This window comes from Zea mays, chromosome 8, assembly GCF_902167145.1.
Source record: "Zea mays cultivar B73 chromosome 8, Zm-B73-REFERENCE-NAM-5.0, whole genome shotgun sequence".
In the NCBI taxonomy this organism is placed as follows: Eukaryota; Viridiplantae; Streptophyta; class Magnoliopsida; order Poales; family Poaceae; genus Zea; species Zea mays.
The window spans coordinates 98,628,798-98,700,886 of NC_050103.1; the positions used below are offsets into that span (position 1 = coordinate 98,628,798).

General features: G+C 48.1%; 1 protein-coding gene across 1 annotated transcript; it reads left to right on the forward strand.

Moving 5' to 3' along the window:
• Positions 1-34,570: 34,570 nt before the first annotated feature.
• LOC100284059 (coronatine-insensitive protein 1) lies at positions 34,571-37,788 on the forward strand. Its single transcript, NM_001156957.1, has 3 exons — positions 34,571-35,269; positions 36,251-36,725; positions 36,810-37,788. The coding sequence occupies exons 1-3, from the start codon at positions 34,752-34,754 to the stop codon at positions 37,614-37,616; spliced, it is 1,800 nt and encodes a 599-aa protein (NP_001150429.1). The 5' UTR covers positions 34,571-34,751; the 3' UTR covers positions 37,617-37,788.
• The last annotated feature ends 34,301 nt before the right edge of the window (positions 37,789-72,089 follow it).

Sequence of the window (72,089 nt, forward strand, 5' to 3'; positions counted from 1 at the left end):
TCGTAGTATGCTTTATAGTGGGAGACGCCCTGGCATCAAGGATGGCATTGGCTTCCAAAGGGGAGACAATGTCAAAATTAATAACCCTCCTAAAAAATTATCTAACTTTGTTAAGGGCAAGGCTCACATGCCTCAGGATAACGAGGGTTACATTTTGTACCCTGCCGGTAATCCCGAGCATAAGATTAGGAGAATTCATTCTAGGAAGTCTCACTCTGGCCATGCTTTTATGTATAAGGGTGAGACATCTAGTTCTAGGCTATCAACTCGTGCTAAATTGCCTAAGAAGAAAACTCCTAGTGCATCAAATGAACCTAGCATTTCATTTAAAACTTTTGATACATCTTATGTTTTGACTAACAAATCCGGCAAAGTAGTTGCCAAGTATGTTGGGGACAAACACAAGGGATCAAAGACTTGTGTTTGGGTACCCAAAGTTCTTGTATCTAATATCAAAGGACCCAAAACTGTTTGGGTACCTAAAATCAAGAACTAAACTTGTTTTGTAGGTTTATGCATCTGAGGGCTCAAGTTGGATCATCGATAGCGGGTGCACAAACCACATGACAGGGGAGAAAAAGATGTTCTCCTCCTACGAGAAAAACCAAGATCCCCAACGAGCTATCACATTCAGGGATGGAAACCAAGGTTTGGTCAAAGGTTTGGGTAAAATAGCTATATCTCCTGACCATTCTATTTCCAATGTTTTCTTGTAGACTCTTTAGATTACAACTTGCTTTCTGTTTCCCAATTATGTAAAATGGGCTACAACTGTCTTTTTACGGATACAGGTGTTACTGTCTTTAGAAGAAGTGATGATTCAGTAGCTTTTAAGGGAGTATTAGAGGGTCAGCTATACTTAGTTGATTTCAATAGAGCTGAACTCGATACTTGCTTAATTGCTAAGACTAACATGGGTTGGCTCTAGCATCGCCGACTAGCCCATGTTGGAATGAAGAATCTTCACAAGCTTCTAAAGGGAGAGCACATTTTGGGACTAACAAATGTGCATTTTGAGAGAGACATGATCTGTAGCGCATGCCAAGCAGGGAAGCAAGTTGGTGCTCATCATCCACATAAGAACATCTTGACGACTGACAGGCCACTCGAGCTCCTCCACATGGACCTATTCGGCCCGATCGCTTACATAAGCATCGGCGGGTGTAAGTACTGTCTTGTTATTGTGGATGACTATTCTCGCTTCACTTGGGTATTCTTTTTACAGGAAAAATCTCAAACCCAAAGACCTTAAAGGGATTCTTGAGACGAGCTCAAAATGAGTTTGGCTTGAGGATCAAGAAAATAAGAAGCGATAATGGGACGGAGTTCAAGAATTCACAAATTGAAGGCTTCCTTGAGGAGGAGGGCATCAAGCATGAGTTCTCTTCTCCCTACACGCCACAACAAAATGGTGTAGTGGAGAGGAAGAATAGAACTCTATTAGACATGGCAAGAACCGTGCTTGATGAGTACAAGACTTCGGATCGGTTTTGGGCCGAGGCGGTCAACACCGCCTGCTACGCCATCAACCGGTTGTATCTACACCGAATCCTCAAGAAGACATCATATGAAATCCTAACCGATAAAAAGCCCAATGTTTCATATTTTAGAGTCTTTGGTAGCAAATGTTTTATACTTGTTAAAATAGGTAGAAAGTCCAAATTTGCTCCTAAGGCTGTAGAAGGCTTTTTACTAGGATATGATTCAAACACAAGGGCATATAGAGTCTTTAACAAGTCCACTGGACTAGTTGAACTTTCTTGTGATATTGTGTTTGATGAGACTAACGGCTCTCAAGTAGAGCAAGTTGATCTTGATGAATTAGATGATGAAGAGACTCCGTGCGTCGCGCTAAGGAACATGTCCATTGGGGATGTGTGTCCTAAGGAATCCGAAGAGCCCATTGAAGCACAAGATCAACCTTCCTCCTCTATGCAAGCATCTCCACCAACTCAAGATGAGGATGAGGCTCAAGATGATGAAGAATAAGAAGAAGATGAGCCACCTCAAGACGACGGCAATGATCAAGGGGGAGATGCAAATGATCAAGACAAGGAGGATGAGCAAGTTCCAAGGCCGCCACACCCAAGAGTCCACCATGCAATCCAACGAGATCATCCCGTGAACACCATCCTCGATGACATTCAAAAGGGGTAACCACTAGATCTCGTGTTGCACATTTTTGTGAGCATTACTCTTTTGTTTCCTCTATTGAGCCACACAGGGTAGAGGAAGCACTTCAAGATTCAGATTGGGTGATGGCGATGCAAGAGGAGCTCAACAACTTCACAAGGAATGAGGTATGGCATTTAGTTCCACGTCATAACCAAAATATTGTAGGAACCAAGTGGGTCTTCCGCAACAAACAAGACGAGCATGGTGTGGTGACAAGGAACAAAGCCCGACTTGTGGCCAAGGGATATTCACAAGTCGAAGGTTTGGATTTCGGTGAAACCTATGCACCCGTAGCTAGGCTTGAGTCAATTCGCATTTTACTTGCCTATGCTACTTACCATGGCTTCAAGCTTTATCAAATGGACGTGAAAAGTGCCTTCCTCAACGGACCAATCAAGGAAGAGGTCTATGTTGAGCAACCTCCCGGCTTTGAAGACAGTGAGTATCCTAATCATGTTTATAGACTCTCTAAGGCGCTTTATGGGCTCAAGCAAGCCCCAAGAGCATAGTATGAATGCCTAAGAGATTTTCTTATTGCTAATGGCTTCAAAGTCGGAAAAGCCGATCCTACACTCTTTACTAAAACACTTGAAAATGATTTGTTCGTATGCCAAATTTATGTTGATGATATCATATTTGGGTCTACTAACGAATCTACATGTGAAGAGTTTAGTAGGATCATGACACAAAAATTCGAGATGTCTATGATGGGGGAGTTGAAGTATTTTCTAGGATTCCAAGTCAAGCAACTCCAAGAGGGCACCTTCATTAGCCAAACCAAGTACATTCAAGACATTCTAACCAAGTTTGGGATGAAGGATGCCAAGCCCATCAAGACACCCATGGGAACCAATGGGCATCTCGACCTTGACACGGGAGGTAAATCCGTAGATCAAAAGGTATACCGGTCGATGATAGGTTCTTTACTCTATTTATGTGCTTCACGACCGGATATTATGCTTTCCGTATGCATGTGTGCTAGATTCCAAGTCGATCCTAAGGAAGCTCACCTTAGGGCCATAAAATGAATCTTGAGATATTTAGTTTATACTCCTAAGTTTGGCCTTTGGTACCCCAGGGGATCCACATTTGATTTAATTGGTTATTCCGATGCCGATTGGGCAGGGTGCAAAATTAATAGAAAGAGCACATCGGGGACTTGCCAGTTCTTGGGAAGACCTCTGGTGTCTTGGGCTTCAAAGAAGCAAAATTCTGTGGCTCTTTCAACCGCCGAAGCCGAGTATATTGCCGCAGGCCATTGTTGCGCGCAATTGCTTTGAATGAGGCAAACCCTTAGGGACTATGGTTACAAATTAACCAAAGTTCCTCTTCTATGTGATAATGAGAGTGCAATCCGCATGGCGGATAATCCCGTTGAGCATAGCCACACTAAACACATAGCCATTCGGTATCATTTTCTAAGGGATCACCAACAAAAGGGGGATATCGAGATTGCATATGTTAGCACCAAAGAACAATTAGCCGATATCTTTATCAAGCCTTTGGATGAACAAACCTTTACCAAACTTAGGCATGAGCTAAATATTCTTGATTCTAGCAACTTTTATTGATGTTTTGCACACATATCTCATATATATACCTTTGATCATCTCTTTCATGTGCTATGACTAACGTGTTCTTTCAAGTCCATTTCATGCTAAGTCATAGATTGAAAGGGAAAAGGAGTCTTCGGCGAAGACAAGGCTTCCACTCCGCTCCATCGAATCATTCATCCTTCGCCGTCGCTCCGCACATCTCTCCAACTTTGGTATAATCTTCACTCCTTTACTTCCGTCCAAAGGGGGAGAGAGTAGTTTAAAAGGGCTTATATTTCACTCGAGCATCCGTTTTTGGTGATTCATGCCAAAGGGGGAGAGATTATTAGCCCAAAGCAAAAGAACCGCACCACCACCAATTTCAAAAAAAATGTATTCTTTTATTTGATATTAAAAGAAGTTTTTGCAATTAGTATCTTATTTTGATATAATTTCAAATTGGTATACCCTCTTCAAAATTAATATCTAAAACCCTCTTGAACACTAAGAGGAGGATTTCATTAAGGGGGAGTTTTGTTTAGTCAAAGGAAAAGCATTTGAAACAGGGGGAGAAAATTTCAAAACTTGAAAATGCTTCTCAAAATCTTATTCATTTACCTTTGACTATTTGCAAAAGAACTTTGAAAAGAATTTCCAAAACATTTTGCAAAACAAAACATGTGGTGCAAGCGTGGTCCAAAATGTTAATAAGAAGAAAAGACATCCATGCGCATCTAGTAGTAATATTTATTGGTTTCATTCCAAGCAACATTTGCACTTACATTATGCAAACTAGTTCAATTCTGCACTTCTATGTTTGCTTTGGTTTGTGTTGGCATCAATCACCAAAAAGGGGGAGATTGAAAGGGAAATAGGCTTACATCTTTTCCTAATTGATTTTGGTGGTTGAATTGCCCAACACAAATAATTGGACTAACTAGTTTGCTCTAGATTATAAGTTTTACAGGTGCCAAAGGTTCACAATAGACCAATAAAATGACCAAGAAAGGGTTCAAACAATGTGAGCTAAAGACAACCCAAAGGCACCCTGGTCTGGCGCACCGGACTGTCCGGTGTGCCACCGGACAGTGTCCGGTGCACCAGGGAACTCGACGCTGAACTCGCTACCTTCGAGAAAATGGAGGCCGCTCCGCTATAATTCACCGGACCGTCCGGTGGCACACCGGACTGTCCGGTGTGTCAGCGGAGCAACGGCTACTTCACGCGCAACGGTCGATTGCAACGCATTTAATGTGCGCCTGCGCGCGCAGAGGTCAGAGCGCGCGCAGCAGGCGCACCGGACAGTCTACAGGACTTGTTCGGTGCACCACCGGACATCCAGAAGACCCCACCTGTCAGAGCTCCAACGGTCGAACCCTAACGGCCGGGTGACGTGGCTGGCGCACCGGACAGTGTCTGGTGGCGCACCGGACTGTCCGGTGCGCCCGTCGACAGCAGCCTCCACCAATCGGCTAGTTTGGTGGTTGGGGCTATAAATACCCCAACCACCCCACCATTCATTGCATCCAAGTTTTCAGCATTCACACCTCATCCAAGAGCTATAGCATTCAATTCTAGACACAACCAAAGAGATCAAATCCTCTCCCAAGTCCGGAATCACTCCAAATCAAATAGTGACTAGAGAGAGTGACATTTGTGTTCATTTGAGCACTTGCGCTTGGATTGCTTCTTTTCTTTCTCATTCTTTCTTGTGATAAACTCAATTGTAACCGAAGCAAGAGACACCAATTGTGTGGTGGTCCTTGCGGGGACTTAGTGTCTCGTGTGATTGAGAAGAGAAGCTCACTCGGTCTAAGTGACCGTTTGAGAGAGGGAAAGGGTTGAAAGAGACCCGGTCTTCGTGACCACCTCAACGGGGAGTAGGTTTGCAAGAACCGAACCTCGGTAAAACAAATCCTTGTGTCTCACTCTTTATTTGCTTGCGATTTGTTTTTCACCCTCTCTCTCGGACTCGCTTATATTTCTAACGCAAACCCGGCTTGTAGTTGTGATTAACTTTGTAAATTTCAGTTTCGCCCTATTCACCCCCCTCTAGGCGACTTTCAGCCATTAAAACACGGTTTGTTTACATTGTCAAATTGTTGTTTGATCTTTTTACTTGCTGAGATGTGTCATCTCACTCTTGCATTGTTTGATTCAGGCACTTGATCTTTGCTTTTGGAAAAGGAGGGAAGTAGCAGCACGGTCACTACACCCTTAAATAATTATACCACTGCTTAGTAATGATGTTAAACATGGGTTTGAAGTCAAGGGGGTTGGTTGTTATGAAATAGGGTGTGCCAGGGGATTAATATGTTCTAGCCTTCATGGTAGTCGAATTTTCTTTTGGTTGGCTGAATTCATTTTATTTTGGTCATGAATGTTCATTACTACCTTTGTATCCAGATTATACACTGTGGATTACCTTTCTTTTACATTATGTATAAACTCTATGTTCCTCTTGTTATGCTACTTTCAAGGGAGGTGCTGTCGGATTTTTTTCTTTACTTTCTGTCTTCATTTCTTTTTTTATGTTATTTAAGTTTGTTGGAAGGGTCTTTGGTAACATTCATTTTGTGGGAGCAATGGGGTGTTACAGTTGGTATCAGAGGAATAGGGTCTAGGTCCTAGCAAGTGAAATAATGATAAATTGACACACTGCACATATAGGATGGATTTCCTGCTTTACTATTGATGTATTATGATATTGTCAGTGCTGGTTTGACATTATTTGATGAGGTGCTATGCCAACCTTATTTACTTATTTACTTACTCCTGTGGCTGCAGTTATGATGCCTCGTAGGGCTCGTGGCAGCCTGCAAGTTCCTAGTGGGGATTCTATGAGTCCAGCGGCATTGTTAGCCACAATGCAGGCCATGCAGCAGGAGTTGGCCATTCTGAGGCAAGCTATTCCTGTTGCCCCTGCAGGTGCTACTCAGGGTGCTGGAGGTGGAGGAGTGCCTGGGGTGCTGTCCCTGCGGGTGCTGCTCCGGGTGGCAGGGCTGAGGTGCCCCTTCCCGTCAGTGGTCTTTCTCTGATGCAGTGGATGGGCATGAAGCTGGACACTTTTGATGGCAGTGGTACTCTAGTCGAGGCAGCGGATTGGCTGACTTATGTGGAGGATAAGATGGACGTCTTTGAGATTGTGTATGGTGATCGTGTTTGCTTTGGCACACAGCTGCTGAAGGGAGAGGCTCAAATTTGGTGGAGAGGCGTGCAGGCAGCTCACTCCTCTTCACCAGGAGTCCTGTCCTGGGATGTTTTCATCAGGCAGTTTGAGAGGCGGTTCTACCCGGTCACCTTCCTGGAGAAAATGATGATTGCTTTGCAGTCTTTCAAGCAAGAGAAGAAGTCCGTCACCGAGTATGAAGTGGGCTTTAACAAGATGGTCCGCTTTGTTCCTCATGTGGCATACAATGAGATGGAGAAGGTGAGCCAGTTCCGTCAAGGCCTGAAACCTTCTATCAGACATGCTCTGGGCGCCTTTCTGTTGGTGGATTTTCATACTACAGTGGAGCAGGCATTGGGTGTGGAGATGCAACACCAGTACACCATGGAGTCACAGAAGTCTTCGGGTGTTGATCAGCCTCGTGGCCAGGACGCGAGCAGGGTCAACACTGGGGGTCCAGCCCACAAGAGGGGCAAGTCTCAGCACCAGCTCCATCACCCCTACCCTGGAAAACCCTCTGAATCGGGTACTTCAAGAGGAAGTACTTAGAGGTATCGGGATGTTCCTAAGCCCGGGCTAGGGCTGGTGTGTTTCTGTTGTGGTGAAGCGCATCGCCGTGCCGAGTGTCAGTGGAGTGGCAGGTGCTCTATCTGCAGCCAAGACCACAAGGATGTGGTGTGTAGGAGGAATCCCAATGGGAAGCTTGAATGGGAGCTAGTGACTTCTTCCTCTTCTTAGGACACTGTCAACATGATGTCTAGCGCTGAGCAGCAATATTCAGTGCCACCACCTCAGTTTGGAGCTCCGCATTTGCCTCATCCGACGACTCAGTGGGGTTCTTCTGTTAACTTCACTCCAGGAGCTTCCTCTTCTGTGGGTATTACCGGAGCATATGTGCTACCCTCTACGGATGGTAGAGAGCAGGGAAACGTGGTGACAGTTACGATCTCAATTGATTCGTTTGTGGCCCATGCTCTTTTTGACTCTGGCGCGAGCTATTCGTTTGTTTCGGAGAATTTTGTGTCGTGGGCTGGTCTTTCGGTGCAGAGGTTGGGTCACCCAATTGTGGTTAGTTCTGCTAATGGCTCCATTAGTAGATGTTCAGTTTGTCAGGGTTGTTCCGTCATTCTTGCTGATGAGGTCTTTTCAGCTAATCTTGTTGTGATTTCCTTGGGGGCATTTGAGGTTATCCTGGATATGGATTGGTTATCTCAGTATCGCGTAGTTATATCCAGTTTTTGGAAGACAATGTTATTGCAGGCGCCATCGGGTAGGGAGGTGGTATTCTTGGGAAGTTCTCCAAAGTTCACGTTATCCTTATTGTCGCAATTGCTTCTGGATCGTCGGTCAAGGAAGTCAGGAATTCTTTTCTCCATGGTGGTGGAGGGTGAGAATGCCTTGCGGGTGCAGGACATCCGTGTGGTGTGTGACTTTGCTGACGTGTTTCCAACAGAGCTTCTAGGCATTCCTCCGGAGCGTGGTGCAGCTTTTGAAATCAAACTGATTCTGGGTATGCAGCCTATTCATAAGGCTTCGTATCAGATGGCTCCAAAGGAGCAGGTTGAATTGAAGTGGCAATTGGAGGATCTGCTGGCTAAGGGTTTCATTAGGCCTAGCAGGTCACCATGGGCTTCCCCGGTATTGTTTGTTGAGAAGAAGGATAAAAGCAAGAGGTTATGTGTGGTTTATCGTGCTTTGAATCAAGTGACAATTAAGAATAAATATCTGCTACCCCGTATTGAGGTCTCTTTGAACAGTTGAGGGGTGCCCAGGTGTTCTCTAAAATTGATTTGAACTATGGTTATCATCAATTGAGGATTTGTGAGGAGGATATTGAGAAGAGAGCCTTTTGCACCAGGTATGGGCATTATGAGTTCATAGTCATGTCTTTTGGCTTCACTAATGCCCCTGCTGCTTTTATGGAAGCAATGAATAAGATGTTACATGAGTTCTTGGACGACTTTGTGGTCGTGTTCCTGGATGATATTCTGATTTATTCAAAGTCAGAGGAAGAGCATGAGCGGCATCTTCGTCTCGTTCTGGGTGCTCTTAGGAAGAATCCGTTTTATGGCAAATTGAAGAAGTGTGCCTTTTGGCTGTCCGAAGTGGCTTTCCTGGGTGTTACACCACCGCCACCACCTGAAGGTTTCCCTTCATCTGCCGCATCTCCTCCTCGCGCAGGTCTGCCTCTGCCTTTAGGGGCGGACTTCGTCCGCCAGCGGACACACCTTCACGCGATCGGCCGCACCCTCTTCTTTTAGTCCAACGCACCAGGACGTCAACTCCACCACCTCGGCGCTCCTCAGCACCAGCTACTCTTTGGAACAAAGTAGCGTGGCCGAAATGTCCCGTTCACGGCAAACGAAGATGGACTTTTCCATTGATCTCGTTATAACCTCCTACAAAAGGAGAAACTCTCATCATTGCACCGAAAGGGCAAAGAATTCCTAACATAGGAAAGCAACGTCCTTACCTGGGTCACCGCCCTTAGCTCCTCCCACATCTCTCGCTCCTCGGTGTCATCGAGGACGAAGTACGAGTCACCCCAGGTGGACATCCACGTTAGGGTCGGCCCTCCCCGTATCGAGGGGTCTAGCGCGGCGCGAACGAGGTCACCACTACCCCCTGAGTCAGGAGGCTGGATAATGATCTCCTCGAATGACCCCCTGGGTGGCTTCAAGGGACCGGCCTCCTCGGCGATCCTCGCCCCCGAGCTCAACGCATCTTCGAGGGTATCGGGGATGGCGTGCAAGAGGTCAGAGACCGTGGGCGACACCGTGCCCGGCGCAGTATCACCTGCCTCTGCCTCCTCCCTGGAGAGGATGGTGATGGCCTCCATCGCTGATGCAGGGCGCGCGGGAACCACATCGGCCGCAACGGTGCCGAGCTCAACTGGCGCCCTAGGAGTGGGCTAGACCACCTCAGTGCCCTTCTGGGTGGTCTCCTGTGCAGAGTGGGGGCGGGACGAAGCCCCGCAGACGCCCCATTACCGTGCTTCACTGCCTTGGTGGCTGTGAAGGACGGCGCGTAGGCTCGGCACTTGGTGCTAAGAACAAGATGATGGTTAGAAAAAACAAACCTAGCGCATAAGACGTGTTCGTGCTTCGACAACTTACCTTGAGAGGGGCATGACGGCAGGACTCGGCATCCGGCTCCTCAGTCCATGACGCCTTACCACGGACGACGGTGGCAAGGTGGTGGCCCTCTCTTCTGTGGGCCCCGTGGTAGAGGCTTAGGGCGGAACGATGGTTGGGGCCACTACAGGTCCCAGAACGACGGCGTGGGGAGGGGTGACGGGCCCCTCCTCCATATTCCCCGCAGTGGGCGATCGCTGAGGGGTCCTGGCCTACGCACCTGCAGACACCCCGATGACTTCCTAGGGGAGGGGGCAACTTCCTCCTCCACGGTCCATGCCTCTTCCGCTGAAGCAGGGACGGGATAGGCTCGGCTGATGCCCGCGCCCCGGACAGGGGCACTGCCGGCCCCCGCGTGGGTGGGGCTGTGACGGAACCTCCCAAGTCATTAGGCCCACCTATAGTTGTCCTTGTCCAATGGACCTCGGACAATCATGTAGATGCTTCTAATTACTCAACAAGTTCGGTATCTGAATCCTTCCTTTGCCCAAGAGCATTTCACCCGTCACGTAGATATTACAACACATCAGAGGAACGAATATACGGAAGCAGTTACAACAACTTATTTCATATTAAAGTATAGAAAGAGTATTATTATTACAGACTAGAAAAATATAAGAGTGCTAGAGTAATATTATTACACACCCGGGAGGCAAAAACCCCTCCCGATTATCAGTAAAAAGTTCTTAAAGGAGGACTCTACCTCTCGAGGCTTCAATCCTGGTTTTCTTCCTTAGGCACCACCTTGGAACAAAAGCAACAAAAGTTTGCTGCTTCCTCACCTACAACAACATTGGTTCAAAAACCCTGAGTACGAAGTGTACTTTCGCAAGTCTTACTCGTCAAAAATAAAAGACTCTCAAGGAGATGCTGGCTTGAGGGGGTCAAGGTAAGGCTTTAATCAATAATCAAGACTCTATTTGCAAAAATGCTTACTAAGAGTGGATCCTTAAAATCCAGTTTTATTAACAAGTTAAGTCTATACCTAAATCTAGAGTTCTTTCTAACCTAGTTCAAGCACGCCTATACTAACCAGTTTCTTATCAACCCTTCTTGTTCACTGGAATGCTATGTGTAAGTCAGTGGCCAAGTCTTCATGTCCGAGAAGTAAAGGTGATCCGAATCAATTAATACTCAGCTGAGGATCTCCAATCACACGACATATGTAGCACTTAACCGTTGAATATGTCAACTCGCCACCGGGGTTCTTAAGACCAGATCAGGTTCACGCCAACCGAGAGCACAGATACACCACCGTCCAGCCTCTCACCATGGAGGGTACACGCTACTCTCGCCATCTCTCCACTCCCATTGCGTGTTGTCTTATTCTGGTATTAGTCTGCCTGAGGCAAAGCTTATCCATGATGAGGCATGTGACCAGTTAAAGGGTCCTTGGTCAGTAGGCCTACATCGACAAGGTCCTTAATCGACTCAGACGGAGACACTACACTGAGACTCTCTTCTCGTGCAAGTCACCCACCCGGTCTCAGCTTTATTATTTCAACCCAAAGTTTGGTACCTGACAGAGGTACATCTTTTCCGATGTTGAACCCATCACGGCCATGATGGATCCACCATCAAGTTTTATTTTGAAAACACCCCATCCCACTTGAAGCATCATCTTTTGTCAAAACAAATCATTTTGTTTTTCTAGAGAAAGACTAAGCATAAGAAAAACCTTTTTATAAAACAGGGGATCAAGGATAGGTAATCAAATTCTCAAGGAAGGAAATGCATCAATTTGTTTAGCACACAACTCCTATCACCTAATGCATCAAGCAAGTGAGAAAGATTTTAAAAATAGCAAGGAGGTGGTAAATGCACCAGGGCTTGCCTTGTGTTATAGGAGAGTCGGGCTCTGCTCCACAGATGTCAAAATAAAAGCAGTTCCCGACAGGTGGGTCTTCAGGTGGTGGTGGTGTAGCCCTTGCTTCTTCAACTTCTATTTCTTCCTCGTTTTCTATATAGAACCATATATAATCATGAATGCTTATGAAAATGCAGTAATAGAAATGGTTTATCAAGTTGTATCTTGAGTACAACTTTCCTTCACGGGACTTCAAGAAACTTGGGTTTTTGAAGTCAGAACAGCCTTCATAGGGCACGCATTACAAGGAGGTTAGGGGTTTTGGGGTTTAGATACCAAACATGGTCCAAATCATACCAAACTTTACCCAAGGCTTCTAAATAACATTTAAAGCTTATCCAAGAGGTTTAGTGATTTTTGGAGTTATTAATAAATTTCTAAAATTCCAGGAGGATAAGTTTTGGCTATTTTAAATACTCCATAATTCCTTATTTGGACTAAAAATCATACTACTATTTTTATTAAATACTATAGAAAGTTAGGAACCTAGTAAAATTGGTCTTGCATTTTTAGCATTTTTCTACAATTTTCTAGAAACTCCCTAATCCTGGTAGAAAAAAGAATAAGAAAAACAATGAGCAGTGTTGGGCTGAATTCAGCCCAACCGGCCTGTAGAAGGGGGAAAACCCGCGCGCGCCCGCACCCGCGTGTTGGTTTTGCACCGAGGCCCTTGGGGGTTTAAAAAATTAGGGAAGAATCCTGCGCACTATTTGTTTCAGTCGCTGACATTAACACCGAAGCTCTCCATGTTCTAACTCTTTACAACTTGAGATCCTCGATGGCGAGCGGTGAAGAATCAAGCTCCGGCAAACCTGTACCGGCCACGACACTCAATGACCGGGGCTCTAACTTGGCTAAGACCTAATTCAATACCTAAAAAATGTTTCCCCTCAATCAATTGCATAATCCGAGCTCTAAATCGTCCTGCCCACGGAGATAGTGTGAACTATGGATGAACAGACGTGTCCCCGACAATCTAGAGCAGTCTAGCATAATTGAATGGGTCGAGGAGCATCAGTGGCATGTAAGAGTGCTGAAACAAGAGAGCAGAGGGCAAGACTGACCTGAATTGCACTGGCCGCGGTGAGCTTGTTCACGGTGGTGGAAAATAGATTTGGGGGAACTGAGCGATTCAGGGACTCTGGTGAATAATTGGAGGCGAGTGCTGGTGCTATGGATGGGTAATTACCCTATGGAGCTCATGGTGTGCTCAATTTATAGGTACCTTGAGCGGTGGCCAGTGAATTTGAGATCGCGCGGAGGCGGTCGGAGAGAGGGAAGAGTCATCGATGTAGGTTATCGTGGCAGTCATCGTGGCAAGGCCTTTGGTGATGGATGGGCTTGTAATACAGGTTCACTGCGACGTGTTAACTCTCCAAGGCACATGGTCTGGCCAGATAATGGTGAACACCGGTGATGCCAGCACGATCGACCGCGGCGGCACACGATGGCCGGTTCGACCAGTGACCGGATTCACCCCGCACTGGATATTTCTTCCTTGCCCTGGCGTTATCTACTCTTCCCGTGGCACGAATCTCCCAGGCGGGTGTGAATGGTGGCGGCGAATCACCAACGTCGAGCTCACGGCACCGGAGATCTTTATGGTTACTATACCATGGCAATCTTCATCAGTCATTCTAACAACACGATTTGGAGAGCTTCTTTCTCAATTTTTCATGCAACAACTCGGTTACTTGTTTGCATCAATATTGTTGTCCAAAGAACCGGCTAGAAGTTCTTTATAAAGATCTTACTTAGCTACCCACTCAATCCCTCACTATCTGATCTCCAAGTTCTTGCAGTTTCACTGGTGGCCATACTTCAGTTTCTGACCCGACTGACAGCCAAACATTGGTCCTTATTTACTCCAAATTTTGTACAACACTAATGCTTAGCCACTTAAGAAAAGTTATACTCCTATCATAGCTCTATAAATTTGCTATATTAACTTAGGGCAAAATTCCACTGGATTTAGAGATACAGAGCTCCAAACTTGGCCTTAATTTACTGAATTTTCAGACTTAGTCTCATAACATTCATGTGACCAATTTGCAAATAAGTCCAAATCCCATAGTTTGATTTGCAAATCCCGAAATGTGTAAACCATATGATTAGAGGTGCCCTAATACCTTGGTTTTTGCACTTGGGTCCAAAAAGGTGCAAAATTTACACTTAGCCCCCTAGGGTTTTAACTCAGGGTTTTCAGTGGTCTTTTTAGGGTTTCTGACACTTCTTGGGTTTGAATGCCACTCAAATCCATTAATGGGGATATCTTACGATTATTTCTCATGAGTTTTGAAGTTTTCTCTCACCTGGGCTTTATTGACTCCTCTGAGCCCAGTTTAGGGTTAAATACCCTATCCTAGGGTTTCACCCATGACTAGTCACATCAATACAACTTATTTGAAATTTTAGCCTAGTGAATGCATTCTAAGTGTAACAAGCACATGATATGCTAATGCTCATGATGTTATGCTCAAGTTTTAGTAACAGTAACACCAAGGGTGTTACAGGGGCCGCACCGCTAGAGGGGCTCATCGAGGCCAGTGCGGACCAGAGTCCGGCCTCGGGGCTGAAGCCCATACAGACTTCCATCCCCTCCCCATCATCATCGTCGTCGTAGTATTCCTCCGTGCGGGGAGAGGCTTCGAGTAGTACCCCTCCCTCGCCTGCGCTCTGTGGTGCTTCTCCAGGGCATCGCGGCCCAGCATCTTCTTGTGGGCCCGCTTCTTTTCCTCATCTTTCTTCTTCTTCTTCTCCTCAGCTATCAACCGACGTGCCTCCCTGTCGGTTGCGTCTTCCGGAACTGGGGTCGGGTGGTCCGAAAGCCTCGCAACCCCTACAGAGGGATAGGAAGAGTAAGATGAGAAGAGTAAATATCAAAAACATAGGTAAGAATAGAGGACTCACCAGGGACACATAGCCCTGCTTAGGGTGCATTGGCATGACGACAGAGTAATCCGCCTTCCCCACCGTTCCCTTCACCCGCCGGAGGAGTTTGTCGGTGGGGAGGGCAACCGAAGCCATCCGAGAACTTTCCACGGAGACCTCAGGCGTCATCTTGTCGAGGCGAAGCCGACGGTCGGTTAGCAGTAGAACCCTCTGCTAGTGGAACGCAGTGACGACCCCGGCCGTGGTGAGGTCGCGATCTCGGAGCCTCCGTAGGGCGTCCAGCAGCGGCTTCAGGGAAGCTCCCAAGGTTGGCCCCACCTCCATTGCTCCTCTGCTCCGAGGACAACGCGGTGCATGAACGCCGGTGTAGCATCCCAAAAATTCAAATCTTGAAATTTTCTCAAACTCGCTCTAAATTCAAAATGAATTTCAAATTTCATTCCAAAATGTTTGTTTGCGAGTTGATATCAACAAATAAAATATAGTGGTCTATATTCTCTCCAAAATCCTCCTCAAAATATCCTACGAATATTTCCCCAGTGACCCCCCTTGAATTCTTTCCAAAAATACTGCCCAAATATTCCACCAATATATCTCCAAATATTTTCCTCCTAAGAAATACCTTCAGAATCATTTTTAAAGTCCCTACAAATATTTTCTTCATAACTTTCCTCATGCTCATACGTATGCATACGCCTCCGGTGTCACACAGTGAGCTCTACAAGCTAATTACACTTATACAAGACAAATCCATGCTTATCTCCCACTAATCCTTGCATCCTCCCACTAATCCTCTCATCCTCCCCCCTAATCCCCCCACCTTGGCTATAAATAGAGGGGCAAGGGCCTCCTCTCAAGCCACTCCAAGCCATGTCATGGCAACTCTCTCCCTTCCCCCCACACGCCCACTCCACTTCCCACACAAGCACACACTAGCACAAGGATCGTTCGGTCATTCATCGATCGTTCGTCCACCTGTTCTTAGTTTGTTCGTTCGTTCGTCCGATCGTTCATGGTTCGTTCGATCGTTTGTTCGATCGTTCATGGTTCGTTCGTCTGTTCGTCCGATCGTTCGTCTGTTCATTCGTCCAAATAATCTTTGTTCAGCCGTTATGCTGCCGAAATTCCGATCGTTCGTTCGTTCGATCATTCGATCGTTCATCGTTCGTTCATAGTTCCTATTCATCGTTCATCGTTCGTTCATAGTCCCTATTCATCGTTCGTCCAAATAATCTTTGTCCAGCCGTTATGCTACCGAAATTCCGATCGTTCGTTCGTCCGATCATTTGATCGTTTGTCCGTTCGTTCATAGTTCCTATTTATCGTTCATCGTTCGTTCATAGTCACTATTCATCGTTCATCCATATGACTATTCATAATTACTATTCATCATCGTTACTATTCACCGGTACTATTCACCATCGTTACTATTCATCATCGTTACTATTCATCGATGATATCTATAGTTACTTCTTCGTCATCACTATTCATTGTTACTATTCATCGATCATTCGATCACCCCAAATTTCAACTACTCATCCATCATGTTGTCCAGTCCACCTAAGACCTGCCAGACCAATATTCCAGTCATACAAACTCTAGTGACTGTGATTTTCCTTCCAGTAGGAACTTTCCATCTGGTCACCCATCCCAGGTTTCTCCAAGTTGAGCACGCTTAACTTTGAGATATCTTCGAACCAGGCTTCCAAACTCAGATTCTAATAATTCTTGTTTCTAAATTCTTATCAAACTATTCCCTATCCAACCATGAGCATGGTTCATATCCCAGAAAACTCCCAAAATACTCTTGTCCCATATTCTGCCTACAATTTCCCTATCCAGACTAAGTCAGACGATTCATTCGTCACTATTCTCACCAACAGTGAACTCTACTGTACTACACCACATACACCCAGCTATAAATAGACCCAGTTGCCCTCTCCCTCTCCACACACTCAACACCCTCATCCAAGGCAAACACCCCACCCACTCAGTTACTCCGCTCTGCCGGCTACGCGCATAGTGTCGCTTCGCCTCCAATCCACCCTCTTGGTAAGCATCTCCACTCCACCACCAGTAATATCACAACACCACATGACACATATTCTGCTCAAGACTCTACCCATTCATATATCGCCATTCTGACCACTATACTAAATATTTGTCGGTATACTTGCTGGTTTGTATGTTTGCTGGTTCATGTTGCACAGTTATCGGAGCGTTCATGCCGTCTCGTGGAGGACAGATCTGCAAGTCTACGCCAGGCGGTGGAGCCAGAAGCCAGTTCCGCGAGCTCTCCCCCTTCGCCGGATAAGCACGACAAGCTCACTGGATCCCTTTGATGCATAAATTACCTATGCTTTTTCAACCACAACCCCCAGCCTATTATTTTATGCATGATATGATTTTGAGACAAGTTATTATGGCCACCCAGCCGCTTGCCTCAATCAATCTTTATACTCCTTGACATATTTGTTACAAATGATTTGAGAAAAGGTGTGAGTTTTCAAAAGAAAATGTTTTCCAAAATGGGTATGATGAAGGGTTGTCACCCTTATCACCTTTTGAACGGGATGATCAGGGACTCCCTGGTTTAGGGGAGGGCCTCAGGTGTTGGCTCAGCCGGGTTAGGTGTGAGCAGAAGGATTGTCCCCTGATATAAGGACCGATTTGTCATCCTTCACTACCTGTACTCATGATAAGTACAACCACTCGAGACTGTATGGACAGTCACTCAATCTGAACTCGTACGATCCAAACCCTAGGGTTATGATGGCCGAGGAGCACTGGGAGGATAAGGAGGGGGAATGTTTTGTCCAGTTTGGACATGGTGGTGGCCTAACTCCTTCCATTATAACCGTTAAGGTAAGGACGTGCGAGGAAAGAAAGAGATTCGGATTCGGGTCTCATTGGCCATGAGACCGCAGAGCCGGACTAGTGGGTAAAGTGTACCCCTCTGCACAGAGTTCAAACTTATTTGAATAGTCCATGTCCATTGGAATGGACGAGTCTAGTGTGGTATGATAATTAGTGTTTTGTTTTCCAAAAAAATGCTTTTGAAAAGTGGTTTTAAAAGGTCCGTCGGTTGAGCCGTGAGCTATGGTGGACGGGAAGTCCAGTAGCTGTTTTTGAAAAAGAAAACCAATGGGAAAATGCTGAGATACCTGGATGGTTTAGTCCAGGGGATTTTGTTCTATATTGAAAAACTTCCTGCTCCTTTGAAAGAGGATGCGCTTTGAAAAATACAAAATGTTTTACAAAACAACCCTGCATCAAATATTGCTGTTTCTACAAAATATCCTGAGCTCCACATATTCCATGCATTATATCTGATTTCCCCATTCCACGGGTGAAGGTGGGCTGCTAAGTACGTAAGTACTCACCCTTGCTTATTTGTTGTTTTCCAGAAAAGGAGATCGCTGATCGGGTAAGAGTTACGCATGTTCCCAACCTTGCCTGTGGCTGTTGGACCGCTGATTTGCTTCGCTGCGTATATCGGGCTGCTTCAGCCCCACTCTGATCTTATGTCCCGAGTTATGGACCAACTCTTAAAGTTGATCGCCACCTTTATAGGTTTGCCTCGTTTAAGCAGATCTGTAAGCATCTAATGATAAATGTGTTTACTAGTCTCCTGGGACTAGTAATTGTATCACATTTGAGTCCCAGTTGATTGGGGCGCTTCAGCCGGCTATCGCTCGTCGTCGTTGTAGAGGTAGAACCACCGGCTCTGCCACCCCTTGTTCGACGAGGAGAGGGTGGTAGGGATATATAACTACACCTGGTCTGAGTGCAGCTGGAGCGTGCATCCGCCGGCCTAAATGGCATGGCACACCCTCTTCACCTCGCTAGGGAGGGAGAATGCCTCCGCCCGGAAGAGATGGAGCCATAGGTCCCAGTGGGGCTCGATCCCCAGGCACCCTTCGCAAACGGTGGTGAAGATGGCCGCCTGGGCAATGGAGTTCGGGTTGAAGTTGTGCAACTCCACCCCGTAGTAGTGTGGCAATGCCCATATGAAACGGCTCGATGGGACTCCAAACCCCTGCTCATGGAACGAGGTGAAGCTCACCACATAGCCCACGGTCGGAGCTGGCACTTGCTCGTCGTCTGACGCGTACCACTCTGGCTATGGGCCATGGGAGCAGAGGCGAAGCAGACCAACGTCCACCAACGCGTCCAAATCCTCGTCGATGACGAAGGAGATGGACCATGGGTCGCGGAGAAGGAGACAAAAAGGAGGCAAAGAGCCCTTTTGCGGAGATGGGCCATGGATCTTCTCAGCCATCGGAACAAAAGGAGACAAAAAGGAGGCAAAGAGCTCTTTTGCGGAGAAGGAGAGAGTGGTGTGTAAAGCAGGAAGGCTGAAGCAGCATGGTAACGATCCAAAGCATCCATCTCGGGCGAATTTATAGGGACGGGCGGAGTCACCGAGGTGCGAGTCGCAACAACCAAACGATAGTGTTTCGAATCCGACGCGCCGCAAATGGTATGCTGACCGGTCAGGACATCCTGTCACATTGAATGACCGTGCCCGCTCCAAGAAAAAAACGCACCAAGCGCCATTTCACATTTTGCCTCAAAAGGTATGCCCTCTTCCCTCTGCCTCTCTTTCCTTTTTCTTTATCCCCTCAACGGTTAACCAGAAGAAGGCGTCTTCTACCTCGAGCAACTCACCTTGGGAAGGAAAAAGGCAAGGCGAAATACTGTTCAGAGGTTCGAAGGTTAGGCCTTCGATAGGGTTCGACAAAACTGCCTCAAGACACTAGGGCTTCGAGCCCATTACCGAGCAGGGGTTTGAAGGTTGGCCCCTTGGAAGGGCTCTATAACTTCCCTAGAACACAGAGTCAGGGATGACTGTGGGTGCGTCCGTACATGGCCATAGCTCGGGTTGCGACCTGAGGTACCCTAAGACATATCCGAGACCCCCGGGAGCGATTCATGACGGTATCCCATCGTAGGGAGACATCGAGCCCTTGAATCCTATCAAACGGGTTCGGGACCTGGTGAATCACCCGCATATACTTTTTGGGGCGTGTCTCCAGACCGCTAGCCGACCCCTATCGAAAGGAGCTCATACCCCCCACTCGGATCACCTAATAACAACTCAACGAAAATGTCATGCTCGTTGCCCATCGAGGGTAGCATGACGCATTCCCCCCTTCCTCCTCGCGTAGAGGCGACGAAGGGGCGTACAAATCAAAAGTCAAGGCACCCCTCAACCGTTCTTTTGCTCCGCGCAAAGGCATGGGGGCTGCCCTCGCAAACCACACTAAAGGTTCCAACAGATCGGCCAAATATCAAATTGAACCTATCACACCAACGGTGGTATAGAATAAAAGCCCCCGAAGGAGTCAACTAGTCGTTCGGGGCCTCGGGGGCTACACTCGATGGGTGCGCTCGTGCGCAACCATCAAAAACCAAAACCTCCCACTCCTCAAAAATACAGCACACCCACACAAGAAAGCAGTAGAGCCTCCAAACAAGTACCAAAGTACTTCCTTGGAAGGCTCGGGGACTACTATCAGGTGTGATAAATAGGGGGTACCCAGATTATCCCTGTAAAAAACGCACTCAGGAAAGGTCAAGACATAACCCCCAAAGGAAAGTAGCTGAGACACCTCATAGCCGAGGCCCACCGCGGAGGTCTTCCCTATAGGCACCGAGGCCCCTCACCGAGGGTCTCCTGCCTCAGGCAAATCTCTGCCTCGCCCAAAGTCACCACCGCTCCATCCGTCTCTCCTGAGCCAATCTCAGGCAGATAGGACGAAGGCACCCAAAGGCTGGCGGAGGACACTTGCATTTAATGCGCACACCTACCCCATGTAGAGCCACAGGAGCACAATGACTACAAGACAGCGGTCATGTCCAGGCGCAACAACATGATTACGCTCCCACCACTGTGCACGCACGCCGCCTGCCATCCCACCGATGGGACATCTAATACGACAGGAGAAGCAGATTGACCCTCGAGCGCAAATCTCTTCCTCGCCCGACGCTGGGCTTGCCCTCAGGCGCAAGCTTCGTCTCGCCCGACGCTGAGCTCGGCCTCGGGTGATGTCTCCGCCTCGCCCGAGCTCGGCTTCGGCTACCTGCCCCACCGCTAATCTCACAAGCGGCCACTCCGCCAACTGTGGCACACATTAGGGAAGGCTCAACCATTGCCTTAGGAAGACTTCTGCCTCGCTCGAGCAGGGCTTTGACCTAGATAATTGTAGAAAGCAATCACAACGTCACCCGGCACAGGGACGCTGATGCAACCTGTAAAGAGGCTTTTACCCATACCGAAGCCCTGTTACAACAATTGTGGTATGGGTGACCCCTCCCCTGAGGGCTCAGGCATACGGCCAACCCCTCGGCATCGTCCTCGGCTCTTAGCAGGAAAGCAGTGAGCGCAAGTCAACAACGCAGTGCACCGTCATGTCACTCACACGACGCCAAGACATCTCCCCTGGGAATACGACGATCCCCAGCTCAACAACATACATCTCCTAGGTGTATAAATATGGCAGTGGTAGTTCCTCCACGGGGCAAGGGTGAACACTTAGTAGTTTTCCTCCAAGTGTTTCGGTATTGGCACTTGCCTCAATCAGTTCTAGGGACTTGGGGACTTCCCCTCTCCCATTGTGCTTGTAATCCCTACTGCAAGCACCCCGGTGCGAGTAATATAAGCCTCATCCCCCTCTGCTAAAATTAGGGCCTTGCATTGCCCGAACCAGGATAAACTGCTTGTGTCAACTTGCACACCATCTAGATTCTAGGCACATGGTATCATTTTACTAGTTAGCTAGGACCGCTAGTTCGAACATTGACAAGATCAGACATAGTGTGTGTGATATCCTGGCCCTTGGGATGGTGATATCCTGGCCCAAGGCTTAATAGAATTAATAGAGTACTCTAATCAACAATGTGCATCTTCTTTTTTGGAAGCCTATTTTGAAAGAACCTCCAGGTTAAGCGTGTGACTGACTGGGAAGTTTTCTCGGGTGCGCATGAGTGAGGATAAAGTGCACATAAAAGACTTGTGTTGGTCTGTGGGAACAATATATGATCCTAGAGAGCTACTAGGAGTAAGTATTGCCAGTCCAGGATTGGACGGGGTGTTATAAGTGGTATCAGAGCCGACCCTCATGGTTTCATGAGCATGTGTGAGTTAGGGGTTCGGGTATATGGCGCATGGCACATGTGGGCCCAGAGTGGTCACATGGTATGGCATATGATGACACTAGACACACATACATGGCTAAGAGGTGTGGTTCCTAAATTGGGGTTGACCAACGAGGATGTCAGTCTTCTAAGGGGGTGGATTGTGATATCCTGGCTCCTGGAATGGTGATATTCTGGTCCAAGGCTTAATAGAATTAATAGAGTACTCAAATCAACAAGGTGCATCTTCTTTTTTGGAATCCTATCTCGAAAGAACCTACAGGTTAAGCGTGCTTGGCTTGGAGCAATTTGGGATGGGTGACCAACCGGGAAGTTTTCTCTGGTGCGCATGAGTGAGGACAAAGTGCGCATAAAAGACTTGTGTTGGTCTGTATGGATAATATATGATCCTAGAGAGCTGCCAGGAGTAAGTACCACTGGTCTAGTATTGGACGGGGTGTTACAGTGTGTCCAACATCCTGGGGCTCAAAAGAAGCAACAAAAGCTGAGTGAGCAAAGTGGGACATCTACTAATACCTGGAGCGAGTGACTCGCTCAGAAATCTCACCAATCATCTATTAAGGAGGGTGATCACGCTGAACATACCGTGGATTCATCCTCGAAGAGGTGGCCTCCCCCTCATCAGTAGCATCAAGTCCTCCAGTCTCAGCAGGAGCTAGCTCGACTAGACCCCAAATGGTAGAAGAAGTGGGATCGGGTCCGTCAGCCAAAGTAGTGGAAGCAGACTCAACTGGGGCAGTTGGTGGAGTCGGCTCGAGATCACCCCAATCGATATTGTCGTGCTCCTCCTCCACAAAGATGGTTTGTCCCAACTGATCTGGACCTGCAGGCTTAAAGACAGGGGATGGACAGCAGTCTCATCGAATGTAACCTCACAAGTCTCTATGATGCAGTTAGTCTCTAGGTTAAGAACATGATAAGCATGAGAACATTTTACATAACCTAAAAACTCCCATAAGAAGGCTGAGACTCAAATTTGTCCAAATTTCCCTATTTCAACACAAAGCATCTTCAGCCAAACACTCGGAAATGACTTACCTTGGATGGACGTACAAACCGCAACTCATATGAATTCTTGTTCAAGAAAGATCGAAGAAAGATGCGGTTCGACACATGGCAGGCAGTGTTGATCACTTCAGCCCAAAAACACAGAGGAGTCCTTTGCTCATCAAGCATCGTCCTGGCCATCTCAACAAGGGTCTCATTCTTGCACTCAACAATGCCATTCTACAGAGGCACATACCGAGAGGTGAACTGATGCTCGAGTCCCAAAAAAACACAAAAGGTATCAAAATGAATATTCTTGAATTCTATGCCATTGTCATAGCGAATTGCTCTCATGTCACTTTTGGTTTCTCTGAGGAGGCTTGTACGATAAAAATATTATTGTCGGTAGTCCTCGCATGTCAAAAACAACTCATGGGGTGATTACTCAGAAGGCTCTGGATAAAGGGCTAACAAGATCGGAAGTGTCGAGGGCAAGCACGATCGACCGACCAATTAAAACTCCCTGTCTCACGCATTGCGGACGGTCTAGCGCTTACGTGTGGACGGTCCGGAAACCACACAAAGAGTCCAACTTATTTGGTCGGGCGGTCCAATAATGACCAGAGACCGCAGTGTCCACGTGTCTTCAAGCATCGACGAGCAGAAACAATTACGTTGAAGCAAAAATCACCTAAAACTTCTGGTCGGCTAATTAAAGCCATCCTTGCTTTTGAGAAGGTTGTCACTTGCGATCGGCCAACGAAGCAACTCCGATCACCCGTAAAGGAAACACGGTCAAATGAAACGGTCCAGAGAGTGACGCAACAAGAGTCTCATGTTCATCAAATGATGCCATGGTACTTTTGACTAGCCTATTCATCACCGACATAAGCTTGGGGTAGTGCGGCGATGAACCCGTATTACATGTATCCTCCCTTTGCTTATTCGAGCTAGGGGCACCATAATTTTATACTTATTGATCCATTGATCAAGTAGCCTTGGCTAAGAAAGATGCAATCATAAACGCCCTTTATGCATCAGAGCTCTATTACATGATTACCCTATTAAATTGAAAAGGTCGGTGACTTGCATTAGGCTTACTTCTTACTTCGGGAACAAAATAACTTGTGAGATTTGTTGTTTCTCGAAGGGTGCTGATACTGCATATGCTTTTAGATCGTTAACCTCCACCAAAAGGCAAGGGGCATGTGTTGAGCATCAAAATTGACGAGGCGGATGGTTTGGCCCTAAGGCCAGACGGTTCGTGGTCCGGACTGTCCGCCGTGGCGACGTGGACGGTCCGCGCGTGCGCAGAATCAATTAGGGTTCCTCGTTTCTTACGGGATTTGTTAGCAAACTCCGCGAGATTAAATCAAGAACCGACTTATAACGGATCCATAGCTCCCCCTTTTATAAACGAAGGGTATGGTCGATTGACGCCCCCGCAATCGATTCAATCAAACCTACTTATCTAATTTATTTTATTTGCATAGTTCTTTACATTCCTTAGGAGTATGAGTAATCTAGCCTTAGTTTAGCCCTAGTATTATAACATGTTTGTTTGATATTATAATTTGCCTAGATTATATAATCCAATATTTTTTGAACTAAGTGTTAGTTAAATATATGTTGGATTATATAATCTGAGCAGATTATAATTCTAAACAAACACGCCCTTTGTCTTCCTCGACCTATTTCTTCACATCTCCTCGGTCCGGCATCGTCTAGAGGCGTCTTGGGTGGCCTGCCGATGACAACCCCTAGATATCTACTCTCGACTGGGTCTTTCCTGTGAGGCGAGATTCATGTTCTTCCCGGAGAAAAATGTTGGATTTATGGGCTAGGCCTAATTGAGAAATTCAATTAAATCCTAGAAAAATCTCAAAAGCCCATGTATGGGTATGGCTAGGGAATGGTGGAACAATTAGTACCATATTGCTAGTCCAAGTGGAGTGGAACTAGTTTAAATATGGAGGCTACACTCACTCACCAAGTCATGGATGAGAGGAGAGAGTGTGGAGAACCACACGAGCGCGCTCGCTCGCCTAGCCTGGCCTAGCCGGGGCGAAGGACGAAGGGCGCATGACATTGCGCGTGAATGGTCCGCCGAAATCCGGCCCCTCGCCTTGCGGCTGCGTGGCTTCCTTTTGCCGTTTTATTTTTTGGTTGCTTGGCTGTTAAGTTTAGAATCCTAACCGATCGCTATAAGGATCTGAACAGAACACGAGTCTTTCGCGTGCAGATCGGATCACAGATAGTTATCGATTCGCGGACTCGGCCCTATATAAGGCGCTTGGCAGCCAGCGTCAAACTCATCCCAATTTTCGCCTCTGCTCATAACTGCGCCGCCATCGTAGTTCTCTTCATCCCGACCGCCGACGTGCATCTGCGCTCGGGAGAGCAGGTCTCTGGAACCCTTCGCCTTCGAGATCCTGCACCGTGAGAGGGTGAATAAGGTTTTTGGGAAGCATCCACACGTGACTACTCGCGATCTTTTCGTCGAACCCTGCTGCTTCGACGTCATCGGCCCCGCTGCTTCGACGTCATCGACCCTACTGCTTCCGGCCCGCGTCATCTACCAGTATGTCTAATCAATACACATCATCTGATTTGACTTTATACTTCAGTTCTTCTGATTTGGTCATGGTTTATATTCGGAATTTAATCTAGAAAATGTCTAATAATTCAACAATCCAAAAACCTTATTGTAGACAATTTCCTAGTTTAACTATGGCTGCTTTTGCCGACGCGCTGAAGACAGAAAAATTCAATGGTATGCACTTTAAGAGGTGGCAAGTCATGGCCATGCTCTGGCTTACTGCTATGAATGTGTTCCATGTTAGTAAAGGCAAACCTAAGGGCGGACTGACTCCTGAACAGGAGAAAGAGTACGACCATGCCAATACTATCTTTACGGGAGGAGCTCTTAGTGTCCTTGTTGATCGTCTGGTTGATGCGAATATACATCACACAGGCGGGAAAGAGTTGTGGGATGCATTTACTACTAAGTATGGTGCATCAAATGCTGGCAGTGACCTATATATCATGGAGAGCTTTCATGATTATAGGATGGCTGATAATCGCTCTATTGTAGAGCAAGCTCATGAAATACAGTGTATAGCCAAGGAGCTCGACCACTTTAAGATTGTCCATCCTGACCAATTTGTGGCTGGATGCATCATTGCAAAGTTTCCTTCTACATGGAGGAACTTCGCCACATCTCTGAAACATAAGAGACAAGAGATATCAGTTGAAAATCTGATAGTGTCTCTAGATGTTGAGGAGAAAGCTCGGACTAAGGACACGGGATCTAAAGGAGGCGAGGGCCACTCCAGCGCCAACATGGTTCAGAAGAACCACAACAAGGGCAAAGGGAAGACAAAATCTAACAAGCCCAACAAAACTACCAACTTCAAGAAGAAGAAGAACAAGGCTGAACTGACATGTTTTACATGTGGTGAGATGGGTCATTTTGCCAAGGACTGTCCTGATTGAGCGGATCGCTGTGGCAAAAAGGGCAATGTCAACACAGTGATCGCTAGCAATGAGGAAGACAAAGGGTATAACATTGGCACGGTGGATCTGAAATTTACTTCGGGAAAGATCGTGCAGCTGAAGAACGTGCAGCATGTCCCTTATATACACAAGAATCTCGTTAGCGGAACCCTTCTATGTAGAGATGGGTTCAAGGTAGTTTTGGAGACCAATAAATTAGTTGTGTCTAAGTCTAGACAATTTATTGGTAAAGGCTATGATTGCAGAGGCTTGTTCCATTTTTCTCTGTTAGATTTCAATAATATGTCTATGAACCATATTTGCGCTAATGTTGATGATCTTGCGAGTATTTGGCATTCTCGTTTGTGTCATATTAATTTTGGCTCTATGTCTCGGCTTTCCACCATGAGTTTAATTCCAAATATCACCATAGTCAAAGGTTCTAAGTGCCATAATTGTGTGCAGTGGAAGCAACCTTGAAAGCCTCACAAGGCTGCTGAGGAGAGACACCTGGCACCTCTAGAACTCATACATTCTGATCTTTGTGAGATGAATGGTGTGTTGACAAAAGGTGGCAAGAGATACTTCATGACATTAATTGATGATGCGTCTAGATTTTGCAATGTATACTTGCTAAAAACTAAAGATGAGGCTTTAGACTACTTTAAAATCTATAAGGCTGAAGTTGAAAACCAACTAGAGAGAAAGATCAAACGTCTTAGATCAGATCGTTGTGGCAAATTCTTTCCCAAAGTCTTTAATGATTTATGTGCAGAACATGGCATTATTCATGAGAGGATGCCTCCCTATTCACCCAAATCAAACGAGATTGCTGAAAGGAAAAACCATACGTTGACTGACCTGGTGAATGCCATGTTAGACACTTGTGGTTTATCAAGGCATGGTGGGGGGAGGCAGTCCTGACTTCATGTCATGTTCTGAATATAATTCCTATGGGCAAAGAAGATAAAACCCTTTATGAGAAGTGGGTTGGGAGAAAACCATCACTTTCATACTTGCGCACATGGGGGTGCATGGCGAAAGTCAATGTACCAATTAATAAAAAGCATAAGCTTGGACCAAGGATAGTGGATTGTGTCTGTCTTGGATATGCTTCGTGTAGCATAGCGTATAGATTTTTAGTAGTTAAATCTGAAGTTCCTGATGTGTATGTTGATACTATTATGGAATATGTGATGCTACTTTCTTTTAACACATATTTCCAATGAAAGACATTCATAGCAATTCTAGATACTCTTCTGAGATAACTCCTAAACATAGTACACCTGTTGAGAGTTCTGAATAGCCACATGAAATTGTCCTAGAGGAGGATGACAATGATGCTCCTAAAAGGAGAAAGAGACAAAGGGTTGAAAAATCCTTTGGTGATGATTTTATTGTGTACCTTGTGGACGATACTCCTACTACCATTGCGGAAGCATTTGCATCTCCAGATGCAGATGATTGGAAAGAAGCAGTTCATAATGAGATGGACTCCATTCTTTCAAATGGTACGTGGGAAGTCACTGATCGACCATATGGCTGTAATCCTGTGGGTTGTAAGTGGGTGTTTAAAAAGAAGCTCAAGCCTAATGGTACAATTGAGAAGTACAAGGCTAGGCTTGTGGCTAAAGGCTATACTCAGAAAGAAGGAGAAGACTTATTTGATACTTAATCACCTGTTGCTAGAATGACTACTATTCGAGTACTACTTTCCTTGGCTGCCTCGTATGCTCTCCTTTTCCATCAGATGGATGTAAAGACAACCTTTCTTAATGGAGAGCTGGACGAGGAAATCTATATGGAACAACCTAATGGATTTGTAGTAAAGGGTCAAGAAAGCAAGGTGTGCAAGTTATTGAAATCTTTGTATGGTCTGAAGCAAGCACCAAAGCAGTGGCATGAGAAGTTTGACACGACTCTAACGTTTGCAGGCTTTGCCATTAATGAGGCAGACATGTGTGTATATTATTGTTGTGGTGGGGGCGAAGGAGTTATATTGTGCTTATATGTTGATCATATATTGATATTTGGCACAAATATTGATGTGATCAATGAAGTCAAGTCTTTTCTATCAAAGAGTTTTGATATAAAAGATCTAGGAGAAGCTGATGTGATTCTAAACATCAAACTGATTAAGGCAGATGGTGGGATTACTCTCTCGCAATCTCACTATGTTGAAAAGGTTTTGAAGCGATTTGGCTTCTCTGATTGCAAACCTTCTCCAACACCTTATGATCCCAGTGTGACACTGCGAAAGAACAAGAGAATTGGTTTAGACCAATTGAGATATTCTCAGATCGTCGGTCCACTCATGTATCTTGCTGGTACAACAAGGCCCGATATTTCGTTTGCTGTGAGCAAATTGAGTAGGTTCATGTCAAACCTCGGGACTGATCATTGGCATGGACTTGAGCGGGTTATGCGCTACTTGCAAGATACAATGAGCTATGGAATTCACTATTCTGGTCAGCATGCAGTACTTGAAGGATATAGTGATTCGAACTGGATATCAGATGCAGACGAGCTTTATTCCACCAGTGGTTATGTCTTTACTTGTCACACCCGGGTTTTAAGGGATAAAGCCGGGTGCATCTCATATGTGCGCCAAGAAAGAACAACACACATAATAACAGAGTGCAAAGAGATAAATGTCATAAATATCATGAATGTACTTATTACATAGCGGAAGTCTTACAAAATAAATGATAAATATAAAACAAACTAAATCTTTATTCCCTGGCGCCACAAAGCTGACTGGGAGGCACCACCTAGATCAAGTCGAATGCCTCAGTGCTAGGTGGCTCCTCTTCAACCACTTGTTCTTCTCCTGTGGGGGGGTATGAGACAACAAGGGTGAGCTCACATACGTTCATAGCTCCACAAGTTGTGGGGAATAATGTGCATGAACTCACCAAAGGTGGGAGTTCATGTAATGTGTAAGGTTGATCAAAATAAAGGTTGAAGCTGAGCATTGCTTTTATAAGTTGGTCAAAATTTTATTAGTAGTTACTAAGTATAAGTAAATATCAAACCATTGTAATAATAAATAAAAGTAATAATAAAATAATCCAAATGCGATGCAAATGACAAATTAAGTTTTAATTCCATAGATTAATCATGTGAGGGTCCGAGCTGCTCATGACCGTGAGCATGGCTAGTATACCAGTTTTACACTCTGCAGAGGTTGCGCATCTTTACCCACAAGTCATATTACCCATCTGCCAAGAGACGACCAATCCCATACACCTCTAACGAGGAGGCGAGGTAGGGTAACACAACGAGGTCTTTACAAAGTTTCACTAGCTTCAGAAAATCCGCTACAGTTTATAGGAAGCTCCAGTGCAGGGATCCCTCGCCTGACCGCTATCGTAGCAAAATCAACCCAAGGACCTCCCTACACTGACCACTCCCCTACTGCCCTTGCCCCTATCGGGTAAGGTAGTCATCCACTAGCTTTCCTAGTTAATCAGCCAAGGGCATCCCATACTACCCTTGTGGTATGTTTTCCTGGGTAGTCGCTCCATGCTCCCATTAACATAATGATCTTAACATGAACAGTAATAATAAACTGATAAAAAAGTGTAATCATGAATAATGTATCTCCATACCTAAAACCACATAAAGCAATAGCAAGTACTATCCAAAAGTATTTAGTGGTAAAACAAGGTATAAATATAGCCAAAACTGGGGTAACCTATTGGATCCCGTCAAAACTAACCTATGCAAATTATTATCATTAATAAGAACATGACTAGGTAAAAATAAGTGATCAAGGGCACAACTTACCTTCAATGAGCTCCTGGTCAGCAACTACTATTTGCTGAACATTAGGATCCTCAGTAGCTTGCTCGTCTACTCGCATCAATACAAACATACATAGTATAGCAAAAATTAACATCACACCAAACATATAAACAAAATACATAATAATAATCTACACATTAAAATAAGATTCTAGGAACAGGAATCATTAATTTTGGAGTTATGGATTTTAAGTTATGAATTTCCAACGGTTTTATGTGTTTGATATATGATTAAGTGAGAAATTAATTTTACTACTGTTTTCATGTCAAAACAAAGACTCTAGGTGATAAACAATAATATTACAAAATTTTAGAAACTGGAATGGATCAATTTGAAGTTCATATGAATTTTCTATGATTTATACAAGTTATAGGAATTGTTTTTATATTAAAAACTCATTTTCTAATTCATTTTCCTTATTTTTCCCTTCCCTGGATTGCGCCCCAAAAACTATGAAGCGTAGGGGTCCCTGCATAAAATATTCCAAGACTCAGAGCACTGTCGTGGTGGACGGCGGGTTGATAACTGTATTATACAGGGGCTCTTTTGTGAACTAGCCATCGCGAAACGTTATGGAGCTATTCCGGTCGTTGGATCGGGGATAAGCGCCTTAGATTAGATCCATCCTCTAGCCTGAACCGCACACACCATACACTGTTGATTCTAGGATCCGCGGTCACAATTTTAAATTCTCCGATCTACTCTTGTGCGTATATTCGGATCTGACGGTCGGCCTCCAATACACGAATCGGTATTCTAGGTTTTGATCTGAGACGCTAATTTGGGATCGGATGGTGCCCGATCGCTGCCCAGATCTAACTCTCTCTCCTAGCTCTCTCACGGCCAACACCGGCGGCCCCGCGCCCTTTCCTACGGCGGCGCCATGGCCGGCGCCCTCAATCCAGGCATCCAGGCCCCTAAACTCAAATACGTTGCTACATGTAGAGGAGAGTAGGACAAAGAGCAGGAAGGTGATTTTTACCTCGGATTTGAGACGTTAGCGGCCTGCCACGTGGTTGCGCGTCCGTGGACCTCCGGTGAGAAATTCCCGTCGAATCTGGCACCCCTGTGTCCGCGGCTTCCTCGACGAGCTACCCACTTCTACCCCGCACTGCCCGCACACTATCAGAGTCGCCAATCGACCTTGTGAACGACGAATCGCGCGGCGGCTCAATTTCTTCCCCCGCTCCGATTCTTGGTATTAGGCGAAACCGCCTATGGACGACGGGGGCGCGGGTTTATATCGTCCCCGAGTTCCGCAATGGTCGGCACCCACGAATGGTAGTCAACAGCGGAGCTCCGGGGTTCTCGGTCGCGCCGGCATGCACACGTGGGTTAGGTGAGGTCCGCCATGCGCGCGGAGGTGGAGTTACTGCTGACCAGCAGGTCCCACAGCGCAGCGTAACGATTTGGTCGCCCGGGCACGGACGAACGGCTGTCCAGTGGGCCCTGTGGGTCAGTGCCTGCGGTAGTAGCGCGCGCGGGTAAGGAGTCTGACATGTGGACCCCGTCTGTCATGCGAGCGGCGCGCGCGAGAGTGCAGGCACAATGGGTCGCGCAGTGCGTTTCTATGGGTGGGCCAAAAGCGAGGTTCTAGCCCATTCAAGCGCTTCCCCCTTTTCTTTTATATTTTGCTTTTCCTTTTCTTTTCTTTTTAATTTTCAACTTCATAATTTAAATTCCCATTCAAGTTTAAACTTCTTAGCACATTTGTTTTCTCATAAAATGTTCCTCTTACACATGGTAGGGGTAATTTACCTATTTAATATTCATTTGGTGATTATTAGTGCTTCTCTTTTCTTAAATTCTAGAATTCCTTTTTAGATTTTAAATTCCACTTTGGACTTTAATATATTTCTTTTTACATTATTTTATATTTTCACAAAATGCACACAAAATAAGACATCAACATGATGCATATTCCATTTTAGTACCATTTTAACTAATCACTCTTACTTATAGGTATGCTCTTGTTATGATGAATATATGGCACATAAAATAGGGAGATCAACTATATTCTCATTGTATACAAAGGGACTACCAGGTAATGTGATAGAAATCGCATCGAGAGAGATGAGTATGAGACCTGTATAAGTTTCCATGGTGGAAACCCAGTCTATGTGATTGGAGATCCCGTGAATTAGGTCCTGGGAAGAACAATCCATTGGTGAATTTAGGAGAGTAACCTTTGACCCTCTCTAAGTAAAGATGCAATACTCTCAAATGTTGTAAGGCAGGTTGGCTTTGTGCCTTAATGTGTTTTGTTGTCTTTTATTAGCGAAGATGTTGTCCTGCATAACATTCTTGAAAGAACACACCTATATGAGTTAGACTGTCTAACGTCGTAGTATATGAAATCAGGGTGATCTCTAGTAAACTCATGAAGAGACCTTGGAGTACGACGTATATGCTCCACCCGAGAAGGGGACTACTGGTAGCCAGGTACTGGTTATGGCTTTAAGTGAAAACCATTCACACAAAACTTGCAATTCAAGGCATAGTCCATTGTCTAAGTTGTGGGTTGGTGTAGCTTGGAGTTCTAGGCGGAAGTTCAACTTAACAGTCTCTGCTGAAACACTAGTATATTAAACATTATTGAACAGTGGCAAAACTGCAGGTGAACATTTGAGATCTGGTGGGGGATTGTTGGATTTATGGGCTAGGCCCAATTGAGAAATTCAATTAAATCCTAGAAAAATCTCAAAAGCCTATGTATGGGTATGGCTAGGAAATGGTGGAACAATTAGTACCATATTGCTAGTCTAAGTGGAGTGAAACTAGTTTAAATATGGAGGCTACACTCACTCACCAAGTCATGAATGAGAGGAGAGAGTGTGGAGAACCACACGTGCGCTCGATCGCCTGGCCAGGCCGGGGCGGGGCGGGGCGCGGGGGCACGACATGCTCGTGAATGGTCCGTCGAAATCCGGCCCCTCGCCTTGCGGGGGCGCGACTTCCTTTTGCCATTTTATTTTTTGGTTGCTTGGCTGTTCGCATGCAGATCGGATCACAGATAGTTATCGGTTCGCGGACTCGGCCCTATATAAGGCGCCTGGCAGCCAACATCAAACTCATCCTAATTTTCGCCTCTACTCACAACTGCGCCGCCATCGTAGTTCTCTTCATCCCGACCGCCGACGTGCATCTGCGCTCGGGAGGGCAGGTCTCCGGAACCCTTCGCCTTCGAGATCCTGCACCGGGAGAGGGCGAATAAGGTTTTTGGGAAGCGTCCTTACGCGACTGCTCGCGATCTTGTCGTCGAACCCTGCTGCTTCGACGTCATCGGCCCCGCTGCTTCGACGTCGTCGACCCTGCTGCTTCCGGCCCGCGTTATTTACCAGTATGTCTGATCAGTACGCATCATTTGATTTGATTTTATACTTCAGTTCTTTTGATTTGGTCATGATTTATATTCAGAATTTAATCTGAAAAATATCTAATAATTCAACAAAAAGACTCTTTACGCACGCATGAACCGTTCAAAAACCTCAGGCGTGGTGCGTTCGACACGCATATAGGGAGAAGCTGCTCCTGCAGCGATGTCGTGGACTGTCCAGTGCAGGGCCGCAGACTATCCGCGCTCTTGCAGAGAACACCGTTTTTTCCGGCGTTTGGTGTAAGATGGGTCCCAACACCATCATCTTATGATAGCATGTTGACACACCATTATGAATGACTAAAGTAGCTCAAAAGTACAAGCCGAATCATCCCGTTCGCTTGAATTCTACAGCATGGCAGTACAACGGTTCTGACTAAAAGCCGTTTCATGGAACATTGTGCATACAACAGTAGGTAATTAGAAATAAACACAACTGAACAGGCTCAATGATAGCCTTCATCTAACGCTCACATGGTACAACTGCTCTTAGCATCCGGATCCGTGGTTCTGCTTCATTGATGAATTAGATTTTGTTGGTTTTGTCTTTAAAAACAGCTTTATCAATAGAGTCAAATTTATTTATTAAACATTGGTAAAACATTTTCTTTTGAAAATTGTAGCAAAGAAAAAAAAAGAAAGAGCTAGTATTTTTAGTTTACTGTGAAGTTAGCTAAAAATAGCTTTTAGAGAAAAACTATTATAGTAAATAAACTGTAGTACAGTATTATGTAATTGTTTCCACCAAGCCAGTCCAACTCGAGCCAGGACACTAGACACCAGACCGCCGGCGACAGAGTGTGTGTCCGTGCCGTGCGTCCGTGTGCGCCGAGCAAATTCCCCACCCCGGTCCCCTGCCGACGTGGCTTGGCATCCTCAGCTGGATCGCGCTGAAGTAAACGCCGCTTCCCCAATCCCCACCCCACCTGGTCCTCCTCTCCACTCTCTCTTCTCCCTCCAATAATTCTCTCCACCCCTGCTTGCTGCAGCTTCAAGCACTACCGAATCAGGGCGAGTGGGAGCAGAGGAGGGAATCCCATGTCTCCGCCCCTCGCTGGAGCAGATCGTTGTCGAGCCGACGTGGAGCTGCTGCGGTAGAAAGCTAGCGGAGCCTGCGAGCTAGCCTGATCCGTCCGCAGTCCGATCGGGATCGATGGGTGGGGAGGCGCCGGAGCCGCGGCGGCTGACCCGGGCGCTGAGCATCGGCGGCGGTGACGGCGGCTGGGTTCCCGAGGAGATGCTGCAACTCGTGATGGGGTTCGTCGAGGACCCGCGCGACCGGGAGGCCGCGTCGCTGGTGTGTCACCGGTGGCACCGCGTCGACGCGCTCTCGCGGAAGCACGTGACGGTGCCCTTCTGCTACGCCGTTTCCCCGGCACGCCTGCTCGCGCGGTTCCCGCGGCTCGAGTCGCTCGCGGTGAAGGGGAAGCCCCGCGCGGCCATGTACGGGCTCATACCCGACGACTGGGGCGCCTACGCCCGCCCGTGGATCACCGAGCTCGCCGCGCCGCTCGAGTGCCTCAAGGCGCTCCACCTCCGACGCATGGTCGTCACAGACGACGACCTCGCCGAGCTCGTCCGTGCCAGGGGGCACATGCTGCAGGAGCTGAAGCTCGATAAGTGCACCGGCTTCTCCACTCATGGACTCCGCCTCGTTGCCCGCTCCTGCAGGTACTCGTACTCCTCGATTCTCTTGCTCTTTTTTAGCTCCGATCTGGGTGTGGAGCAAGTAAGATCGAATTGGGGTTACTGGGAATGGTGGCAAGGAGAAGGGGTACTGTTTAGTCGTTGATTCCCCGTAACGGTTTAGCCATAGCAGTATAGCACCCAACCGAGCGTCACTTTCTGCAAGTAGAAACTTGTGGTACCTTGGGGAAAGTTATTACCGAAAAGCAGGCTTGAGATCTGGCGCACAAAATTGGGTTGGCTGCTCTCAAATGATTACACATCCTAACTCCTAATCCTAAGTCCTAAGCATAGAAGATCAAAGCAGAAGTCGTAGGAGTGCATCTTCAAACCTGTATCATTACAATTCGTGGCTTCTGCTGCAGGTTTCTCCAAAAAAGAAAGTTTAATTGATGGTGTTGATTGTCAATAATTTGATTATGCGATGCCTTACTCGATATATATTATATTATAAAGAAAAGTTGAGTCATCGAGCAAACCACTGAGAGCAGGGAATCAAATAAGGGAGCTATTGAAGATTAGGCTGTGTTTTGTCTTTGGATGGATCTACCAGAAAAGGAGTCTTTAAATGGCCCCAAATTTACGTGTAGCATGGATTGTTGGCAATATTTAATGCAATTCCAATTAAAACAAGGATACTATCGACTAGTTGAGTTGAACTTCTGTGATTCTCCTAGTTCTAAAATTCTAACAAAATTCCCAAGCAACATGTAAACATGGCATATGTCTATCGTTTTTCTGTATTCTGCTAGGAGCTTTTGCGTTTCCTGATCACCCCCTTGACATGCAGATTTTAGGTGTCAGGACAGGGATTGTTATTTGTTGATTGCTAAAATGGGGTTACATTTAGTTGCCTGTAGGCTGTAGTGCATCCTTTTGTTATTTGATTTTCCCATTTGGTATCCTTATAGCTGCTAATATTGTGATGAAATCATTACACTAACTTGTGGTGCTAAATTTCATCAGATCACTGAGGACTTTATTTTTGGAAGAATGTCAAATTGATGATAAGGGCAGTGAATGGATCCACGATCTCGCAGTCTGCTGTCCTGTTCTGACAACATTGAATTTCCACATGACTGAGCTTGAAGTGATGCCAGCTGACCTAAAGCTTCTTGCAAAGAGCTGCAAGTCACTGATTTCATTGAAGATTAGTGACTGCGATCTTTCAGATTTGATAGAGTTCTTCCAATTTGCCACAGCACTGGAAGAATTTGCTGGAGGGACATTCAATGAGCAAGGGGAACTCAGCAAGTATGTGAATGTTAAATTTCCATCAAGACTATGCTCCTTGGGACTTACTTACATGGGAACAAATGAAATGCCCATTATGTTCCCTTTTTCTGCAATACTAAAGAAGCTGGATTTGCAATACACTTTCCTCACCACTGAGGACCATTGCCAGCTCATTGCAAAATGCCCGAACTTACTAGTTCTCGCGGTATCATCTCCTGCTCATGTAAATTATGAAGATACTGAATTGGCAATCTTTTCATGGTAATTGACAGTATATTTTTTCCGATAGGTGAGGAATGTGATTGGAGATAGAGGATTAGGAGTTGTTGCGGATACGTGCAAGAAGCTCCAAAGGCTCAGAATAGAGCGAGGAGATGATGAAGGAGGTGTGCAAGAAGAGCAGGGAGGGGTCTCTCAAGTGGGCTTGACGGCTATAGCCGTAGGTTGCCGTGAGCTGGAATATATAGCTGCCTATGTGTCTGATATAACCAATGGGGCCTTGGAATCTATCGGGACATTCTGCAAAAAACTATACGACTTCCGGCTTGTTCTACTTGATAGAGAAGAGAGGATAACAGACTTGCCACTGGACAATGGTGTCCGAGCTTTGTTGAGGGGCTGCACCAAGCTTCGGAGGTTTGCTCTGTACTTGAGACCAGGAGGGCTCTCAGATGCAGGTCTCGGCTACATTGGACAGTGCAGCGGAAACATCCAGTACATGCTTCTCGGTAATGTTGGGGAAACTGATGATGGATTGATCAGCTTCGCATTGGGTTGCGTAAACCTGCGAAAGCTTGAACTCAGGAGTTGCTGCTTCAGCGAGCGAGCACTGGCCCTTGCAATACTACATATGCCTTCCCTGAGGTACGTATGGGTTCAGGGCTACAAAGCGTCTCAAACCGGCCGAGACCTCATGCTCATGGCAAGGCCCTTCTGGAACATAGAGTTTACACCTCCCAATCCTAAGAACGGAGGTTGGCTGATGGAAGATGGGGAGCCTTGTGTAGATAGTCACGCTCAGATACTTGCATACCACTCCCTCGCCGGTAAGAGGCTGGACTGCCCACAATCCGTGGTTCCTTTGTATCCTGCGTGAGTGTAAATAGACTAAGCTGGTGTCTTTCCTTAGCCTCCTGGTCAACAAGAATGGTGTTGATAACTCGATATATGCGGTTATTGTATGGATCTAGATGGCTAGCTGCTACGTACTGTAATAAGCTACTAGTAGCTGAGAGATGTCCTGGAATAAGCCCTTGCTATTTTTGCCTGTACTGCTTTCTAATCCTAGGGAGATGTATACTGCTAAGCAACGATGGAAGATGTGAGTCTGCTTGCTCGCCCTGATTTGATTTGTACCACTGGAGGTATAAGAATACCTGGGTTTTGGCCGCCTGCTTTGAGCATTGAGTTGTTCTCTGCCGTATGTGGTGGTTGCTCATGAGTTGACGATGAGACAACCAGGACTGATTTTGTATGCTGTACGAACTGAGTGTATGAAGTTACTGTGCCAGGGCGGCCATGAACTCTCTTTATGATAAAAGCACTTTGCAGTGATGGTATACCATCCGTATCCTTAGAAACACCCATTTGATTGGAGTTGCAGGTGCCGCGGCTATTATTGCCAATTGGCATCTCCTCTGGTTTGTTTCCAGATCTCAGCATCAAGGAGGATATGCTATCGCAGATGTGGCTCCAAGAAGACGACCTTCTGTCATCAAGACCAAAAGGCCGTGTGAAAAAAAAACAGGTACAATCGCATAGCGCCACACGCCACAGTGACTTGGTCACTAGTTTAACCTATAAAGGCTAGCGTACAAAAGTTGCGCCGGATGGTGTCTGCATCTCGCGTGACGAGTGGGCAAGCCGACCTCACCGCGATAACGACGGCCGTGTGACCGTGTCCAGCGCTACGAAAAACGCCAAACGGGGAAGCGGCGGAGGCTGCTGATCCTGCGATCTAGTAGTGCACGGCCAGTTGTCTTCGCCTCTTCGTACGCACGAAACGCTATGCAGCTATTTTTAACTTCTTTTTCCTTGCGAACCACGTAATAATAAGCCCCATATAGACCATTTTAGCTACCAAGTCTATCTCGCTCCGTATTTCAAAATTCATTCTATAAACATTATATATTATAGTGTAATATATATATATATATATATATATATATATATATATATATATATATATATATATATATATATATATATATATATACTAGTCGGTTACCCGCGCATTGCGATGGCTTACAACAATATCTACGTAAACTATCCATCAAAAAAATTTCAAGATTTTTTATTTGATTGTCTCCGCTCTCTGTAAAATATTTTTTTTATTTAGCTAACTGATGTTATTGTTTATTCCATGCAATATGTCTTGGTACAACACGAGTACACGACCAATGAAGTGAGCGATTAGAAGAGAGTTCACAACGATTGACTGAACGAACAGAGATTATAAAATGACATACAGAGACCAAATAAGAGAAAGTTTGTGAGCTCAAGTTTCTAAATAAGTCACATGAAGTCAAACTTATAAAAAAGATAGATCAAAATATGGAGTGATTGCTAAAGTCAGGCATCAATAAAAACTTGATACGCTCCATATAAATTATGCTATTTCGTAGCAATTACTAACATTTAAAATCAACAAATAACATTTCATTTTACTGTTAGTGTGACAAATTATTGTTGCCCCATCCAATTCAGCAACCTCAAACACCATGCAGTACAGTCTCAGAAACGACCTAATGCTTGCAAGAGCCAAGAATATCGTGCCATGCTTGGGCTGTAGCCTCAGCCTGTAGTGCTGGCCCGGCCTAACATGATTATATTTTTTTATTTTACAAAAAAACGTATGTACATATATACAATTTATATTGAATATTAAAAACATCTACGCATGATGTTTTACTAGTTAGACAGCTTCATCTAGTGTCTCCCGCCCTTCTTCCATCAGGGCATCGGTTCAAACCCCACCTCTTGCACCGTTTTTTTAATATTTTACGCTGATTTAATCAAATAGGCTGACGGGCTAACGGGCTGCCCAGCACAGTTAGCAGGTCGAGTCGACATGACGTGTCTGGGCCATAGTTGTGGCCCCCGTGTGTTTGGCCCGTGCTGGGCCGCCATTTGACCATCTATAGGCGTGCAACGAATTAATTTGAAATAGCTTATATATATAGGGCAGGTATAACGGGAGCCCTGGGCTTCCAATAGTTAAAGGAACCCAGGCCGATCACCCCTGCAAACCTGGTTCAACCCAGCGCACCGCATAGACCAGTCTGTCAGTTGCACCACCCGCGCCCACGTCTGTGCGCGTAAAAAAGAAAATGCATGCATGAGTCAAACACGTTCCCTTGCATGTGCGTAAATTTAGAAAAGATATGTGTGGCAGTTTCTATTTTTAAATGCTTTATTTTCTCCATAAATTTAGGATCGCTGCAACAGCCATGCAGCTAGACTCGTAAGGACTATTTTATGATATATACTGCTACTAAATATGCTACCCTGTGTAGATAATTATGCAATTCGGTATACTGCGTAAAAATCTGTTACCAGCTGCATGTATACGAATTTATGATGAAAATAATGTTCAATAAAAGAAAATGAATTACACGCATAGAAACAAAAAAATCATATTTAATGTTTTATTTCCTTCATAAATACAAGATCCCTCCAACAGCCATGCAACTAAACACATTAGATCTAGTTTATGATATATACTGATACAAATTATACTACATGGTGTAGGTATTTATGCAATTTGTTACACTGCGTAAAAAATCTGGCATGTTGTTCACTGGTGGACGCATCTCCGGGTTGGAGCGTAATAACCTTAAGTTTTGAGCATAAAATCCCTCAATTATAAGCGTATATACCGAGCCAATGTGAGGGGTTGATAGCTCTAGTAGGTTGTTATTACGATCCTATTTTTATGGTAGATCCGAAAAACATGGGAGCCGCATGCATGCGGTTATACAGATCCAAAAATTATGGCAAAATACATGCATGAGTCAAACAAGTTCCCTTGCATGCGCGTAAATTTAGGAAAGATATGTGCGACAGTTTTTATTTTAAATGTTTTATTTCCTCCATAAATTTAGGATCGCTGCAACAGCCATGCAGCTAGACTCGTAATGACCATTTTATGATATATACCGATACTAAATATGCTACAATGTGTAGATAATTATGCAATTCAGTATATGTCGGCGTTTCGACCCCGGGGGGTCCCTGGACCGACGAGTAAATTGTCGCCGCGTGTCCCAACCCAGATGGGTCGGCGCGAGACGGAGCACGAAAGGGGGAGAAGAGAGGAGGGAGGCAGGCAAAAAGGGGAAACCCGCGGCCTTCGTGTTGTCCTGCGCCCAGGTCGGGTGCGCTTGCAGTAGGGGGTTACAAGCGTCCACGTGGGGGGAGAGCGAGGGACTCTACGCGTCGTCCCGTCCTCCCGCGCGGCCAACCTCTTCGTAAGAGAGCACTGGTCCTTCCTTTTATAGGCGTAAGGAGAGGGCCCAGGTGTACAGTGGGGGTGTAGCAATGTGCTAACGTGTCTAGCAGAGAGGAGCTAGCGCCCTAAGTACATGCCGTCGTGGCAGCCGGAGAGGTCTTGACACCCTGTTCATGTGATGTCGTGGCCGTCGGAGGAGCGCTGGAGCCTTGAGGGAGGACAGCTGTCGGGGCTGTCGAGTCCTTGCTGACGTCTCCTTGCTTCCGTAAGGGGCTGAGAGCCGCCGTCGTCACGGAGCACGCGGGGCGCCATCATTATTATTTGTTTACCGGGGCGAGCCTGATGGGACACCGGTCTTGTTCCCCGTAGCCTGAGCTAGCTAGGGGTAGGGTAATGATGGCCCCTCTTGCGACGTGGTCGGTCCGAGCCCTAGGTCGGGCGAGGTGGATGCTCCTCCGAGGTCGAGGTCGAGTCTGTCTTCCGAGGTCGAGGTCTAGTCTGAGCCCCGGGTCGGGCGAGGCGGAGACTGTCGTCCGAGGCCAAGGCCGAGTCCGAGCCCTAGGGTCGGGCGAGGCGGAGTTCGTCGTCTTCCGGAGCCGAGGTCGAGTCCGAGCCCTGGGGTCGGGCGAGGCGGAGTTCGTCGTCTTCTGGGGCCGAGCCCGAGTCCGAGCCCTGGGGTGGGGCGAGGCGGAGTTCGTCGTCTTCCGGGGCCGAGCCCGAGTCCGAGCCCTGGGGTCGGGCGAGGCGGAGTTCGTCGTCTTCCGGGGCCGAGCCCGAGTCCGAGCCCTGGGGTCGGGTGAGGCGGAGTTCGTCGTCTTCCGGGGCCGAGCCCGAGTCCGAGCTCTGGGGTCGGGCGAGGCGGAGTTTCCTATGGCGCCCGAGGCCGGACTTGGCTGCTGTCAGCCTCACTCTGTCGAGTGGCACGGCAGTCGGAGCGATGCAGGCGGCGCTGTCTTCTTGTCAGGCCGGTCAGTGGAGCGGCGAAGTGACTGCGGTCACTTCGGCTCTGTCGACTGAAGGGCGCGTGTCAGGATAAGGTGTCAGGCCATCCTTGCATTAAATGCTCCTGCGATACGGTCGGTCGGTGTGGCGATCTGGCCAAGGTTGCTTCTTGGCGAAGACTGGGCCTCGGGCGAGCCGAAGGTGTGTCCGTCGCTTGAGGGGGTCCTCGGGCGAGACGTGAATCCTCCGGGGTCGGCTACCCTTGCCCGAGGCTGGGCTCGGGCGAGGCGAGATCGTGTCCCTTGAGTGGATCGAGCCTTGACTTAATCGCACCCATCAGGCCTTTGCAGCTTTGTGCTGATGGGGGTTACTAGCTGAGATTAGGAGTCTTGGGGGTACCCCTAATTATGGCCCCCGACAGTAGCCCCCGAGCCTCGAAGGGAGTGTTGATACTCGCTTGGAGGCTTTTGTCGCACTTTTTTGCAAGGGGACCGACCTTCCTCGGTCGCGTTTTGTTCCGGTGGGTGCGCGCGAGCGCACCCGCCGGGTGTAGCCCCCGAGGCCTTGGAGGAGTAGTTTGACTCCTTCGAGGTCTTAGTACGTTTCGTAATGCTTCGGCCGGTCTGGTTGTTCCCTCATGCAAACTGGCCGTAGCCTGGGTGCACAGTCGAGTCCCAAGTTCTCGGGCTGGTATGTTGACGCTGTCAACGGTTTGGCCGGAGACGGGTTTGCGAGAGCAGCCCCCGAGCCTTCGCATAGAGCGAGAGGACGGTCAGGGACAGACTCGGCTTTTTAGATACGCCCCTGCATTGCCTTTCCGCAAGGAGGAGGGGGGGGGGGAAGCGCCATGTTGCCCTCGGAGGGTGCCGAACATGGTGTCTCCAGTGAGTTGCTAACGGGTAATCCGAGTGGACGCCTGTGCCCCATTTGTTACGGGTCAGCTAGTGGCCCGAAGGCGCGCTCCAAAAGTACCTGCGGGTGATTTGCCGGACCCGGTCCCCTTTTGATGGGGTCCGAGGGCTCGATGCCTCCCTCTGGTGGGATTCCGTTATAAAATCGTTCCCGTTGGTCTCGAAAATGTCCTAGGGTACCTCGGGAGCACAGCCCGAGCCTCGGTTATGTATCGAACGTACCCAGGGTCATCCCTCGCTCTGCGTCTGAGGCGGCTGTCGAACCCTTCGGGGGCCAGCCTACGAACCCCTGATCAGTAGTGGGCGCGGAGCCCGAGTGGCCTGAGGCGGCCATTGAACCCTTCCGAGGGGCCGGCCTTCGAACCTCTGACCAGTAGTGGGCGCGGAGCCCGAGTGCTCTGTGGCGGCTGTTGAACCCTTCCGAGGGGCCAGCCTTCGAACCTCTGATCAGTAGGGGGGCTCGGGGCCCGCTTCCTTCGCGGAGAAGGATCCCTTTCGGAGTATCCCTTTTCCCGATCCCTGAGGCAAGAGAGAGAAAGAGGAAGTGGAAAAGGATACGAAATCGAATGACGTGGTGCACCTTTTTTGACGCGGTCATTATGGCGGAGGTGAAGTGTTGCCTGCTTCGCCTGCCAAAGGTGCCGCCTGTCTTGCCGCAGAGTTAATGCGACGGGGCGAGTGGTTCACGGGGCGACCGTTGTGCGTGCGCGAGCCGTTCGAGGAACGGAACGCGGACGCGTCGTCTTCACGCCGCGGGAGAAGGTCCTCTCGCTATCCTAGGAGGGGACGTGAGCTTGCTGACGACTTGACTGCCGCTTTCGCCCGCCTGCCACCGCCATTACTGCCGGCCCATTTCTGGTCGTATCGACCATCGCGCCCTCTCCCGTGGCTGACTGACCCGTGACCGATGTGCTCGGTTGGCACTGTCGGGTCATGCGCAGGGTCGCCTCGAGTCGCGGCACTGGTTCCGCAGTCGAGAAGGCGCGGTACTGGCGCGAGTGGCGGTGCAGTTTCTTGCACGTAGTAACCGGCGCGCCGGTTACATGACGTGTGGGCCTGGGCCTCCATGCTGGACGCGTCGAAGTCGAAAGGGTGCGTCCCCTGGGTGCGTTTGCATGCCGCCTGCATGACGGTCTGCCCTTTCACCCGCTGGCCTGGGCGAAAGTGGAGGAATGCTCGTACCCGCTAGGCAGTTGCGCGCACCGTGCGCGGCGGTTTGGCCTTGTCTGCCCTGGGCCAGCTTGTATGACACGTGGGACCCAGCCCCCGTGTCATAGCGGGAGGACCTTGGAGCGTGTTGGAGAAGACTTAGCCCACGACGGCTGAGGACGCAAGTGGGGAGAGTTGCCTTTAAAAGGAGGGTGACCCCCTTGAAAGGCAACCATGTCTTTGCGCTCCCCTCATGCATCGCGTCTTTCCACCTTCCGAGCCCCCAGATGGGGGGCGCCCGCGGTTCTTCCGCCTTATCGTCGTTGGGGGAACGCAACTTCATGGAAGTTGGTACCTTTCAGCCATCGTTCGGCTTCAAGGATTTTCATTAGGCAGCCCGGCTGCATCCCCTCGCCGGTGGTCACCCAAGACGGTGACCACCAGTTCCAGGGTGGGGAGAAGCAAGCCAGGCTGCGGCCTCTGCCCCGCCCTCAGCTTCAAGGATGTTCATCATCAGTGCTGGGGAGGGGAGTGCGCCGAGTTAGGGCCTGTCTCCGCGCGGGCAGCGGCCCGCTCCTTCCCTCAGTGATCGGGGGGAAGGGCGTTCGCCGCTCGTGGCGCTGGCAACTGCCGCGTGCCTGGCTCCCCGGCCTGAGCGGCTCCGGCGCTACTTCTGGTGCCACCTCCCACCGAGGCAGCTAGAAGAGGTTTCTCTGCCGACGGGATAGTCGGTGCCACACGCGGACTGACCTCCGACTCTACGGCCTTCTGCTTGTCCTCGCCCCTCGAGTGGGGGCGTGGGCGAGGAGCTCGTCGCAGCAGCGTCCGCCCTGAGGTCATCGCTGCTGCTGTTTGGCCACTTCGGAGCGGGCGTCGTTGTCGCTGCTACCGGAGCGGGCGTCGGTGAGTCACCAGGGGATTTGTCGCCCCGCAGGCCCTCCAACGTGGGGGGTTGTTCGTACCTACGGGGGTGGAACCGGAGTTTCGTTTGTAATGGCACCTCGAGTGCCGGTGTTTGTTCATTGTGGCTGTCAGGGCCTAAACATGTATGTATTTTTGGAGTGAAGCCGTGTTTTTCGCTCATTTTCGAGCACTAGGACTCGCCTGTCAGCTAACTGAACCTCTTCACCAAGTGTGAGTTGCCTCGTGCGAAGGTGACGAGTGAGGTATCCGTATCCCGGAGGCCTAGGAGTCCCTCGGCTCGGTCGGCCTTACCGCCCGAGGCTTCTCTTGCTTAGTTAAAGGAAACCCTCGGCCGCTCTTCGATGAGCCGGAGCCGGAGGCAGCGGTATCAGCGTGGACAGAGGCAGAGTTGGCTCGAAAAGAAAACTTCGTCGGCCAGAGCCTGATCGGGCCGTCCACTGGCGGGACCGGCGCCGGAGTCGAGTTGCCGAGGCCATGGGTCGGGCTGATGTCCTCGGGGGACAGCTGGCTGAGGCTTCGGGGCGACTGGCCGAGCCGTCTGCTCGAGCCGGACTCCTAGAGGAGACCCTGGCGGCGATGGCCCGGGCGTGGTGCTGACGTCGTCCTTTGGAGCGGAGATCCTCCGACTGTGTTGCCGTTCGAGGCTCGGTTGAACTTCGCCGAAGGTGGTGTTGACACCGAGGGTGCTGCTGCTCCCCCTCCATCGAGGTCCGAACCTGCAGGATCAGTTTATCTTGTAGTGTGCGCATGTTTTCTGTGGCCACCGAGGCCCAAACATACTGTCGTTGTGTTGTAAAGTTGCGTTTCTTTTTCCCTTTGTTTCGAGTATCAAGACTTATTTGTTGGTAACAGAATTGTTTGTCCGAGCGAGAGTTACTTTTCACGGAAGGTGATGAGTGAGGTATCTGTATCCCGGAGGCGTAGGAGTCCCTCGCCTCGATCGGCCTTGCCGCTTACGTGTACTCTTACTCATCCGTAGGATTCTGCTAACGATGTAGTCGAGAAGGCCCGAAAAATCATTTCGGCAGAAAGGTCTCCGAGCATTAAGACTTGTTCGGTCAGCGAAATCGCTTATCCGAGCGTGAGTTACTTATCGCAGAAGGTGATGAGTGAGGTATCCGTATCCTGGAGGCGTAGGAGTCCCTCGGCTCGGTCGGCCTTGGCTGCTTACGTGTACTCCGTCGTTTTCAGGATCCCACTTTTGAAGTAGTCAAAAAGCACGAAAGACGTTCTGGCAGAAAGACTTTTTCCGAGGAAAATTTTGACGCAGAGGGGGTTCCCCCCTTCTAGCCCCCGAGGGAGGGTCGGGCTTTGCCGAGGCAAGGCTGACCCTTCCTTGATGGTTAGACTTTGTACGTGAACGAGGTGCACAAACAACTTGAAAACATCTTAAGGGTAGAAGCGACGTAGCTGTCAGATGTTCCAAGCGTTGCTGTAGACCTCACCTTGGCTGTTGGCCAGCTTGTATGTCCCGGGCTTTAGAACCTTGGCGATGACGAACGACCCTTCCCAGGGAGGCGTGAGCTTGTGCCGCCCTCGGGCGTCTTGTCGCAGCCGAAGCACCAAGTCGCCCACTTGGAGGTCTCGGGACCGAACCCCTCGGGCGTGGTAGCGTCGCAGGGACTGCTGGTACCGCGCCGAGTGTAGTAAGGCCATGTCCCGAGCCTCTTTGAGCTGGTCCAGTGAGTCTTCTCGGTCGGTCTGGTTGCTTCGGTCGTCGTACACCCTTGTCCTCGGGGAACCGTATTCTAAGTCCGTGGGCAAGATGGCCTCGGCCCCATAGACTAGAAAGAACGGTGTGAAGCCTGTGGCTCGACTCGGCGTTGTCCTCAGACTCCAGACCACCGAGGGGAGTTCCTTCATCCATCGTCTGCCGAAATTGTGGAGGTCGTTGTAGATCCTCAGCTTGAGTCCTTGCAGAATCATGCCGTTGGCACGTTCCACCTGCCCATTCGTCATGGGGTGAGCCACGACAGCCCAGTCCACCCGGATGTGGTGACACTCGCAGAAGTCCAGGAACTTTCTGCCGGTGAACTGGGTGCCGTTGTCGGTGATGATGGAGTTCGAGACCCCAAAGTGATGGATGATGTTGGTGAAGAATGCCACCGCCTGTTCGGACCTGATGCTGTTCAGGGGTCGGACCTCGATCCACTTGGAGAATTTGTCGATGGCGACCAGCAGGTGCGTGTAGCCCCCGGGTGCCTTCTGCAAGGGACCGACGAGGTCTAGTCCCCACACATCAAACGACCAGGTGATGGGTATTGTCTGCAGAGCCTGAGCGGGCAGGTGGGTCTGCCTTGCGTAGAATTGACACCCTTGGCAGGCGCGAACAATTCTAGTGGCGTCGGCCACCGCGGTCGGCCAGTAGAAACCTTGTCGGAAGGCGTTTCCAACAAGGGCTCAGGGCGCTGCGTGATGACCGCAAGCCCCCCGAGTGTATTTCTTGTAAGAGCTCCTGGCCTTCGGCGATGGATATGCATCGCTGGAGGATGCCGGAGGGGCTGCGGTGGTAGAGCTCCTTCCCGTCACCCAGTAAGACGAACGACTTGGCGCGCCGCGCCAGTCGCCGAGCCTCGGCTCGGTCGAGGGGTAGCTCTCCTTGGTGGAGATATTGCAAGTACGGGGTCTACCAGTCTCGATTAGGCTGGACCCCATTCCGCTCTTCCTCGACGCGCAGTGCCTCACCCTCGGGGGCCGAGGGTGCCTCGGGCCGAGCCGAGGGCGCCTCGGGCTGTGCCGAGGGTGCCTCGGGCTGGGCCGAGGCCTTCTCGGGCTCGGGCGTGTCGTCGGTCTTGACTGAGGGTTGCTGTAGGTCTCAGGAGAAGACGTCCGGGGGAACTGTTGTCCGCCCCGAGGCTATCTTAGCCAGCTCGTCCACAGTCTCGTTGTATCGTCGGGCGATGTGGTTGAGCTCAAGCCCGTAGAACTTGTCCTCCAGGCGTCGAACCTCATCGCAGTAGGCTTCCATCTTCGGGTCGCGACAGTGGGAGTTCTTCATAACTTGGTCGATGACGAGCTGCGAGTCGCCGCGAGCGTCGAGGCGTCGGACCCCTAGCTCGATGGCGATGTGCAACCCGTTGACCAGAGCTTCGTACTCAGCCACGTTGTTGGACGCCGAGAAATGGAGGCGCAGTACGTAGCGTAGGTGCTTCCCAAGGGGCGAGATGAAGAGCAGGCCCGCGCCTACTCCTGTTTTCATCAGCGACCCATCGAAAAACATGGTCCAGAGTTTCGGTTGGATCGGAGCCGCCGAAAGCTGGGTGTCGACCCATTCAGCCACAAAGTCCGCCAAGACTTGGGACTTGATGGCCTTCCGAGGGGCGAACGAGATCGTCTCGCCCATGATTTCCACCGCCCTCTTTGCAATCCTACCCGAGGCCTCTCGGCACTGGATGATCTCCCCCAGGGGGAAGGATGACACCACAGTCACCGGATGAGACTCGAAGTAGTGTCGCAGCTTCCGCTGCGTCATGATCACCGCGTACAGCAGCTTCTGAATTTGCGGGTAGCGGATCTTGGTCTCGGACAGTACCTCACTGATGAAGTAAACCGGCCTCTGGACGGGCAATGCATGCCCTTCTTCTTGTCTCTCAACCACGATCGCGGCGCTGACCACCTGAGTGGTAGCGGCGATGTAGATCAAGAGGGCTTCTCCGGCGGCGGGGGGCACCAAGATGGGCGCGTTCGTAAGGAGCGCCTTCAGGTTCCTGAGGGCTTCCTCGGCCTCGGAGGTCCAAGTGAAGCACTCGGTCTTTCTTAAGAGGCGGTACAGAGGTAGGCCTCTTTCGCTGAGGCGTGAGATGAAACGGCTCAGAGCCGCAAGGCATCCCATGACCCTCTGTACGCCTTTCAAGTCCTTGATGGGCCCCATGTTGGTGATGGCCGCGATTTTCTCCGGGTTGGCCTCGATGCCCCGCTCGGAGACGATGAACCCCAAGAGCATGCCTCGGGGGACACCGAAGACACACTTCTCGGGATTGAGTTTTACGCCTTTCGCCTTGAGACACCGGAATGTCGTTTCAAGGTCGGAAAGGAGGTCAGAGGCTTTCCTCGTCTTGACTACGATGTCATCGACATAAGCCTCGACCGTTTGACCAATGTGTTCGTCGAACACGTGGTTCATGCACCTTTGGTACGTCGCACCCGCATTCCTCAAACCAAATGGCATAGTAACATAGCAGTACATGCCAAAAGGTGTGATGAAAGAAGTCGCGAGCTGGTCGGACTCTTTCATCCTGATTTGGTGATACCCTGAGTAGGCATCGAGGAAAGACAGGGTTTCGCATCCAGCAGTGGAATCCACGATTTGATCGATGCGAGGCAGAGGATAGGGAACTTTTGGACATGCTTTGTTTAGACCAGTGTAGTCTACACACATCCGCCATTTCCCTCCTTTCTTTCCCACAAGCACGGGGTTGGCAAGCCATTCGAGATGGAATACCTCTTTGATGAACCCTGCGGCCATCAGCTTGTGGATCTCCTCGCCTATGGCTCTGCGCTTTTCTTCGTCGAATCGGCGCAGAGGTTGCTTCACGGGTCGGGCTCCAGCTCGGATATCCAGTGAGTGCTCGGCGACATCCCTCGGTATGCTAGGCATGTCCGAGGGACTCCACGCGAAAACTCCGTCGTTTGCGCGGATAAAGTCGACGAGCACTGCTTCCTATTTGGGGTCGAGCTCGGAGCCAATCCGGATCTGCTTGGAGGCGTCGTTGCTAGGGTCGAGAGTGACGGACTTAACCGTGTTCGCTGGCTCGAAGTTGCCGGTATGGCGCTTCACGTCTGGCGCCTCCTTGGAGAGGCTCTCTAGGTCGGCGATGAGGGCCTCGGATTCGGCGAGGGCCTCGGCGTACTCCACGCACTCCACGTCGCATTCGTACGCGTGTCGGTACATGGGGCCGACGGTGATGACCCCGTTGGGGCCCGGCATCTTGAGCTTGAGGTAGGTGTAGTTGGGGACGGCCATGAACTTGGCGTAGCATGGCCTCCCCAGCACTGCGTGGTAGGTTCCTCGGAACCCGACCACCTCGAACGTGAGGGTTTCCCTTCTGAAGTTGGAGGGAGTCCCGAAGCAGACGGGCAGATCGGGTTGTCCGAGGGGTTGGACGCGTTTCCCGGGGATGATCCCGTGAAAAGGCGCCGCACCGGCCCGGACCGAGGATAGATCGATCTGCAGGAGCTCGAGGGTCTCGGCGTAGATGATGTTGAGGCTGCTGCCTCCGTCCATGAGGACCTTGGTGAGCCTGACGTTGCCGATGACGGGGTCGACAACGAGCGGATATTTTCCCGGGCTCGGCACGCGGTTGGGGTGATCGCCCTGATCGAAGGTGATGGGCTTGTCGGACCAGTCTAGGTAGACTAGCGCCGCCACCTTTACCGAGCAGACCTCCCGGCGCTCTTGCTTGCGGTGCCGAGCCGAGGCATTCGCCACTTGCCCACCGTAGATCATGAAGCAGTCACGGACCTTGGGGAACTCCTCTGCCTTGTGATCCTCCTTCTTGTCGTCGTGGTGGGCCCTGCCACCCTCCGCAGGTGGCCCGGCCCTGTGAAAGTGGCGCCGAAGCATGGCACACTCCTCAAGGGTGTGCTTGATGGGTCCCTGATGATAGGGGCACGACTCCTTGAGCATCTTGTCGAAGAGATTGGCGCCTCTGGGAGGTTTCCGAGGGTTCTTGTACTCAGCGGCGGCGATAAGGTCCGCGTCGGCGGCGTCGCGTTTCGCTTGCGACTTCTTCTTGCCTTTCTGTTGGGGCTATGCTTCGTTGCGCCGAAGGTCTTACACGAAGAAGCAGCTTCGGCCCCAGGAGATGGCCGAAGGTTCCTTTTCATGGTGCTTCGGCATTACAAACCGACATAGAGATAGAATGACCTTGTTGTCCATAGAGGTCTGAATTAATGTTGTAAACTTTTGTAAGGGGCATAATTGTAATTCGCCACAGGCTGTGTCCTGTGTCTATAAATAGATGAACAGTACCTCTGTACTGTTCACGCGAACTTGTCATCTGCCTTCGCATCACGCCTGTATTTTTTCCTTCTCCCAGGACCGAAGGTACATTTGTGATTTGAAATCATTTCTATTTTCCATGTTAATAAAATAGAAATGAGTCTATGATAATGTTTATATTATATTTCGTGCTTTATATAAATCCTTCGTCTTTACTTGTTATATTTACGAAGGTATGTCTCTTATGACCTTCGTCCGAAACTCATTATTTCTCGAAGGGGAATAATGTTTCAAAGGACGAAGGACTTTAACACTTAACACTTTTATGTTGCCTTGTTCTTAACTTTTAGCATTTGAGAACAACTTCCCAACACTTTCTTCTTGGTGCCGCGCTGAGTGGACGCCTCGGGAACATCTTCCAGCTGGCGGCCCTGGGGCTGCTTGTCCTTCTGGAAGATGGCCTCAACCGCCTCCTGGCCAGAGGCGAACTTGGTGGCGATGTCCATCAGCTCGCTCGCCCTGGTGGGGGTCTTGCGACCCAACTTGCTCACCAGGTCGCGGCAGGTGGTGCCAGCGAGGAACGCGCCGATGACATCCGAATCGGTGACGTTGGGCAGCTCGGTGCGCTGCTTGGAAAATCGCCGGATGTAGTCCCGGAGAGACTCTCCCGGCTGCTGGCGGCAGCTTCGGAGATCCCAGGAGTTCCTAGGGCGCACGTACGTGCCCTGGAAGTTACCGGCGAAGGCTTGGACTAGGTCTTCCCAGTTGGAGATCTGCCCCGGAGGCAGATGCTCCAGTCAGGCTCGAGCGGAGTTGGAGAGGAACAGGGGGAGGTTGTGGATGATGAGGTTGTCATCGTCCGTTCCACCCAGTTGGCAGGCCAGTCGGTAGTCCGCGAGCAACAGTTCCGGCCTTGTCTCCCCCAAGTACTTTGTGATGGTAGTCAGGGTTCGGAACCGGGTCGGGAACGACGCCCGTCGTATGGCTCGGCTGAAAGCCTGCGGACCGGGTGGTTCGGGCGAGGGACTCCGATCCTCCCCGCTGTCGTAGCGTCCCCCATGCCTGGGGTGGTAGCCTCGGCGCACCCTCTCGTCGAGGTGGGCTCGATGGTTGCGGTGGTGGTGCTCGTTGCCGAGGCGACCCGGGGCCGCAGGCGCTGTGTTGCGCGTGTGCCCGGTGTGGACCGAGGCTTCCTGCATGAATCAGGAAGTCGCGGCGCGATGCTCCGAGGGGTATCCCTGCCTTCGGGAGGCAGAGCTTTCGGCCCATCGGACCGCGGCATCCTCCAGGAGATTCTTGAGCTCTCCCCGGATACGCTGCCCTTCGGTGGTTGATGGTTCCGGCATTGCGTGGAGAAGTATTGCTGCTGCAGCCAGGTTCTGGCCGACCCCACTAGAAGCTGGTGGTGGCCTTGCCCTAACGTCGTCGGCGATGCGGAGCTGGATGCCCTAGGGTAGATGACGCGTTTCTCCGGCCGGAGCTAGGTCTGCCCATTCCTGCCTGATGTTCCGGCGGAGCGGCTCAAGTGTTCCTGCTCCCTCGTCGAGCCTGGCCTGCATCTCGCGGATTTGCTCGAGCTGTGCGTCCTGACCCCCCGCAGGGACTGGGACCACAACTAGCTCCCGAAGGATGTCAACGCGAGGCACAGGCCTAGGGGGATCACCGTTTTTTGGTATACCAAGATGGTTGCCGTCGTCGGGACCCCCTAGATCGACGTGGAAACATTCACGACCTAGGCCACAGTCTTCGTCGCCAAAGCTGCGGCTACCGTCGGAACCATCGGAAAGGCAGTAGTCGCATGCGGTCATGAAGTCCCGCATGGCACTGGGGTTACCGAGCCCGGAGAAATCCCAACCAAAGTCGGGCTCGTCATCTTCCTCGGAACCCGAGGGTCCGTAGGTCGAGATGGCCGTCAGCCGGTCCCAGGGTGACTGCATATGATACCCTGGAGGGTTGGTGCATGCCTCTATGAAGGCTTCCACCAAAGCGGGGTCGCTTGGTGGGTCGAGGCTGAATCCAAAAGGCACGAGATGGGAATCGGTCGGTACCTCTTGGTCGACAGGCGGTGACGAAGTCACGTCAGGGGCGGACTGCACCGTCGTCTCAGGTACGAGGGCGACGCCCAGCAAGTCCTTCGCGAGCGTGCTGGCGTCGTCCGCCCGCTTGGAGTTGGCGTTTTACGGGGAAACGGCGCTCGTCTTCGTCTCAGACGCGAGGTCGACGCCCGATGTATCCCTCGTCGGGGCACCGGCGCTATCGACTCGCTCGACAGCCGACGAGGTGCCGCCTCCTGCTTGGCCACGGTTGCCCCGCCTCCTCCTCTATCGGCGGGGGAGGTGACGGGACAAACTCGGATGTTGTTCTTCTGCCACGTGGGGAAGACGTCGTCGATTCCGCCGCCGGCGGGCGGGTTGTCGGCCGCCATTGTCGCTGTCGCACGGCGGAGGAAGGAGTATCATGTCGTAGCTGCCGTCGAGGGACATGAACTCAAGACTCCCGAAACGGAGCACCGTCCCGGGTTGGAAAGGTTGCTGGAGACTACCCATCTGGAGCTTGACGGGAAGCTGTTCGTCAACACGCAGCAGACCCCTACCTCGCGCGCCAACTATCGGTGTTTCGACCTCGAGGGGTCCCTAGACCGACGAGTAAATTATCGCTGCGTGTCCTAGCCTAGATGGGTCGGCGCGAGACGGAGCACGAAGGGGGGAGAAGAGAGGAGGGAGGCAGGCAAAAAGGAGAAACCCGCGGCCTTCGTGTTGTCCTGCGCCCAGGTCGGGTGTGCTTACAGTAGGGGGGTTACAAGCGTCCGCGTGGGGGGAGAGCGAGGGACTCTACGCGTCGTCCCGTCCTCCCGCGCGGCCAACCTCTTCGTAAGAGGGCCCTGGTCCTTCCTTTTATAGGCGTAAGGAGAGGGCCCAGGTGTACAGTGGGGGTGTAGCAATGTGCTAACGTGTCTAGCAGAGAGGAGCTAGCGCCCTAAGTACATGCCGTCGTGGCAGCCGGAGTGGTCTTGACACCCTGTTCATGTGATGTCGTGGCCGTCGGAGGAGCGCTGGAGCCTTGAGGGAGGATAGCTGTCGGGGCTGTCGAGTTCTTGCTGACATCTCCTTGCTTCCGTAAGGGGCTGAGAGCCGTCGTCGTCACGGAGCACACGGGGCGCCATCATTATTATTTGTTTACCGGGGCGAGCCTGATGGGACGCCGGTCTTGTTCCCCGTAGCCTGAGCTAGCTAGGGGTAGGGTAATGATGGCCCCTCTTGCGACGTGGTCGGTCCGAGCCCTAGGTCGGGCGAGGTGGATGCTCCTCCGAGGTCGAGGTCGAGTCTGTCTTCCAAGGTCGAGGTCGAGTCCGAGCCCCGGGTCGGGCGAGGCGGAGACTGTCGTCCGAGGCCAAGGCCGAGTCCGAGCCCTAGGGTCGGGCGAGGCGGAGTTCTTCGTCTTCCGGAGCCGAGGCCGAGTCCGAGCCCTAAGGTCGGGCGAGGCGGAGTTCATCGTCTTCTGGGGCCGAGCCCGAGTCCGAGCCCTGGGGTCGGGCGAGGCGGAGTTCGTCGTCTTCCGGGGCCGAGCCCGAGTCCGAGCCCTGGGGTTGGGCGAGGCGGAGTTCGTCGTCTTCCGGGGCCGAGCCCGAGTCCGAGCTCTCGGGTCGGGCGAGGCGGAGTTTCCTATGGCGCTCGAGGCCAGACTTGGCTGCTGTCAGCCTCACTCTGTCGAGTGGCACGGCAGTCGGAGCGACGCAGGCGGCGCTGTCTTCTTGTCAGGCCGGTCAGTGGAGCGGCGAAGTGACTGTGGTCACTTCGGCTCTGTCGACTAAAGGGCGTGTGTCAGGATAAGGTGTCAGGCCATCCTTGCATTAAATGCTCCTGAGATACGGTCGGTCGGTGTGGCGATCTGGCCAAGGTTGCTTCTTGGCGAAGACTGGGCCTCGGGCGAGCCGAAGGTGTGTCCGTCGCTTGAGGGGGTCCTCGGGCGAGAGTGAATCCTCCGGGGTCGGCTGCCCTTGCCCGAGGCTGGGCTCGGGCGAGGCGAGATCGTGTCCCTTGAGTGGACCGAGCCTTGACTTAATCGCACCCATCAGGCCTTTGCAGCTTTGTGCTGATGGGGGTTACCAGCTGAGATTAGGAGTCTTTAAGGTACCCCTAATTATGGCCCCCGACAGTATACTACGTAAAAATCTGTTACCAGCTGCATGCACACGAATTTATGATGGAAAGAATATGCAATGAAAGAAAATGAATTGCATGCATAAAACAAAAAATCACATTTAATGTTTTATTTCGTTCATAAATATAGGATCCCTGCAACAGGCATGCAACTAAACGCATTAGAACTAGTTTATGATGTACACTAGTTTATGATGTATACCACTTCTGTCACACCCGGCTTTAAGCAACAAAGCCAGGTGCATCTCATACATGCGCCAAGAAGACAACATATATAATAACAGAGTGTATAGAGATAAATGTCATAAAACATCAGAGTATTTATTACATAGCGGAAGTCTTATTACAAAATAAAAGAATAAATATAAAACGAACTAAGGATCATCGGCGCCAATGTCAACTGAGAAACGCCACCTAGATCAGATCATACTCCTCGCCTTGTGGCTCCTCCTGAACCACCTGTTCTTCTCCTGTGGGGGGGTGTGAGACAGCAAGGGTGAGCTCACACATGATCATAGCTCAACAAGTTGTGGGGAACCAGTGGACATAAACTCACAAAGGTGTGAGTTCATGTGATGTGTAAGGCTAATCAATGATAGGGGTTTAAAGCTGAGCATTGCTTTTAAGTAGTTGGTCAAAATTTTATTAGCAGTTACTAAGTGTAAGTAAATACCAAACCATAATAAAAGTAATAGAACAAAATTAATAATAATCCCATGCAATGCAAATGACAAAATTGAATTTAAGTTCCATAATTTAAACATCAGAGAGTCCTGAGCTGCTCATGACCGTGAGCTTGGCTAGTATACCAGTTTTACACTCTGCAGAGGTTGTACCCTTTACCCACAAGTCATGTTACCCATCTGCCAAGGGATCGCGACTCTCATACACCTCTACCTAGGAAGCGCGGCAGGGCAACACTACGAGGCCTTTACAAAGTTCCACTAGCTTCCGAAAACCCGCTACAGTTTATGGGAAGAGCACTTGCAAGAATCCCCCGTCTGACCGCCATCGCAGCTAAATCAACCCGAGAACCTCCTTGCATGCAACTCCCCTACTGCCCTTGCCCCTTTTGGGTAAGGTAGTCTTCCACTAGCTTTCCTAATTAGTCAGCCAAGGGCGTCCCATTAAACCCTTATGGTGGCACGTGTTTCTCAAGTTAAGCTCTATGTTCCAATTAACATTAATGAACTTGACATGAACATAAATAGAATAACAAGAATAATTGGAACATAGATATAATAAATGATTATCCCAAAACCATGTAAAGCAATAGCAAACTACCCAAGTGATTCAGGGGTAAACAAGGTAATGAGATAAACAATCTAGGGTGACCTATCGGGTCCGATCAAAATTAACCTATGCATGGATAAATGCTATTAAAGAACATTATTGGGTAAAAAGTGGTCAAGGGCACAACTTGCCTTCAATGAGCTCCTGCTTAGCTACTTCAACCTGCTGCTCACCAGGATCCTCAGCAATGGGCTCTTCTACTCGCCACAATACAAACAAACACAATATATAGGGAGACATTAACATCACACCAAACATGTACACAAATTACACAGTAATGATCTACTCATTAAAATAAAATCCTAGGAACATGAATCATAATTTTTGGAGTTATAGCATTTAAGTTATGGATTTTCAAAGGTTTTATGTGTTTAGAATAGGATTAAGTGTGGGATTAATTTTCTTACTGTTGTTATGATAAAACAGAGACACTAAGTGATAGAGAATAAAATTACAAAATTTTAGGAACTGGAATGGAGTAATTTGGAGTTCATATGCATTTTCTATGAATTATTGAAGTTCTAGCCATTATTTTCCTATTAAAAATCCATTTATAAATTATTTTCTCTGGTTTTATAATGTTCTGGACTGGGCCACAAATCCAGATACACCTAGGTGCTAAACCACACTTATTCCTCAGACTCAGAGTAATCCCAAGGTGGACGGCGGGTTCTATTTCCAAAAGGTCCAGGGTCTCTTATGCAAAATGGCCTGGCCGAAGGGGTACGGGTGGCGTTGGACCATTGGATCCACAGTCGAGGGCACGGATTAGATCTGATCGTATGTGAAACGTATTCAATACGGGCCGCAGGATCCGTGATCGATGGCCCGCGATCCCCCTAAGTTAGCATCAGTCTACGCGTGGCTTAGACCCCACGATCCAGATCTAACGGCCCCAAGCACAATACTGCGCAACCCAATCACATGCACATGTCTACCATCGAACGGCCAGGCATCTTTCCCCTACCCTTTCTTCTACCCTGGGTACCCACGCGACAAAGGATAGCGCCACTGTGGCAACAGCTCACCGGAGCCATGCATACCAGCGATGGAAGGCATTATTTTGCCATCTAACAATTGCTACACTATGCGCAGAGCACCGCGAATCACTGGGTAGTGCACCCGCCCGAGGTCGGGGTATAGAATCTCGTGCCCATGTAGTTCACCGCACGCGGCGGAGGCCCCTGCTCCGTCGAGAAATTGCCGGCGACCAACTACCTACCGATGAGCTAATCTGGGCGCAAATGAACGAGGAGGAATAGGGGTAGACTCAAGAGAAAACTCACGATGATTTGAGTAGCGAACGTGGATCTCCACGATTCCAGCGGTGCAACACAAGCGCCCAGCTGCGCACACTTGCTCTCACGCGACGCGGGGGGGGGGGGGGGGGGGGGGGGGGAAGATAATGAATTCTAATTGCCCAAGCGGCTGGCTAGGCCCCTGGATTGCGGCGCGCTGGCTTTATACCTGGACGAGGCTACCGGACTTGGAGAGATTCGCGCGGCAGTGGCGGAGGAATCGACCGGTCGTTGCGATGGCTGGGAAGAAGATCTTCAGTGCGTCCAGGGCCCACATGGCGGTGAGCCAAGTTGAGAGAGAGCGCGTCCGGTGCGGCTGACACACGACCCCACGCGGCAGCGACGATTCGGTCGCAGGCACAGATCCATGGCGCGCTGGCCTCATGGGCCCGCACGTCGGTCTCCCTCCCGCGAACAGTGGATCAGCTGCTGGGCTACGCGGAATAGAGGTAAGGTGGGCCAGATTTGGGAGAGTGAGCCCAGTTGGGGTTCCTTTCTTTTTCTTTTTTTTCATTTCTGTTTTCTTCTCCTTTTAATTTCTAGAATTCAAATTTGAATTCAATTTTTAACTGTGAATTTATATTCACTTTAAATGTACAATTTGAACCCAAATAAGGAGATCTAACTATTTTCTTTATAATTATTTTCTTTATCTTTGTTTAGTGTTCTTTCTTCTCTTTCTCAAATTCTTGAATTTTCCTTTGAGAATTTAAATTCCAATTTGGATTTTTTAACATATTTCTTTTCTTTTATATTATTTTATGTTGTCACAGAATGCACACCACAAAATTAATATCCAGCATGATGCATAATTTTAATGGCATATATTCTTTTATTAACTATCTGCTTTTGCATATGGTGTTCACATGGAATGATGCATAAAGGTTAAACCCACATAAGGAGAAATTGTTTCTCTATTGGTATTATTTCTAGCAATTACGAAGTGGGTGTTACAAATCCTACCCCCCTTAAAAATAATCTCGTCCTCGAGATTTAGAAGAACTAGAGAAAAAGGTGGGGAAAATCTATGCGAAGCTCTTCTTTTCTTTCCTAGGTCGCTTCATCTTCACCGTGGTGACTCCATTGGACTTTGCACATCTTTATCACCTTATTCCTCGTAACTCGAGTCAATGTATCCAAAATCTTGGTAGGATACTCCGTGTAAGTCAAATCACCCTGAACAATGAGCTCTTCCATTGGTAACTGTTCCTCAGGGACACAGAGGCACTTCTTCAGTTGAGACACGTGGAACACATTATGCACATCTGATAGAGTAGCAGGTAGCTCGAGTTGGTATGCCATCTCCCCAACTCGCCTAAAGATCAAGAAGGGTCCAATATAGCGAGGGGACAATTTGCCCTTAACTTTGAATCTCCTCATTCCACGAAGTGGTGACACCTTGAGGTACACATAATCTCCCTCTTCAAATTCCAGTGGCCTCCTTCTATTATCAGCATAGCTCTTTTGCCTGGTTTGAGCCACCCTCAAATTCTCTCGAATTATACGGACTTGTTCTTCTGCTTCTTGAATCAATTTAGGCCCAAAGAACTGTCTTTCTCCAGTCTGATCCCAATACAAAGGAGTCCTGCATTTTCTTCCATATAAGGCTTCAAAAGGTGACATCTTCAGACTGGTCTGATAACTATTATTATATGAGAACTCAGCATATGGTAGACTTTTATCCCAACTTCCTCCATGCTGAAGGGCACATGCCCTCAACATATCTTCCAATACTTGATTAGTCCTTTCAGTCTGTCCATCAGTCTGAGAGTGATAAGCCGTACTAAAATTCAACTTTGTACTCATATTCTCATGAAAGCTTCTCCAAAATCTTGAGGTAAACTGTGAACCTCGATCAGACACGATCTTCTTCGGTACTCCATGCAAACACACAATCCGAGCCATATATAACTCTGCTAGCTGAGAACCTTTATAAGTAGTCTTCACGGGAATAAAGTGAGCCACTTTAGTCAATCTATCCACAATCACCCATATAGCATCATATCCTTTCTGGGTGTGAGGCAATCTAGTAATGAAATCCATACCAATCTCTTCCCACTTCCACTCGGGTATCTTCAGTGGATGCAATAGTCCAGCTGGCCTCTGGTGTTCAGCCTTAACTCTTTGACATACATCGCACATAGCCACATGTGCAGCCGCATCTCTTTTCAACCCATACCACCAATACTTCCACTTCAAATCCTGATACATCTTGGTACTACCAGGATGAATAGAATAATCTGAATCATGGGCTTCCTTCAATATAGTCTCACGAAGGCTTTCAATATCAGGAACACACATCCTGTCCTTGAACCATACAGTGCCCTGCTCATCTTCCGTAAATTCTGGACCTCGACCTTCAGTAATCAGATCCTTAATCTCTTTTATTTTAGCATCATCAAGTTGACCTTTGCGGATTTCTTGCTCCAAAGTAGGTTCCACATCAATAGTAACTCCTTCAGTATGAGCAACTATCCCTAGGTTAAGTTTCCTGAAATCCTCAACAATCTCATCAGGTAGCCGGGCAACAATAGCTGAATGAACATGCTCCTTTCGACTAAAGGCATCTGCAACCAAATTTGCCTTGCCCGGGTGATAGTGAATCTCCAAATCATAATCCTTAATAAGCTCTAACCAACGGCGTTGCCTAAGGTTGAGATCCTTCTGAGTGAATATATACTTCAAACTCTTATGATCCGTGTATACTTGACACTTGGTCCCCATGATATAATGTCTCCAAATCTTAAGCGCATGCACAACGGCTGCCAATTCCAAGTCATGAGTGGGGTAGTTCAATTCATGTTTCCGTAGCTGACGAGAAGCGTAGGCGATCACATGTCCTTCTTGCATGAGCACACATCCTAAGCCTTGGCCACATGCATCACAATAGATATCAAATCCTTTCTGTAGGTCTGGCATAACCAACACTGGTGGCGGCATCAATCTCTTCTTTAATTGATCAAAACTATCTTGGCACTTCTCGTCCCACTTAAATTCTCTTCCTTTCTCCAAAAGCGAAGTCATAGGTTTAGCAATCTTAGAAAATCCTTCAATAAATCTCTGATAATATCCTACTAATCCCAAGAAACTTCGAATCTCAGTAACTGTAGTGGGTACTCTCCACTCCATTATCTCCTTAACCTTAGCAGGATCCACTGAAATTCCTCCATTAGAAATAATATGACCAAGAAATGGCACCTCGCCAATCCAAAACTCGCACTTGCTGAACTTGGCATATAGTTGGTTATCTCGTAGCTTCTGTAGCACCAACCTTAGATGTTCCTCATGATCACTATCACTCTTGGAATAGATAAGAATATCGTCGATGAACACCACGACGAATCTGTCCAAGTACTCCATAAACACCTTATTCATCAAGTTCATAAAATAAGCGGGTGCATTGGTTAATCCAAATGACATCACAGTGAACTCATATAATCCATATCGAGTCGAGAAAGCTGTCTTGGGAATATCCGATGGCCTAATCCTCATCTGATGGTAACCCGATCGGAGATCAATCTTCGAGAATACTCTAGCACCTCTCATCTGATCAAATAAATCCTCAATACGGGGCAACGGATACTTGTTCTTCACAGTAACATCATTAAGGGATCTATAATCCACACACATCCGCTGAGATCCATCCTTCTTCTGTACAAACAAAACCGGTGCTCCCCAAGGTGAGGAACTCGGATGAATGTACCCAGCCTCTTGTAACTTAGTTAACTGCTTCTTAAGTTCCTTCAACTCCTCTACGGACATCCTATATGGCCGTTTAGAAATAGGGGCGGTTCCAGGTAAGAGATCAATAACAAACTCAACTTCTCTATCAGGTGGCATCCCTGGTAACTCCTCTGGAAAGACATCCGGAAAATCTCTAACCACACGGATGTTGTCACCAACAAACTCCTAAGGTATAAAGAACATTGCATGTTTGGATGAGGTGGTTACTGCAATATTAACTTCAAATCTTTCTCCTTTAGTGGTAGTGAGTTCTACGGTACCTCTACCACATGCTATAATGGCCTTTGCCTTTCTTAACCATGACATACCAAGGATCAGATCTATACTGCTTGACTCTAATATTATAGCAGTAGCTCCAAATTCTCTACCCATAATGGTCAATGTCAATCTACGTGTCATTTGATTCGCCTCAACAGGCCCTTTAGGTGTAATTACTATCATTGGTTTTCTCATTTTTAGCAGTGGTATTTCATTTGTGTTGGCATATCTAGCAGACATAAATGAATGTGTAGCACCAGAATCAAATAAGATGGTTGCAGGAATAGCATTAACGTAGAACATACCAAGTACGATGTCAGCACCATTCGGAGTAGCATCAACGCTGACTTGATTAACCTTAGCAATAGAATATCCCTTGCCAGATCCTGGAGTTTGCTGCCTGTTCTGAACTGGAGTAGTAGCAATCCTCTGTGGGCAGACATTTGCATAATGACCAGTCTTCCCACACTTGAAACAAGTAGTGCCTGGACTCTGTCCTGAGAACTTCGTCGGGGTGCCAGTGGGGGTAGCCTGTCGAGGAGGTGGAGTCCTCAGTGGTGATTGCTGAACTGGGCGCTGGCCTCCGCCAGTGCGAACTGGTGTACCCTGGGGTGAACTGTAGCGAGGACGAACACTGCTGCTTCCTTGTCCTTGAGATATAGCCTTTCTCTTCAAATCTCCCAGCTGAACGCGCTTGTGTTCAATAGCCAGGGCCTTATCAAGCAGCCTCTGAAATGATGGAAATGTGTGTGCCACTAGAGCATACTGCAGTGGTCCATTAAGTCCTTCAATAAAATGCTCCTGCTTCCTCTCATCTTTAGCAACTTCATCAGGGGCATATCTGGATAATTGGACAAACTTGTCGCGGTACTCGCAAACTGACATACTTCCTTGCTTTAGTGACAGAAATTCCTTCTTCTTAATCTTCATCAATCCAGCTGGTATATGATAATTCCGGAACTGTGTACTGAACTCTGCCCAAGTGATAGTGTCCGCAGCATCATGAGCAGCAGTATAGGAATCCCACCAGTCAGCAGCAGGACCTGTCAGACGTCCAGAAGCATATAAAACCTTCTCCCGGTCAGTGCATTGTGCAATATTCAGCATCTTCTCAATGGACTTCAGCCAATCATCCGCGTCTAGTGGATCAGGAGAGCTTGCAAATGTAGGTGGCTTATGACTCATGAACTCCCTATGCTTATCTCGGGGTGGAACTGGTGGTGGAGGTGGAGGCAGTGGTACTTGTTGCTGTTGCTGCTGCTGCTGTTGTTGCATTTGCTGTTGCAGCTGCTGTTGTGGCGCCCTCCTTTCCTGGCGTATCTCCTCTCGCTCCTGGCGCAACTCCTGTCGTATCTCTTCTCTTTCTTGACGCATCTCCTGGCGTTCTTGCCGCATCTGTGCACGCATATCTGCCATGGTGTCTGCCATTTGCTGCATCATCCTCATCTGAGCAGCAACCAGTGGGTCAACTCCGCCTGGTGGAGGATTAGGAGGATTCATCTCTGCAGGCTATGGCTGGGGTTGTCTATATATCCACCGAGTGTGTCAATTAGGAGGCAAATCAATTCCACCACCCCGCCTGGTATTGACCATCTGAGTTAGATACATATGGTAAGAGAATAGTAGACAAGGCAGTTATTTACAAATCATTTTACTTTGGGGGATTTATTAGCTAAGCAGATTAATATTTCACCTACTAAAGCTAATTCAATACCTTATGTTGGTACATGCTAAGATGTCCATCTATAATAATTCAATCAATCAAAGAAGTGAATCAGGCATTTATCATCAGCACAATCAACCAACATTTTTAAATAGAGAAAATAGCTTAAATTTTTGTCTTAGGTTCCCTATCTCTTAAAAAGATCATAGTGGTAGGATTCCAAGGTGTGAAATCCATCTTGTCTTAGAGTAGAAAAGGTAAGAATGATCAGAGTAAAATAGCAAAAGGTGGGACAAGATCAAGATAAGTATAGAAGGAATCAGAGTAAGGTAAGTATAGAATGAATCAGAATAAGATAAGTAGGTAAGGGTTTGTCCATTTCTATCTAGGTCTCGTCCTACAGTCAACATTTCCTCTGATACCACTTCTGTCACACCCGGCTTTAAGGAACAAAGCCAGGTGCATCTCATACATGCGCCAAGAAGACAACATATATAATAACAGAGTGTATAGAGATAAATGTCATAAAACATCAGAGTATTTATTACATAGCGGAAGTCTTATTACAAAATAAAAGAATAAATATAAAACGAACTAAGGATCGTCGGCGTCAATGTCAACTGAGAAACGCCACCTAGATCAGATCATACTCCTCGCCTTGTGGCTCCTCCTGAACCACCTGTTCTTCTCCTGTGGGGGGTGTGAGACAGCAAGGGTGAGCTCACACATGATCATAGCTCAACAAGTTGTGGGGAACCAGTGGACATAAACTCACAAAGGTGTGAGTTCATGTGATGTGTAAGGCTAATCAATGATAGGGGTTTAAAGTTGAGCATTGCTTTTAAGTAGTTGGTCAAAATTTTATTAGCAGTTACTAAGTGTAAGTAAATACCAAACCATAATAAAAGTAATAGAACAAAATTAATAATAATCCCATGCAATGCAAATGACAAAATTGAATTTAAGTTCCATAATTTAAACATCAGAGAGTCCTGAGCTGCTCATGACCGTGAGCTCGGCTAGTATACCAGTTTTACACTCTGCAGAGGTTGTACCCTTTACCCACAAGTCATGTTACCCATCTGCCAAGGGGTTGTGACTCCCATACACCTCTACCTAGGAAGCGCGGTAGGGCAACACTATGAGGCCTTTACAAAGTTCCACTAGCTTCCGAAAACCCGCTACAGTTTATGGGAAGAGCACTTGCAAGAATCCCCCGTCTGACCGCCATCGCAGCTAAATCAACCCGAGAACCTCCTTGCATGCAACTCCCCTACTGCCCTTGCCCCTTTCGGGTAAGGTAGTCTTCCACTAGCTTTCCTAATTAGTCAGCCAAGGGTGTCCCATTAAACCCTTGTGGTGGCACGTGTTTCTCAAGTTAAGCTCTATGTTCCAATTAACATTAATGAACTTGACATGAACATAAATAGAATAACAAGAATAATTGGAACATAGATATAATAAATGATTATCCCAAAACCATGTAAAGCAATAGCAAACTACCCAAGTGATTCAAGGGTAAACAAGGTAATGAGATAAACAATCTAGGGTGACCTATCGGGTCCCATCAAAATTAACCTATGCATGGATAAATGTTATTAAAGAACATTATTGGGTAAAAAGTGGTCAAGGGCACAACTTGCCTTCAATGAGCTCCTGCTCAGCTACTTCGACCTGCTGCTCACCAGGATCCTCAGCAACGGGCTCTTCTACTCGCCACAATACAAACAAACACAATATATAGGGAGAAATTAACATCACACCAAACATGTACACAAATTACACAGTAATGATCTACTCATTAAAATAAAATCCTAGGAACATGAATCATAATTTTTGGAGTTATAGCATTTAAGTTATGGATTTTAAAGGTTTTATGTGTTTAGAATAGGATTAAGTGTGGGATTAATTTTCTTACTGTTGTTATGATAAAACAGAGACACTAAGTGATAGAGAATAAAATTACAAAATTTTAGGAACTGGAATGGAGTAATTTGGAGTTCATATGCATTTTCTATGCATTATTGAAGTTCTAGCCATTATTTTCCTATTAAAAATCCATTTATAAATTATTTTCTCTGGTTTTATAATGTTCTGGACTGGGCCACAAATCCAGATAAACCTAGGGGCTAAACCACACTTATTCCCCAGACTCAGAGTAATCCCAAGGTGGACGGTGGGTTCTATTTCCAAAAGGTCCAGGGTCTCTTATGCAAAATGGACTGGCCGAAGGGGTACGGGTGGCGTTGGACCATTGGATCCACATCCGAGGGCACAGATTAGATCTGATCGTATGTGAAATGTATTCAATACGGGCCACAGGATCCGTGATCGACGACCCGCAATCCCCCTAAGTTAGCATCAGTCTACGCGTGGCTTAGACCCCATGATCCAGATCTAACGGCCCCAAGCACAATACTGCGCGACCCAATCACATGCACATGTCTACCATCGAACGGCCAGGCATCTTTCCCCTACCCTTTCTTCTACCCTAGGTACCCGCACAACAAAGGATAGCGCCACTGTGGCAACAGCTCACCGGAGCCATGCATACAAGCGAATCGCTGGGTAGTGCACCCGCCCGAGGTCGGGGTATAGAATCTCGTGCCCATGTAGTTCACCGCACGCGGCGGAGGCCCCTGCTCCGTCGAGAAATTGCCGGCGACCAACTACCTACCGATGAGCTAATCTGGGCGCAAATGAACGAGGAGGAATAGGGGTAGACTCAAGAGAAAACTCACGATGATTTGAGTAGCGAACGTGGATCTCCACGATTCCAGCGGTGCAACACAAGCGCCCAGCTGCGCACACTTGCTCTCACGCGACGCGGGGGGGGGGGGGGGGGGGGAAGATAATGAATTCTAATTGCCCAAGCGGCTGGCTAGGCCCCTGGATTGCGGCGCGCTGGCTTTATACCTGGACGAGGCTACCGGACTTGGAGAGATTCGCGCGGCAGTGGCGGAGGAATCGACCGGTCGTTGCGATGGCTGGGAAGAAGATCTTCAGTGCGTCCAGGGCCCACATGGCGGTGAGCCAAGTTGAGAGAGAGCGCGTCCGGTGCGGCTGACACACGACCCCACGCGACAGCGACGATTCGGTCGCAGGCACAGATCCATGGCGCGCTGGCCTCATGGGCCCGCACGTCGGTCTCCCTCCCGCGAACAGTGGATCAGCTGCTGGGCTACGCGGAATAGAGGTAAGGTGGGCCAGATTTGGGAGAGTGAGCCCAGTTGGGGTTCCTTTCTTTTTCTTTTTTTTCATTTCTGTTTTCTTCTCCTTTTAATTTCTAGAATTCAAATTTGAATTCAATTTTTAACTGTGAATTTATATTCACTTTAAATGTACAATTTGAACCCAAATAAGGAGATCTAACTATTTTCTTTATAATTATTTTCTTTATCTTTGTTTAGTGTTCTTTCTTCTCTTTCTCAAATTCTTGAATTTTCCTTTGAGAATTTAAATTCCAATTTGGATTTTTTAACATATTTCTTTTCTTTTATATTATTTTATGTTGTCACAGAATGCACACCACAAAATTAATATCCAGCATGATGCATAATTTTAATGGCATATATTCTTTTATTAACTATCTGCTTTTGCATATGGTGTTCACATGGAATGATGCATAAAGGTTAAACCCACATAAGGAGAAATTGTTTCTCTATTGGTATTATTTCTAGCAATTACGAAGTGGGTGTTACAAATCCTACCCCCCTTAAAAATAATCTCGTCCTCGAGATTTAGAAGAACTAGAGAAAAAGGTGGGGAAAATCTATGCGAAGCTCTTCTTTTCTTTCCTAGGTCGCTTCATCTTCACCGTGGTGACTCCATTGGACTTTGCACATCTTTATCACCTTATTCCTCGTAACTCGAGTCAATGTATCCAAAATCTTGGTAGGATACTCCGTGTAAGTCAAATCACCCTGAACAATGAGCTCTTCCATTGGTAACTGTTCCTCAGGGACACAGAGGCACTTCTTCAGTTGAGACACGTGGAACACATTATGCACATCTGATAGAGTAGCAGGTAGCTCGAGTTGGTATGCCATCTCCCCAACTCGCCTAAAGATCAAGAAGGGTCCAATATAGCGAGGGGACAATTTGCCCTTAACTTTGAATCTCCTCATTCCACGAAGTGGTGACACCTTGAGGTACACATAATCTCCCTCTTCAAATTCCAGTGGCCTCCTTCTATTATCAGCATAGCTCTTTTGCCTGGTTTGAGCCACCCTCAAATTCTCTCGAATTATACGGACTTGTTCTTCTGCTTCTTGAATCAATTTAGGCCCAAAGAACTGTCTTTCTCCAGTCTGATCCCAATACAAAGGAGTCCTGCATTTTCTTCCATATAAGGCTTCAAAAGGTGACATCTTCAGACTGGCCTGATAACTATTATTATATGAGAACTCAGCATATGGTAGACTTTTATCCCAACTTCCTCCATGCTGAAGGGCACATGCCCTCAACATATCTTCCAATACTTGATTAGTCCTTTCAGTCTGTCCATCAGTCTGAGAGTGATAAGCCGTACTAAAATTCAACTTTGTACTCATATTCTCATGAAAGCTTCTCCAAAATCTTGAGGTAAACTGTGAACCTCGATCAGACACGATCTTCTTCGGTACTCCATGCAAACACACAATCCGAGCCATATATAACTCTGCTAGCTGAGAACCTTTATAAGTAGTCTTCACGGGAATAAAGTGAGCCACTTTAGTCAATCTATCCACAATCACCCATATAGCATCATATCCTTTCTGGGTGTGAGGCAATCTAGTAATGAAATCCATACCAATCTCTTCCCACTTCCACTCGGGTATCTTCAGTGGATGCAATAGTCCAGCTGGCCTCTGGTGTTCAGCCTTAACTCTTTGACATACATCGCACATAGCCACATGTGCAGCCGCATCTCTTTTCAACCCATACCACCAATACTTCCACTTCAAATCCTGATACATCTTGGTACTACCAGGATGAATAGAATAATCTGAATCATGGGCTTCCTTCAATATAGTCTCACGAAGGCTTTCAATATCAGGAACACACATCCTGTCCTTGAACCATACAGTGCCCTGCTCATCTTCCGTAAATTCTGGACCTCGACCTTCAGTAATCAGATCCTTAATCTCTTTTATTTTAGCATCATCAAGTTGACCTTTGCGGATTTCTTGCTCCAAAGTAGGTTCCACATCAATAGTAACTCCTTCAGTATGAGCAACTATCCCTAGGTTAAGTTTCCTGAAATCCTCAACAATCTCATCAGGTAGCCGGGCAACAATAGCTGAATGAACATGCTCCTTTCGACTAAAGGCATCTGCAACCAAATTTGCCTTGCCCGGGTGATAGTGAATCTCCAAATCATAATCCTTAATAAGCTCTAACCAACGGCGTTGCCTAAGGTTGAGATCCTTCTGAGTGAATATATACTTCAAACTCTTATGATCCGTGTATACTTGACACTTGGTCCCCATGATATAATGTCTCCAAATCTTAAGCGCATGCACAACGGCTGCCAATTCCAAGTCATGAGTGGGGTAGTTCAATTCATGTTTCCGTAGCTGACGAGAAGCGTAGGCGATCACATGTCCTTCTTGCATGAGCACACATCCTAAGCCTTGGCCACATGCATCACAATAGATATCAAATCCTTTCTGTAGGTCTGGCATAACCAACACTGGTGGCGGCATCAATCTCTTCTTTAATTGATCAAAACTATCTTGGCACTTCTCGTCCCACTTAAATTCTCTTCCTTTCTCCAAAAGCGAAGTCATAGGTTTAGCAATCTTAGAAAATCCTTCAATAAATCTCTGATAATATCCTACTAATCCCAAGAAACTTCGAATCTCAGTAACTGTAGTGGGTACTCTCCACTCCATTATCTCCTTAACCTTAGCAGGATCCACTGAAATTCCTCCATTAGAAATAATATGACCAAGAAATGGCACCTCGCCAATCCAAAACTCGCACTTGCTAAACTTGGCATATAGTTGGTTATCTCGTAGCTTCTGTAGCACCAACCTTAGATGTTCCTCATGATCACTATCACTCTTGGAATAGATAAGAATATCGTCGATGAACACCACGACAAATCTGTCCAAGTACTCCATAAACACCTTATTCATCAAGTTCATAAAATAAGCGGGTGCATTGGTTAATCCAAATGACATCACAGTGAACTCATATAATCCATATCGAGTCGAGAAAGCTGTCTTGGGAATATCCGATGGCCTAATCCTCATCTGATGGTAACCCGATCGGAGATCAATCTTCGAGAATACTCTAGCACCTCTCATCTGATCAAATAAATCCTCAATACGGGGCAACGGATACTTGTTCTTCACAGTAACATCATTAAGGGATCTATAATCCACACACATCCGCTGAGATCCATCCTTCTTCTGTACAAACAAAACCGGTGCTCCCCAAGGTGAGGAACTCGGATGAATGTACCCAGCCTCTTGTAACTCAGTTAACTGCTTCTTAAGTTCCTTCAACTCCTCTACGGACATCCTATATGGCCGTTTAGAAATAGGGGCGGTTCCAGGTAAGAGATCAATAACAAACTCAACTTCTCTATCAGGTGGCATCCCTGGTAACTCCTCTGGAAAGACATCCGGAAAATCTCTAACCACACGGATGTTGTCACCAACAAACTCCTAAGGTATAAAGAACATTGCATGTTTGGATGAGGTGGTTACTGCAATATTAACTTCAAATCTTTCTCCTTTAGTGGTAGTGAGTTCTACGGTACCTCTACCACATGCTATAATGGCCTTTGCCTTTCTTAACCATGACATACCAAGGATCAGATCTATACTGCTTGACTCTAATATTATAGCAGTAGCTCCAAATTCTCTACCCATAATGGTCAATGTCAATCTACGTGTCATTTGATTCGCCTCAACAGGCCCTTTAGGTGTAATTACTATCATTGGTTTTCTCATTTTTAGCAGTGGTATTTCATTTGTGTTGGCATATCTAGCAGACATAAATGAATGTGTAGCACCAGAATCAAATAAGATGGTTGCAGGAATAGCATTAACGTAGAACATACCAAGTACGATGTCAGCACCATTCGGAGTAGCATCAACGCTGACTTGATTAACCTTAGCAATAGAATATCCCTTGCCAGATCCTGGAGTTTGCTGCCTGTTCTGAACTGGAGTAGTAGCAATCCTCTGTGGGCAGACATTTGCATAATGACCAGTCTTCCCACACTTGAAACAAGTAGTGCCTGGACTCTGTCCTGAGAACTTCGTCGGGGTGCCAGTGGGGGTAGCCTGTCGAGGAGGTGGAGTCCTCAGTGGTGATTGCTGAACTGGGCGCTGGCCTCCGCCAGTGCGAACTGGTGTACCCTGGGGTGAACTGTAGCGAGGACGAACACTGCTGCTTCCTTGTCCTTGAGATATAGCCTTTCTCTTCAAATCTCCCAGCTGAACGCGCTTGTGTTCAATAGCCAGGGCCTTATCAAGCAGCCTCTGAAATGATGGAAATGTGTGTGCCACTAGAGCATACTGCAGTGGTCCATTAAGTCCTTCAATAAAATGCTCCTGCTTCCTCTCATCTTTAGCAACTTCATCAGGGGCATATCTGGATAATTGGACAAACTTGTCGCGGTACTCGCAAACTGACATACTTCCTTGCTTTAGTGACAGAAATTCCTTCTTCTTAATCTTCATCAATCCAGCTGGTATATGATAATTCCGGAACTGTGTACTGAACTCTGCCCAAGTGATAGTGTCCGCAGCATCATGAGCAGCAGTATAGGAATCCCACCAGTCAGCAGCAGGACCTGTCAGACGTCCAGAAGCATATAAAACCTTCTCCCGGTCAGTGCATTGTGCAATATTCAGCATCTTCTCAATGGACTTCAGCCAATCATCCGCGTCTAGTGGATCAGGAGAGCTTGCAAATGTAGGTGGCTTATGACTCATGAACTCCCTATGCTTATCTCGGGGTGGAACTGGTGGTGGAGGTGGAGGCAGTGGTACTTGTTGCTGTTGCTGCTGCTGCTGTTGTTGCATTTGCTGTTGCAGCTGCTGTTGTGGCGCCCTCCTTTCCTGGCGTATCTCCTCTCGCTCCTGGCGCAACTCCTGTCGTATCTCTTCTCTTTCTTGACGCATCTCCTGGCGTTCTTGCCGCATCTGTGCACGCATATCTGCCATGGTGTCTGCCATTTGCTGCATCATCCTCATCTGAGCAGCAACCAGTGGGTCAACTCCGCCTGGTGGAGGATTAGGAGGATTCATCTCTGCAGGCTATGGCTGGGGTTGTCTATATATCCACCGAGTGTGTCAATTAGGAGGCAAATCAATTCCACCACCCCGCCTGGTATTGACCATCTGAGTTAGATACATATGGTAAGAGAATAGTAGACAAGGCAGTTATTTACAAATCATTTTACTTTGGGGGATTTATTAGCTAAGCAGATTAATATTTCACCTACTAAAGCTAATTCAATACCTTATGTTGGTACATGCTAAGATGTCCATCTATAATAATTCAATCAATCAAAGAAGTGAATCAGGCATTTATCATCAGCACAATCAACCAACATTTTTAAATAGAGAAAATAGCTTAAATTTTTGTCTTAGGTTCCCTATCTCTTAAAAAGATCATAGTGGTAGGATTCCAAGGTGTGAAATCCATCTTGTCTTAGAGTAGAAAAGGTAAGAATGATCAGAGTAAAATAGCAAAAGGTGGGACAAGATCAAGATAAGTATAGAAGGAATCAGAGTAAGGTAAGTATAGAATGAATCAGAATAAGATAAGTAGGTAAGGGTTTGTCCATTTCTATCTAGGTCTCGTCCTACAGTCAACATTTCCTCTGATACCA

What these genes read in the sequence shown, in the direction of transcription:
- LOC100284059 (NM_001156957.1), top strand. Translation starts at nt 34,752, where the DNA reads ATGGGTGGGGAGGCGCCGGAGCCGCGGCGGCTGACCCGGGCGCTGAGC. An exon ending in CTCGTTGCCCGCTCCTGCAG is followed by an intron (nt 35,270 to 36,250) that starts GTACTCGTACTC and finishes AAATTTCATCAG; the next exon opens with ATCACTGAGGACTTTATTTT. An exon ending in CGAACTTACTAGTTCTCGCG is followed by an intron (nt 36,726 to 36,809) that starts GTATCATCTCCT and finishes TTTTTCCGATAG; the next exon opens with GTGAGGAATGTGATTGGAGA.